General features: G+C 37.2%; 2 pseudogenes; both read left to right on the top strand.

The window, feature by feature from the left end:
* The first annotated feature begins 24,579 nt into the window (after positions 1 to 24,579).
* Positions 24,580 to 29,218, top strand: LOC138830255 (14-3-3 protein zeta/delta pseudogene; annotated as a pseudogene).
* Positions 29,219 to 43,769: 14,551 nt separating this feature from the next.
* On the top strand, positions 43,770 to 67,066 carry LOC138830254 (zinc finger protein 665-like; annotated as a pseudogene).
* The last annotated feature ends 5,023 nt before the right edge of the window (positions 67,067 to 72,089 follow it).

Genomic DNA, 72,089 nt, shown 5'->3' with positions numbered 1-72,089 from the left:
ATTAATGTCTGCATATCATGAAGGGTTATTTTATTCTCTTTTCCTTTTGCTCACATAAGATGATTGATTATTCTTCTACCTTTATAGTAACAATCTATTTTTTCCAGAGAGGTCTGCAATGGTACTGAGGTCTGAACACACAAGAATTATTTCTAGCCTCTGAATTATCTCAATCTGTTAAACTGTTCCCTACTCAAAAACCACCAAATTTCTTATCAGGAAGTTTATCATGATTTGTAGTAAATAAATATCTTTGTGATGATATATTTCAGCCTATGTTAATTTTTTTCTGGTTAATTAGAGACAGAAGTCTGTGAAGGGTTTCTGCCAGGGCTGTTTTGATCCGCAAATCTGATGCCTGAGTAGCTAGGATTACAGGTGTGAGCCCCTGTTTCTGATTCTGTCTGCATTTCTTGGTCAAGAATATTTCAGTACTTCATTTCCTCTTTTACATAAATACTACTATTAGTCATAAATATTACTATTGATAGGTACCCAATGGAACCCTATAAGAGGCTAGTTAAAACAATAATAATTTTACCTATAAATTTGGACATAATTTATACCTGTATATTATTGGCCCTATCCAACAGGAGCATAATTTATCATAAAAATTAAGTAAGAATTCCTTCATCCCTTTTTAATATTTTATATTTTCTGTAAAAAGATATTGCATGTACTATATTTTTTATTCATTGATATTTTAATTCTTTATGATCATGAAATTATATTTTAAGTTTTATATCTCTGAGCTTTTTGGTTTGTACGTTTCTTTTGTGACGAACTAATAGCAAACACTATTATTGGGGCTACCATTATCTCTAATAAATATTCAGAGATTAAACTGACAGTTTCCCATGTGTTAATTTGACCAGTTGTGGTAAGTCATATTTGAGTTTCTTTTCCATCTTGATATGTTTTATGACATTTTCTGGCATTTTTTCCACTGGCTAATAATTGTAATATCATGTTAAGTAGAATTAATAATGTTACTTAGTTTTGTTAGCATTCCTAAGGAAAATTTCTACTATTTCCACATTAATAATAATAATAGTAACATTTTTGGCAGGAATGTTGTTATCCTTCATGTTCAAAAAGTGTGCCTTTAGTTAGTCCGACACAGTGGATCATGCTTATAATCTTATCTGTTTATAAGGTTGAAATCTGAGGATCACAGTTAGAAGCCAGCCTGGGCAAAAAAGTTCCCATGAAACTCTTACTTATCTCCAATTAATCACTCAAAAATGAGAAGTAGCACTGTAGCTCAAGTGGTAAAGTGCTAGCCTTGATCACAAAAAAAAAAAAAAATCAAAAATGGCACCCAAACCCTGAGTTCAAGCCCTACAACCAACAAAACCAATCAAAACAAACAAAACCTGTGCCTCGGCTGGTGCTAGGGGCTCATGCCTGAAATTCTAGATATTCAGAATAATGAATCTGAGGAGTAGAACTGAAAGCCAGCAGGAACAAGAAAGTCCTGACAATTTTCTCTCCAACTACCAAGCAAAAGTTGGAAGAGGAAGTGTGCCTCAAGTTTTAGAACAACAGGCCCTGATTTAATGCCCGAATTATGGAACAAAATACACAACCCCTGTCTGTACCTTGAGACACACAATATTTCTCATTAAGGAAACAATCAATTGAGTAGATGAATTACAAGCCATTAGGTTGAAAACAATGTTGAGGGTGTATTACAGGACGCATAACTATGATCTCCCCTCCCTGCTCAGGTGAGTTTATATTTAAGTGCACGGCTTTGTCCTTGCTAGGAAGGCACTTCAGACTCTTTTAGATTTTGGCTACTTTTCAAGGTAAGGCTTCAATTCATGCTCAGTTCTACTTGCTTTGTAAACATCTTGTTTGTGCCTCTCCATGGAACTAGAAACAATAGCCATGCAAGTACTATGCTCAGACTTTACACATTTCCCTCTAGGATAATAAGCAAAACCCCCACACCCAGACATTGGTTCAGATGGATTCTTGTGAGCTATTTTTTTGTCTGAAGCTGCTTGAAATATAATCTCCCAATCTCTGCCCTCCAAATGGCTAATATTACAGGATTGAGCCACCATGCACAGCTTATCATTTACTTCTATAAATCATACATTTACATAGACAGTAATAAGATTAAAGGAATTTTAAATATATTTGAAGTTAATACCATAAAATAGCTTCCATGAAAAAGAGATTCAGATAAGTTTTGCTTATTGATATCAGTAGATATTTGATCATGTATATATCTTGGAACTGGTTATCATAAGTAATCTACAACAAAACTGGCCATGGCTCTGAAGGCTATTCAAAGTCTGTCTTTAGGTGACTACCACAATTACAGGCTTCATTTTCCTAGGAAGGTTTCTGAACACTGTAAAAGCATATCTGAATGTTAGCAACTTGACAGGCTGCACCTGAAAAAGGAGTATTTTCTTTCTAAAGTGCTATGCTGTAGAACTCATATTAATCTTTTAAAGTGCAATGGCGATTTAGAGTAGATAAAATTGAAATGCATGTTTTCCAGAAGATAGGGACTGAAACCTATTAAGGCAGAAAACCTGAACCATTAATTTTCTTGTAGTCTGTAATGGGAGGCTTGTGATAGAATGATCTCTTCCTTCCAAGATCATTTCCTCGCTCTGTCTGTGTTCCATTGGTGTAATATCATGCTTTTGATAATATCTATTTGTTACTTAGCAACAAGTTCTAGTGTATATCATAATTCATGGCTGATAAATCACAGCATTTATTCTACAAAAAGTAGTCATGCTATTTTAGGTTGAATTAATATTGAACTTTAACTAAGTGTTTTAGAAAATTTAAAAAAAATCTCTGATCAGCTCTCAACAAAGAATATTAGAGTGTAAATTAATTTTAACAAAACAATATGAACGTATTTATTTATAATATGCACTCTACTTAAGTTTTAAAATGTTCAAGCTCCAAGTAAAAATAATGAAAACACATTTTCTTGAGGAAATTAGTGGATAGAGAACCTTTATTGATTAGATTTAGTGCAATACAACTGAGAAGTTGTTTTGAACTGTGAACTCCTAGAGATTTGATAAGGCTGTTCCATAGTTGAATGTATTCGGAGACTATGGGGCAATAAAGTTACTTTTTTATACCTTGACTTATGATTTTCTTTTGAATTCTTTGGTAGGAAGTTGATATTATTGCTTATTTTAGAGTAATATTTCTAGTGACAAATTTTCTCAGTTTTCATCTGAGCTTTTTATTGTATCTTCATTTCTAAGGTTTGCTTCTCTTTTGAATAGAATCCTAGGTTTTAGTAACTTTCAGTAAAGACTATATTCTGCTAGTCATAGTTCCTAATGGATTGTTGAAAGTTTCATCCTAGTTATGCTGCTATGACAAGTTATATGAGGCTACATAATTTATGAGGAATAGTAATTTAATCCTCACAACTCTAGAAGTGGTGCTGGCCGTTTTAGTGTCAAATGAGAGTCTCTCTTTCCCCTCCTCTCCCTCTCTCTCTTTCTCTCCTTCTCCTCCCTCTTTCTCTCTGCTGTCAAATGGAACCTATAAGACTGTGTCCTTGAAGGGGTCAAATATCAATTGTGCACATAATCACAGTATGGGGCATAAAAGAATATGCGTAAGCCACTTCTCTCTTTGCTTTTGTATGTCATTAATCCCCACTCTCAACACAATCACAATGTGATTCAGATTTACCAGAAAGTTCTGAGAAAGCATAAGTTCAAGCTCTGTCCTGGACTATGAGCACATCATTTGGTCTTTAAAGGGAACATGACTTGCTTTCTTCCCCATATGTTTACCTTAAAATATTTTAACTAGGAAACCCATAGGAGCAGTAATTTTATTTTGTTTTGATTTGGTTTTAATTGTACTCTGTGTTTATAACATGATTACATGACTTATATATGAATGGATTTAGGACCATGATTAAATTTTGTGTCTTCAAACATTGCTTCATATCAATTCTTTTCCATTTCTTCTAGGATTCCTAGTATGCAGACTAATAATGAATTCCAATATTTCAGTGTATAGTTCTTGATTTTGATGATAGATTTATCTTCAGGTAACCTCATAATAAGCCAAGGAGCCTCGGGACAAACAATGACTCAATATTTTTGACATAGATATTTATTTTAAGGCCCTATTGAAATCTGAGAAACAACTGTATTCAGAAATTTTAAGTTTATCAACATGTCTTTAATAGTTTTCCTATTATTCAATATTTTTTCACCCATATAATTCTCACCTGAATTCTGATGTTCTAATCCTATTCTCAGTTTGCTCCACTTTTCTGTTAAACCTACATTTTGATATTAATTTTGGTCGTCTTCAGAATTTCTATTTATTATACTCTAAATATGTCCTTTTCTGTAAGAATACATATATTTGTAGTTATCAACAATTATTTCATTCCTGGTTATCATAGATTGTTTTTAACTTTTATGAACTTGGAAGATTACACGATTTCCTGGCAAATATCAAAATGCCAAAACTAAACCAAGATGAATTGAACCAACAAAAAAGGCCCATATCAAGCACTGAAATAGAAGCAGCAATAAGAGACCTCCCAAATAAGAAGAGCCCAGGACTGGAAGGATTTACACTGGAATTTTACAAGGCCTTCAAAACTCACACCAATATTCTTTAACTCTTCATTGAAATTGAAAGAGTAAATTCACTACCAATCTCTTTCTATGAAGCCATCATAACATTCATCCCAAAACCAGGCAGGGACTCATGAAAGAAAGAGAACAAACAGAACCATTTCTTTGATGAACATGGTTGCAAACTTCTCATCAAAATTTTGGCCAATCAACTTCAAAAACTTATCCAAAAAATCATACACTACAATCAAACAGGATTCATTTCAGGGATGTAAACTGTTCAATATATGCGAATTAATTAGTATAATTCATCACATCAACAAAAGCAAGGATAAGAACCACATGGTTATCTCAATAGATGCAGAAAAGGCATTTGAGAAGAGCCAACACCCCTTCATGATGAAGGCTCTAGAAAAACTAGGATTACAGGTAACATTCATCAATATAATAAAGGCTGCATATGACAAACCTACAGCCAGCATTATACTCAATGGTGAAAAACTAATACCATGTTCTCTAAATTCAGGAATGAGACAAGGATGTCCACTCTCTCCACTTCTCTTCAATTTAGTATTTGATTACCTAGCTACAGCAATAAAACAAGATGCAAAAATAAAAGGGATCCAAATAGAGAAAGATGAAGTAAAACTCTCCCTCTTTGTAGATGATATGATCTTGTATTTAAAGAATCCCAAGGATTCCACTGCCAAATTACTCAAGCTAATTCAAAACTTTGGCAGAGTAGCAGGGTATAAAATTAACCCTCAAAAATCAATGGCTTTTCTGTATGCCAACAACGAGAAAAGGATGGTTGAAATCAGGAAAGAACTGCATTCATAATAGCGCCACAAAAAATAAAGTGCCTAGGAATTAATGTAACCAAAGAAGTGAAGGACATCTATGATGAAAACATTAAAAAACTGAAAAAGGAAATCAAAATAGAACTTAGAAGGTGGCAAAAACTCCCATGCTCCTGGATTGGAAGGATCAACATCGTGAGAATGGCAATATTTCCCAAGGCTATCTACTAATTCAATGTGATACTTATCAATATTCCAACCTCATTCTTCAAGGAAATAGAAGAAGCAATCCAAAAATTCATAGGGAACAATAAAGGACCCTAAATAACAAAAAGGAACCTTAACAGAAAGAACAGTTTTGGAGGAATATCAATACCAAATTTCAATCTCAAATACAAAGCCATAGTAATCTAAACAGCTTGGTACTGGCACAAGAATAGACCTAAGGACCAATGGAATAGAACTGAAAACCGAGAAATGAACCCACAGACCTATAGCCATCTAATTTTCATAAGGGATCTAAAAAATAGAATGAAAAAAATACAGCCTCTTCAGTAAATTGGTTAACTACTTGAAGAACATTAATGCTAGATTCTTATATATAACCCTGCACAAGAATCAACTCCAAATGGATCAAAGACCCGCGGAGTCAAAGCAGACACTCTGAAAACATTACAGGATGAAATAGGAGAAAACCTAGGTCTCCTTGGCATAGGTCCAAATTTTCTTAATGGAGAACCAGAAACAAAACAAATCAAAGAAAGGTTGGACAAATGGGATTGCATGAAATTGCAAAGCTTCCGCATGGCAAAGGACATAGCTAGCAAGGTCAAAATAAAGCCCACAGAATGGAAGAATATCTTCACCAGCCATAAAACAGGCAAGGATCTCATATCTAAAATATACCTGGAATTCAAAAAATTTAATGCCCCAACAAATCCTCAAAGAAACAACTGCCCAATAAATAAGTGGGCTAAAGACTTAAAGAGAAACATCTCTGAAGGGGAAAGAAGGATGGCCAATAGACACATGAAGAAATGCTCAATCTCCCTAGCCATAAGAGAAACGCAAATCAAAATAAAATTGAGATAGCACCTCACCCCAGTTAGAATAGCTATAATTAAGAACTCTAATAACAACAGATGCAAGAAGGATGTGGACAGAAGGGAACCATACTACATTGTTGGTGGAAGTGTTATCATCTTCAACCACTTTGGAAAGCAGTATGGAGGTTCCTCAAAAGACTCCACATAGAGCTCTCTATGACCAAGCAATCCCACTTCTGGGCATTTACCCAAATGTTTACAAACAAGACCACACTAAAGCTACCAGCACAACCATGTTTATTGCAGCATTATTTACCATAGCTAAGATATGGAAGCAACCCGGATGCCCCTCAGTAGATGAATGGGTCAAGAAAATGTGGTGTATATACACAATGGAAGTCTATGTCTCCATCAGAAAGAATGACATTCCCCCATTTGTTAGGAATTGCAAAGACTTGAAAAAATTTATATTAAGTGAAGTAAGCCAAGCCCAAAGAAACATTGGTCCCATGGTTTTCCTTATTTACAATAACTAGTATATGTCTGAGTCAAGCTTAAAAGGTCAGATAAGTTGATGTTAGGGAAATGAACCCTAAGATATGTATTCAAATGCATTTTTCTCTTTCATGCGATTGTTTCCAACTTATTTATAAGATGATTTCTTTGTTGCTTTGTATGACCCCCACAGTATAACCCCTGCTTTCACTGTATTTGTTGTTGGTATAATTTGTGGAGGGGAAGGGAAAAAAACAAACCTTTTAAATAGGGATACAAGTGGACTCATTGCAACAATGAGATGTACAAGTCCTCATGTCGTAAAACGAACTTTACAACTTTGGGGAGGGTGGGAAAGGGGGGAGGAAGATTCGGTGGGGGAGGTGGGGTCAGATGGGAAGGGATGGGAAGGGGAAACAAAGGAAGAGGCTACAATGCTTGACAAGAAATGTACTTATTATCTTGCCCATGTAATTGTAACCCCTATGTATAGTATTTTCACAATAAAAAAATTAACAATGCACATAAAAAAAGAAAAAAAAACCCGGAAGGTTATGTTGCTTCATGGTTCAGAGTGTAGTTGATCTTGGTTGAGAGAAAATAGCCAAGCAGAGGAATAAGTAACACATTATGGTCATTTGGAAGCAGAGAGAGAACTCCTGAACAAGTGTGTTTCTCATTTTCCCTCCTTTGATTCTAAGTTCTCAGACTTAGGATAGTGCAAAATCAGCATGTGTTTTTCCACTTTAGCGAACTTCTCTGGGAACTCAGTCCCCCACGCACATAGTTGTGTATGTTATAGCTCTCCTGCATATTTTTCAATCCAATAAAAGTGACAATATGACTTAACTGTTTCATCTGAACCCAGCACCCAAACACATCTCCTTATCCAAAAATGTTTGTCTCCCAAAGACCATTCATCTTCTGGCACTAGCATAAAAGAGGAGGTAACAGAATGCATTGCCTCTCTCCAAAACTCTTTGTAGCTTTGACTTCCAACGTCATTCAAAATTCGAGGTTCAAAATGTCCACAGAGACTCAAACATAATTCTTAGCTGAGAGTTACCATGAAAATAAAGCTGGAAAGGTGGCTCCGTGGTTGAGTACTTGCCTTGCATGCATGAGGCCCTGGGTTCAATTCCTCAGCACCACATAAGCAGAAAAAGCTAGAAGTGGGCACCGTGGCTCAAGTGGTAGAGTGATAGCTTCAGGTGAAATGCTGAGGGACCATGCCCAGGCCATGTTCTGGTCCCATGACCAACAAAAAAAAGTAAATAATTTTTTTAAAAAATCAAAACCAATTATATGCCAACTATAAAGGCACATGCCTTTAATTAAAGCTACTCAGTGTAAAGACAGGAGTATCACAATTCTAGGGAATACTGAGTAAAAGCACTAGACCCTATGTGAAAAACAAACTAGGATGGTCCAGTTTTAAGTGGTAGAGTGCTTACTAGGATAGTATGAAGCTTTGGTCCAATATAGAAGAAGAAGTGAGGAAGAAAAGAAGAAGAAGAGGAAACAAAGAGGTGGAGTAAGAGGAAGGAAGAAGAGGAAGAGGAGAAAAAGGAAGTATAGAAAGAGGAACAATGAGGAGAAAGAAGAGAAAGGAAGAAGAGGAAGAGGATGACAGAGAGGATGAGGATCGCCATATTTTCAATATATAATAACATGGTGTAAACATTCCTATTCCAAAAGAAAAGAATTGGAGAACAAGGGGAAAAAAAGGATCAGTAACTCAATTAATGGACAAAGAATTTGACTCAAAATTCTTTTTTTTAATTTTTATTTTTTTATTGGGAAAATAATGTACAGAGGGGTTACAATTACACGGACAAAATAGATAGTGAGTACATTTCTTATCAAGCATTGTAGCCTCCTCCTTTGTTTACCCTTCTCATCCCTTCCCATCCTCCCTCCTCCTCCACCCAATCTCTCCCCCCCCCCAAGTTGTAAAGTTCCTTTCGACATGACAACTTGTATTTCCCATTGGTGCAAAAGGTCCACCTGTATCCTTATTTAAACGACTTGTTTTTCCCCTTCCCTTCCACAAATTATACCGACATCAAATACAATGAAAGCAGGGCTTATACTGTGGGGGAAGGACATACAAAGCAACAAAGAAATAATCTTATAATTGCATTATAAACAAATGCATGAAAGAAAAAAAACAATTAAAATACATACAAAGCAACAAAGAAATAATCTTATAATTGCATTATAAACAAATGCATGAAATAAAAAAAAACAATTAAAATACATATCTTAGGGTTCATTTTCCTAACATCACCTTATCTTACCTTTTCTGGTTGACTCATACATATACTAGACATTTCAAATAAGGAAAATCATGGGACCTATGTTGCTTTTGGCTTGGCTTACTTCACTTAATATAATTTTTTCCAAGTCTTTCCATATCCTAACAAATGGGGCAATGTCATTCTTTCTGATGGAGACATAGACTTCCATTGTGTATATATACCACATTTTCTTGATCCATTCATCTACTGAGGGGCATCTGGTTCCATATCTTAGCTATGGTAAATAATGCTGCAATAAACATGGTTAACTGGTAGCTTTAGTGTGGTCTTGTTTGTAAACAGTTGGGGAACTGCCCAAAAGTGGGATTGCTGGGTCATAGGGGAGCTCTATGTGGAATCTTTTGAGGAACCTCCATACTGCTATCCAAAGTGGTTGAACAAGTTTACATTCCCACCAACAATGAAGTAATGTTCCCTTCTGTCCGCATCCCCTCCAGCATCTGTTGTTATTAGAGTTCTTGATTTTTTCCATTCTAACTGGGGTGAGGTAATATCTCAATGTTGTTTTGATTTGCATTTCTTTTATGGCTAGGGCGGTTGAGCATTTCTTCATGTGTCTATTGGCCATCCTTCTTTCTTCTTCAGAGAAGTTTTTCTTTAAGTCATTAGCCCACTTATTTATTGGGCAGTTGTTTCTTTGAGGATTTGTTGTTGGGGGATTTAATTTTTCGAGTTCCTCACCCTGCACCCGAATCAACTCCAAATGGATCAAAGATCTCGGAGTCAAAGCAGACACTCTGAAAACATTACAGGATGGAATAGGAGAAACGCTAGGTCTCCTTGGCGCAGGCTGAAATTGTCTTAATAGAGACTCGGAAACACAACAAATTAAAGAAAGGTTGGACAAATGGGATTGCATGAAGTTGCAGAGCTTCTTCATGGCAAAGGACATAGCTAGCAAGATCAATAGAAAGCCGATGGATTGGGGGAAGATCTTCACTTGCCATACAATGGACAAGGGTCTCATATCTAAAATATACTTGGGCTTGAAATTTCTTAATCGAACAATGTGAAAACAGACAAAAGGAGGTTAATAGCATTAGCAACTGTAAAATCACATATAAAATAGAAATGAGATGTCATTTCATACTCACCAGAATGGGTAATACATATGCATTAGTAGGTTTGAAAAGGATGTAAAGAAATTGAAGCTCTCATACATTGTAAAATAGCACATTCATCTTGAAAATTAGTGTAAAATTTCCTCACAAAGTTAGTTACAGAAATACCAAACAGCCTAGAAACTTTGTACAGCCTAGAAACTTTGTCTACAGTTTTTATATACTTAAGTTCAAAACTTGTGTATCATCACAGCAATATTATCTATGACAGCCAAAGAATTGAAAAAAAATCAGGCTGACCAATAGGAAAACAGATCACAAAACATGTTATACTCATGAAATATCCCATTATCAAGTAAATAGAGAATTCATATTAGTTGAAACACTGACAACAGATGGAAAGAAACAAACACAAAATAACACATAAAATCATTTAATTTTCATGAAATTTTTGAATTATCAAAATCAGGCATAACATTAGTTTCTTTGGAGTTGGAAGTCTAAAGAGAATTCAGAATAGCTGCAGACAGGTATGAGATTTCTTTGTGAATGATGAATATTTGAGAATATTCCAAGGTGAGTATGATTGAATATACTTTCAAAATACAAAGAATCCCTAAATTTTATAGAATTAATTTAACAAATATAACATTTTTCAATTACCCATAAAATGATTTTTAAATGGAATACTAGATAATCTTTAACCAGCATAGGTAAAAATAAATAAATGTTCTAGAATTTGGGAGTTGCACAGTCTCTCTCCTGCTTTACATAAAATTAAAGTGTTCTACCATGAAAGTAGACATAGAATATAGCAAATTTGTAGAAAGCAGGAGAAAGTAACAAAAATTCAATGCATATCCTACAAAATTAAGAAAAATCAGAGAATAAGCAGTTGGGAGATATGAGTGGAAATGTTAAAAAGGGATTAAAGTGATCAAGATGCATTGTATTCACAAACTATTTTATTGAATTGCAACTCCTTTCTTCAACTCTACAAATAAAATATTTTAAAAACTAGCAAATAAAATAAATTAATTAATTAAACAAAAATAATGAATAGATAAATGAAATACAATAAAAAATAAACTATAGATCTATAACAATATATGCCACAAATTTATAACACAAACAAGAATAAAGTAGTTTTGTTGGTTCTTCTAGATATATAAGGTAGAAAATTTTGACTACATCTAATTTATTGAGTTCTTTTGTCAATGGCATTAATTATGCCAGTAGTAAAAATAATCATGAACTTCTGAAATGAACAACACAGTATCCAGGATATTACTAAATACTAATGCAAAGATTTTATTGCAGAAAGATGGAATAGTATATGTCTGTATGATTAGATAAAATATCAAAATGATGTCAGAATGTAACATAGATATCACAGAAATAAACCATAGAAATTTAAATGTATAAGCCAGGGAAATACAGCATGATTAACGCAAGAAATTTAGTAATTTATCTTTTTTTCCAGAAATGAGGGAAAAATAAAAACAATAGTGCAAAGGCCAACATTCAAAAACTACCAATAGTGGTCAAAGTCACAAATACTACTTTTAATCCTATAATAGGAAGGTGAGGTCACCCTAAAAATCATGTGTGGGAAGGTAAACAAAGACTGCTCTGAATTCTTTATACTCACATTTATACAGTGAAGCATACCACACAAACATTCTTCTAATAAACTCAGCACAACCTTATGTTTATTAACACCTGCCTATGGTTTTCTAAATTGAAAAACTGGACCAACATCATTGCATTTTTACAAAGATTAATTTAGCGTTAAGTAAATTGGTTTGTAGAGTTTAAGCAAATAGTATGAATTCAACAGTACAGTACCAGAACTGTATACAACATACCATTTTTTAGTTTATTTTTGGAGTATGATCTTGTGTTTATGCTTAGGTTTTCCTGGACTGTGTTCTTCCTATCAAAGCTTTGTACATAGCTGAGATGACAGACATATGCCAAATTGACTAGCTATTGGATGAGATGTGATCATTGTTAAGTCTGCAGGGAATCTACCCCCTACACCCATCTCCTTCACCAGCCTGAACCAAGTAATCACCTGACTGTCCATCACCTAACTGTGAGACAGAAAAGGATCTGAGGTTACTTCCTACAAGTCTATTTTCTATTGTGACTTATACATTTTAATTTTTTTTCTTGAAATAGTCCAGGGGCTTAAACTAAGGATCTATGCATTGTCCCTGAGTTTTATGTTGGAGCAAAAGGCTAATAAACACCATATATGACTTAAGCTTATAATAAAATGTAATGGTAAATTAATATATATGATAAACTGATAAGAGAACCTACTAATTCCCTTGTGTGTGTGTGTGTGTGTGTGTGTGTGTGTGTGTGTGTGTGTTTTATAAGAGCACATTGTTAATACTCTATTCACTATAAACTTTAGAAAATTATGTAGGATATTATTTTTAGGGTAGTAAGTTCTGTAGTATCTATGACATAAGCTTTCACATTCCAGGATTTATTACTATGAATCAATCTTGAACATTTTCCATTCTTGTTTGTTGAACCATGAGCTTTGAAAGCCAATGCTCTTATATCTCAATTGCCAACAGGGAAGTAGCAGTCTTAGACTACATTCATATAATTGAATCTCAAATTAATAGTTTTTTCACATCAATAAGATAATTACAGAAGGGATGAACACACAACAATTAAGTATCTAGAGTGAAAGGGAAACAAAATTAAGCTATTTTTTAGAGGTGGGTACGGTCGTGGGGCCTGAACCCTGGACCTGGGCGCTGTCCCTCAGATCTTCAGGTCAAGGCTAGCACACTGCCACTTGAGCCATAGCACGACCTCCGGCTTTTTTTTTTTTTTCTGCTTATGTGGGGCTGAGGAATTGAACGCAGGGCCTCATGCATGAAAGGCAAGTGCTCTACCACTGATCCGCCTTCCCAGCCCCAAAAGTAAACATTTTTAAACTCCATATGATAATGTCACAGGGGATGAAAGAACTACAATTAATTATCCCAAAAAGAGCCATCACACCTGCAAAGCATCCTGTTATATTGTTATAATTGGTGGCTCTTGTTAACCTCTCAGTATGCCTAATATATAAATTTAGCTTTGCCATAGTTATTATTTTGAATCTCTTAGCCTACCATAGGATTCTGTTCATTTGTAGCCCCCAAAAAGATGACTTATTTAAAGACATGCCTACAGCTTTAGTGTTTTACCATGCATTTTCAGTGTTCTCCATTATTACCAGCTCTTTCTCTGAGTATACGTTTTTTTTTTTTCCCCCTTGTTTACGAATTGGTACTGAAAGTTAAAGAATCCAATCTAATAGAAAGTGTAAACACCCCTATGCTCTAGGAGATAGGTGTTTGTTTTTTTCCTCCCAGGATGGATGACAGGATCTATTAATAAAAAGGCTGCTCTAGAACTTTGTGTCAATAAAACTAGTACTGCTTTTTTGTTCTAGCTGTTCCTGGGGCTTGAACTTAGGGCATGAGCCCTGTTCTTGTGGGAATTTTTTTTCTTCTACCACTTGACTGCAACCCCACTTTGGTGGTTAATTGGAGATAAGAGTCGCTTGGATTTTTCTGTTCATCCTGGCTATGCATTAACCTCAGAACTCAGTCTGCTGAGTAGCAAAGATTATTAATAAAACAACAGTGTCCACTGCTTTACGTGTTGTTTTTATTGTTATTCTGAGATCCAACTCCTTTCAGGGTGGAAAGCAGTCACTGGGGACTCAGTTTTGCATGGGTTTATTTTTATAGCAATTTTAAAATATTTCTTTGCTTTCTTGTTGCATTGTTGCTACTCTATCTTATCTTCATTTAATATTGGTTTTTACATTTTACATTTTATTGTTACCAACATATGTCATGAAAAGATTGGATTACTGCACTGAGAAATTCAAATTGGTACAGTATTAGTGGTTTGCCTCATTTGATTAAGGTTCTCTGCCATAGAGTTCCCAACACATACATAGTCTCTTGACTTAGGACACCAGGATACCACTGGAAAAAAGGGCCCTGACAGGAAATTGGAGAGCGCCAGTGGGGTATCTCCAAATAAGTGAACTCTTAGCCACATTCCAAAAACTCACATTGCCATCGTTAAGATCAAGAAACACACCAACCCGGCCCAGAGGCTTCTCTACATATTGAGGCAGCAATGGGGAGGTGGTAAAAATGGTGAAAAGTGTGTTCTCTTTCACAAACAAAAGGAGGAAAAGATCCTCAGATTCAGTGAGGTTGCTCCCTATGGCGGATTCCTTAATAACTCCCAGGGCCCAGTTGGAAGAGTTATCTACACTAACTTCCCAGTAATGTTTCCCAGAGCTGAAGACTTGGTGGAGGGACTCTTCAGAATTCAAAACTGCATAGGGATGGTCGTGTCTAACATTGCTACCATGATCTTGATTCTGCATAGCTTCATTGAAGGCAATCTCCAGCTCTAAAAACAGCACTCTATAAACATCCTTAGTCATGCCTCGAAATAGCTTCACATACCAAATCCATAGGTGGATGAGTCTACTCCTGTAAATTGTGCTGGTTTTCTTGAGTCTTTTCCCATAGAGCATGCATCTGCTTTGAAATCATCTCCCTCTGCTCCTCAGCAGCCCTTTCTATGGGATGGTGTTTGTGAGCCCTGTGCTCCTGAGACTGGGAGCAGCTCCTACAGATCAGGGCCCTGTCTACCTCACAGAACATCTGCTTGGTCTCCCTGTGTGTCCCACACATATATTCCTCAGAGCTCAGAAAACCCCTGCGTCTGGCTCTTCTGGCAATGGCCACCAGGCTCCTCAGAACCACATTGGTTTTGAGGTCTCTCTGCTGGCAGGGTCCCCTGCACCCAGGGCACCTGGCTGGAGTCTGGGTCTCTTCCAAGCAGAGACAGAAACAAGGTCGACAAAAACTGTGCCCGCACTCTAGGGTGACTGGCTCTATGAAAGTACTCATAGAGATGGCACAGCTCAGTTCCTTCGGGAAGGCCTCCAGGTCTTCATGCAAAAATGATCTCCAAGTTGTCACTTGCCTCAGTCCTGCAGCCATCATTGCTCAAGCCTGTAAACTCAGGTAGGTGTTTGAAAAACAAGCTGTTGTAGCACTATCTGCTCTGTAGTAGGGGTCCTTGAGATACCAAGGTACCCCAGCCTCTCCTCGGGCGGGTTCCACATAGTCTTCAACTTCAACTCTTCAAAATCTTGTTGCTCCTTCATAACTTCCCCCTTCCTGAAGCCTGATAGGTCTGAGGGACCCTCATCAGCAGGGGTCTGGATGGCTCCCAGCATCTTGTCCTGAAACTCAGGTACCTTCATCTGCAGGAAGCAATAGCAGCTCCTGTAGCTCCATCTTCTTCTCCCTATCCTCCTGGAAGAGCTGGTTGACACACTCATTTTTCTTCTGATATAGCTCATCCAGTACTTCATTCTGTTCTTTATAGAAATCTATGGATTTTCAATGGTGCTGAGAGGTTTTGACAGCTGGCTGCATCCATGTTGGAGTTTATCCACTTGCATCTGGTAGCCCACCATTTCAAGGCAGCTTGTGGATAAAGAATTTCAGGGTCTTCTTGGGCACTTGTGTGTCCTGCTTCCTATCCCATGGCTTCAACTCCTGGAGAAGAAACCCTACTGCTTCAGTTTTCTCTGGCTCTTGACTACTAGATTGGCCAGGCACCCACAGTAGGTCTGTCGCTCCTTCAGCTGCTGGCTGAGCTTCACCTCCTTTAATTCATCAATGGATAAAGATAAAAATCCCATCTGGTCTTTGGGTTGTCTGTCCTCTAGGACAGTCACAACAAATAGAGTCACCCCCTTTTCATTTTGCTAACTCCTCCTTCTCTAGTGAAAGCCAGAAAGCTCAGCTGGGGCCCATAGCTGCTCCTGATTCTGTCTGGTGGTTTTAAGGCACATCAAAAGTGTTGTGTAATTTTTGATGGACCTTCTTGATCCTCCAACTTTGTCCAGCAGCTGGGTCTGCTTCTGCAAGTGTTGCAGCAAGGCCTCATTCTTTAAGGTCAGCTGCAAATTGTAGGCCCTGTGCTGTTCACAGGTAACTGAGCTCCTGAAGCTGTTCATGAAGCTCCTGAGATTCTGAGCCACTTGGCTCCTTAACTCAGCCATCTTTTTCCATTCTTCTAACTTCTCCTTTTGCTGGTCCAGCTTCTTCCTCCACCTGCAGCTCTGAGTGCAGCACACTAGAGCTCCTCCTTCGCTTTCTTAGCCTGTGGAAGGCATCCTGCAGCTGGCCCAGCTGCTTTTTGATCTCTAGGTTATCCAAAATTGTGCATCTCATGCCTCATGTATGTGTAAACTTCCCATTGTCTTGAAGAGCTCATGCAGATCCCAGGCCTTTCCCTGCTGCTCCAGTTAACACAGCCACTCCTGCTGCTAAAGATACTGGAGACTGAGGATCTAGTTTTCCTGCCTTTGACTGTAACACTGCTTCTCCCATTTCTCTTGCTACTTCTGCAACTAATAGATCCTGCCTGGCAGCTGTAGCTTGGTCTGAGGTGGTCCTGCAGACTGCTGCTGGGAGGGCAGCTCTGCCAACTGCCTTTGAAGTTCTACCATGTTTGTCTCTAGGTCAAACACTTATCGCACCCATTGCTCATTCTCATCTCTCATCTCTCAGTTGGTGCATCTTTGTCTTTCCTCATGGACCTCTCCACCTTCAAGTCCTCTGTAACATGGTCTCTCTCCAGCCTTAATTTGTTCATTAATTCTTTCATGGTCTCTAGCTTTCTCTCCAGCCAGGCCTGCTCTCCTATTACCTTTGTTTATTTATTTGTTGCTCTCTTGGGGTGAATAGGACTTCTGACATATTGTTAGTGATTCCAGTGTCAGAGGAAAGGACACTAGCAGAAAAGGAACCAGAGGAAGATTCTGGGCCTGCATAGTCTTTGGTCTCACCCTTGGTAGATTTACAGTCCCCAGTAGTGTTTGTTTTGAGGTTACCTCTGTTTTCAGTTTTCTTTTTGTTGGTTTCGTGGGTCCACCAGGACAATTCCTCTCCAGATACTCTTTCTGTAGTTTCTTGCCTAAAGAAAATTTTAATGTGCATGCGTGTCTGGTTTGGTTAGATATCCCAGCACTGGGATGGGGAAGGTAGAAGGCCATATTCCCAGGCTTTATGAAATCACCTCTATTCTTGCAATCACTCACTTCCTACAGGATCTCTGAAATTCACCCAGTCACCACAGCACCTTTACTTCCTTCACTTGCTTGTAGTGGTATGAGCCAATAGAGGGAAATGCCAGTGGTGCTAGGCAGCACAGAATGTGGGAGTGGCCTTGATTCTTGTATCTTATTGGTCAGCTAGAAATAGGAATGCATTGTGCGATCATTGTGATCCAGACACAGTGGGTGGAGTCACCATGAGACCTGCTCTTACAGTCCTCCTCCATCTACATACCTACTTGGGGAGCAGGGCAGCACCAGCTCCTTTTTGCCCTCCCCATCTAACCTGCCTACTTGAGCTGATAAGGAGGATTAGCTCTAGTTGGGTGCCTCCACAATTGTACTGGAGACAGCTCAAGACAACACCTTCCATCACACAATTACAATCACCAAGTGATCCTAAGTGGATCACTTGACAGACCACTGTCATAGTCTATCTTTTGCTGGGACTATGGAGGGATCAGACCACAGAGCTTAGGGGATGAATGAGTGACAGACAGCAGGGATACTGGATACTGCATCATTTTCTGGTCTCTTTCCTCATATTACAACTTGGTCCACATATTTTTACATCACAAAAATACCCTCCAAATAATCCATCCAGTCTTCCAGACTGCCAGACTGTGCTAGTCTCACAATTCACTCACTCGTTACTGCAAGTTTCTAATCTGGTTCTGAATCTGTCCCCCCTACCTCCCAGGTCTCTATCCCACACCTAGTGTACCATGTTCCCATAAGAGAGAACAGGGATTGAACGAGCCTTTGTCTTGATATTAGAATAGTAAAGTTGCCAGGGCCCTTCTCTAATACACAGTTTGTTTGTGCTCCTCTATCTCACCTGGCCCCAACTGCAGCCAACTGTGTACTGTTAGTCCTGTGTACTAACCACATGTTTACATGTCTAATAACTATGTATTATTCACTAGTGACTATCATATTGAGCAGGCTTAGACATTCCATTAATTTCTTACTCTCAATTAAAGGATGGTTAAGCACAATTAGCTGACACTAAAATGCATGTTCTTGTTGCATGTTTGAGTGTAAGTTAGAAAATACAAAAGTAAGATAGGTACTGGTGGCTCATGCCTAATAATCCTAGCGACTCAGGAGGCTGAATTCTGAGGATCTCAGTTCAAAGCCAGCACAGACAGGAAATTCCAAGACACTCTTATCTCCAATAATCCACCAGAAAACCACTGCTTTGGTTGTAGAGCACCTTCCTTGCGCAAAATGAACCCAGGGATAATGTCCAGGCTCTAAATTCAAGCCTCACAAACAAGAACAACAAAAATACAAAAAATAATCTGTGAGTAGTTTGCATAGAATAATATCTCATTTAATTCTGGTCTTTTTTGTTAATGGGTGTTTGATTACCAGAAATAGACTCTCCGAAATTTTGTGAAATAAAGTTGCACAGTTCTTAAGTTATAGAGCATTTGTAATCTGCATTTTCTTGTAGCTATTTTGACAAAAAGCAATCTATGCTGTCAAACCAAAGTGTCTCCAACTTGCAGCAAGTTACCATTTGTTAACACACATTTACTGGAATAATTCACAGCTTAACTTCAAACTGTAACCATCAGCTGAGTTGTTCATAACCAGTCAGCTGTGTCAAGGGTATGATTCCTTACCAATGGAGTTAAAAGAACAGACTCTTTTTCAGACAGAATGCTTACCACATTCCTTAAATCAGTCCCTGAGAGTCAATCAAAGAATGTGAGCCCAACCCCTACTGTGGCTCAGAGACATCACAAATCCTTATGTTAGGATAAAAAGCTCAAGGGCCACCCTGCCTGGCATGCCTGCTTGATTCTGGGTAGAGTGTCTAGGCTCCCTTCCTCACAGATCTAAACTGCCTTGGTGAGATCTCCTTTACTTCTGTGTGTCTATTCTATCTGGGTTAATATTTTACTATTTTGTTTTGACACTGGAGCATTCTGGGGGATAGTCTGCAATCTTCATTCTCTGGGATGGTGAGGCACCCTGTGAGGGAATATGATTGTCCTGCTACTCAGCTACAACAAGGTGGGGGCTGGGGCAGCACCGGTGACATCTCATATCTGTGAATGAACCCTAACTCTTGGACATTACATGTGGATTAAAAATAAATCTCTAAAGCTGGACTTCTATGGCCCTGAACTCTGATGATTATGGTTTGGATAATGGTTTGAAGCTAATCATTGATCCTCAGATCTCAGCCTCCTGAATAGTTAGGATAGATGGTGTAAACCACCAGCACCCAGATTTGCTCTTGCTTTCTTTGGTGTAATTGCTTTACAAAGTCTTATCTCATTTAAATCTGATTTCTTTCTGAGTTCTACTCAGCAGTACATTACAGATGGAAATTGCTCATCCTGTGTTTTCTTGGTCTTATTAAAACAAAGATTACTCTTCAGTAGATTTTTGATGCTGCTTACCAAGTACACCATTCCCTAGTCTACTTCATGAGTAATTATTATGTATTTAAAACCTTCCATAAACTACAGGAACCCTTCTAATTTCCTGGGTTAAAGTGTTGAATTATTGTATGTTTCCTTCCCTATATTTTCTTTTCCTTGTTTCTTTCTTTCTTTCTTTCTTTCTTTCTTTCTTTCTTTCTTTCTTTCTTTCTTTCTTTCTTTCTTTCTTTCTTTCTTTCTTTCTTTTTCTTTCTTTCTTTCTTTCTTTCTTTTTCTTTCTTTCTTTCTTTCTTTTTCTTTCTTTCTTTCTTTCTTTCTTTCTTTCTTTCTTTTTCTTTCTTTCTTTCTTTCTTTCTTTCTTTCTTTCTTTCTTTCTTTCTTTCTTTCTTTCTTTCTTTCTTTCTTTTTCCATCGTGGGTCTTGAATTCTGGGCCTGGATGTTGTCCCTGCTTTATTACAAAATGTGTACAGGAGTAAAATCTGTCTCATCATCTTTCATCCCCAACTTCATGAATCATTCAGATATGAAAGAACACATATTTGGGAATACATTTTCTTTGCGTGCGGGTAGAAGTCTGTAGGTTGAACTCAAAGCCTAGCCACTCTCCTTAAGAACTTTTGCTCAAGGCTAAGTTATACCACTTGAATCACAGCTCCATTTCTAGTTTCTTTGGTGGGGAAATTAAAACATGATTCATAAGCATTTGGCTTTGTATGAGTAACCCCAAAATGACTTTAGTACATTCTTTATATATTTAATTAATTACTGTTGATGCGTCAATTGTGACTGATTCACTTTTAGTCCATTATGATGTTGTTCTGAGTGAGTTATAATAAAACACTAGTGTGGATAATGTGGAGAGCCTGTGTTTTCTCACTGTTATGGAGGCTGAAAGTGAATTTCTCATGAGGATGAATATTTCTCTACCCTCACTAATATTGCTTTTTCCAGTTCCATGAAGATGGGTGTAAAAGATGACAATTAAGTTATGGTTTTGCTAAATTTAATTCTGTAGCAATTTAAAAAATCTAGACTTAAAAAAATGAGGAACAAGAGCTTGCAGAATACTTACAGATATGTATGGGATTACAGAGATAAGCAAAAACAGTACTCCGCTAGATATTTTGCAGGGTAAATTACAGGTAAAAATGATCCTTGTGGCTGTCTAATGCATTTGTAGGTACATAGAGTATGTTCAAACTTTCAGCCAAGACAAAAAGGATGTTGCCCAGTGTTTCAATGAAGCACTTAAATGCAAATTAAACTGGCTTTTGAAAAGGGATTAAAAATGGCCTACACTTTGTGAAAAATTTGGTAACTTGTGGGTAGTGGCAGGCCTCCCAGACAAAGAAAAGTTTAAAAGGGAAAATTATCCTAAAGTTTATTTCAAAGCAGAAAAGATAAATTAGGATCACCAAATTATTGTTCAACCTAGTTTGCCATTATAGGTTTTTTGTAATAGTTTCCAAAAGGCCCACAATAAAGGACAGAGGACTAGTTTGTCACATGGAATGTTGGCCCTTAATAAGTTAAAGGTAAAACCATGCTTATAAATCCACTTCCAATGACCATCTTTTTGCTTTTAGTTGGAGTAAATATGCCCACAAGTAAAGATTCATTGATCTGAAAACTGGTGTCAAGCCAGGCTTGGCAGAGAAAGGTCCCTGTGAGATTGTCACCTCTAACCTGCCAGCAGAGTGTTCAAAAGCAGAGTTCGTTTGGAGTTCAAAGTGGCAAAGTACTAGCCTTGATCTGGAGAGCTGAGGGACAATGCTCAAACCTTGAGTTCAAGTCCACCAACCGACCAAGGAAACTGCCAAAGATTCATTTATTTCCACATAGACAAAGGCATTCCTGGAACCCTGAAAATGGAATATGCAGAGGCAGTAAGCCACTTCTCATTGGATGGCAGAGATGGAATCAGATCCTGAAGTCACTTGTGCTTGTCTCTTCAAAGCTTGAACAGAGTACGGAGGTCATGGGAAGATAGTTTGTAGGCATGCTTAATGCTCATGTTTGGCTAACTCAGCATGGACTTCCCAGTCATCTAAGATAGTGTGTAGTAAAAGCTAAAGTTGTAAAATATGAGGGATAATTTAAATACCAACCCACCTGTATCTGCTCAAAGTCCCAATTGGCAGTGAGTTTTGAGCTGGCCCAGATACATTAATTCATCTGCTAAGGAAAGAAAGTTGTGTGTACTTGAGATTAGGTCCCCTTTGAGATTTAACTGCCTACAGAGGCAGACATTGCTGCAACCAGTACAGATCAGGTTCCTCATCCAGCCAGAAAAATGTTTTTACAAACCAAAATGTTAAACAAGATATGATGCTACAGCCCCAAAAAGGGTCTGTACATCTGTTAAAGGTTAAATGTTGTATATAAGTGACTCTAAACAGGCTACCCAGATCCAAGGGATGGTACTTAGAATGCCAATCAGATGCAGTTTAAAAACATCTACTTGGATTTACTACAAAACTCTGGCAAATAATTGTTACTCAATTGTTTATAAGTTTTAGGTAACCTCAATCTTGTTGATTTCCTTGTTGCTTTAATTGGAAATAAAAAGGGCTTTTGTGGCAAAGACTCCTTTTGCCACAGTTCAAAGCCATCCTGAGCACAAAGAATCTCTCTAAGACTCAGTTTCCCAGCTAATAAGCCATGCGCCAGTCTGGAGGCATGGCTCAAGGAATCTCACCTCCAAGGAACTCTCTTAGGTGGTAGAATACTAGCGTTGCAGAAGTGCTCAGGGAGAGTGCCCAGACCTTGAGTTCAAACCATTCAATGCCAATTAGGACAAGCTATCCCAGCAACAGAGACTAAGAAACCCCCTTTCACTCCCCCCACCCTGTACGATCTAGGACAAAATTAGTCCGACAATGGAAAACCATGGAGAGCAGTAAGAGGAGATGACATCCTAAATGGAGTCACTTTAGGCTTGCCCTTTCAAAATTAATCAGAGCTGGGAAAACAATAGAAACAGTTGCTTGCCCACCTAAATTTCCATACCTGTCTATCTTCTAAGGGGACAGAAAGTTCCACTATTGTTTTTGTTACTTGCTATTGGTATTTATAGTAGCCTCTGAATGGTATTCTCCTCCTAGTCCATTATCTTCTCCCTTTCCTAGTTGTCCAAAAGACACTAGACACCCCCTTTCTCCCTACTTACCTTATTAGGGGCTTATGCTTCAAATATTACTTTTCTGGCCTATGGCTAATGTGTGTTCTCCTATGCCATTCATGTTAACTGACCTTGGTACCTTGTCATATTTTTGCCTGATCTATTCAAAAGTCTCCTTTAACTGGATAACAATCCCCACCCAGGACACCACCTGGGAGCAAGTCATGACTATCCTGCTACTACAGGCAACTGGAGACATCATTTACATTGCCCTGCTGGACCCTAATGTCCCCAGCGCCAGTGACTCCTTCACCTCCCCAACAGGAAGTAGCCAAAAGAGTCCATGACACCTGTTGACTCTGGTACCTTTAAATATCTCTGCTACCTCCTCTGGCTACTGTAATCCTAAAGTGGAAAAAGTCTTACCTCCCCCCTCCAGGATGTCAGGAGCCAGGTACCATGCCATGTCTCTTCTGGTAATCAAACCTTCCTGGCTTATTTCTCTCTTGGCTGATAATAACAATTTTTTGCCTGAACAGCAACTTTGCTTTTTATTAAATGTGTCTTGATATTTTAACTTTAAAAAATATGCATATAGGGCTCGGAAAGTGGCTCAGTGGTAAAAAATATGCATATATATTTTTGTAGATCATGGGGCATGAACTCTAGGCCTGGGTGCTATCCTTCAGCTGTTCAGCTCAAGGCTAGTGCTCTACCATTTGATCCACAGCACTGCTTCTGGCTTTTTCTGTTCATGTAATGCTGAGGAATCAAACCCATGGCCTCATGTATGTGAGACAAGCACTCTACCAATGAACCATATTCCAAGCCGTAGAAAATGTTTTAAAAAATGGTTTCATCACAAAACTTAAATAAAAACTTAGTAATTTAATGGAATTTTCTTGCACATTTAAACAACATTAAAAAAATTGCAGAATTTTTTAAAAGATGAGGAATATAGATGAAGTAACATTGAGCAGTCTCCTGTGTAAAAGTAGCATTCAGAAACTCTGTATGAAGGTATCTCTATACCAATAGCTCTTTTTTCCCATTTCTCAAGACTTTAGACAGAAACTTGAGCATGTCCCAACTGTTCAAAATTGTGAATCTCTTGGCTCTGAGTGACACTTGGAGTAGAAGGCAAGATTTTGTTCATCATATCATCATGGTGCGAGGCCATCCTAGAATGTGCACATTGAACACCTGGCACCATACACACTGCCATAGGCCGTATTGTTTCAACAAATAAATCCCACAATCACAAGTTATTATAATGCTGCATATGAAATCATTTTAAAATGACAAAAATGAGAAGCAAGCAAAATGTACTTTAACTGATTGTGAAATTTTCAGGGAGATTTAAGGATATTGGTGACATGGAAAAATAATAAAATTGGATGTGCAGAAGCCCCATGGCTGCAGAGTTGCTAGAGCCTGTGAGCTGTGAGATCCAGGGACAAAATCTCAGCCTCACCCCTGCTTATGCCACCAAGACGTCCTAGAGACCAATGACTCCCTGTCTTTCCTCCACCACCTATTCAGGACACAGAACATCCAGTCATGGATAGAAATGAGATGGTGCTGAGGGCCGAAGTGGCCAAGCAAGCTGAGCAATATGGTGACATGGCAGCCTGCATCAAGTCTGGAAGTGAGCAAGAAGTTGAATTACCTAATGAGGAAAGGAATCAACTCTCAGCTGCTTATTGGAACCCATAGGTCATCTTGGAGGGTAGTTTCAAGTATTGAGCAAAAGACAGAAGGTGCTCAGAAAAAGCAGCAAATCATGTGAGAACACAGGAAGAATTGAGAACAAGCTAAGAGATATCTGCAATGATATACTGTCTCTTTTGGAAAAGTTCTTGATCCCTAATGCTCCACAAGCAGAGAGCAAAGTCTTTTATTTGAAAATGAAGAAAGACTGCTACCACATCATGTCTGAGGTTGCTGCTGGTGATGACAAGAAAGGAATTGTGAATCAGTCACTCCAAGCATACCAAGAAGTTTTTGAGATCAGCAAAAAGTAAATGCAACCAATGCATCCTATCAGATTGTGTCTGGCCCTTAACTTCTCAGTGTTCTATTATGAAATTCTGAACTCCCCAGAGGAAGTTTCCTTTCTTGAAAAGACAGCTTTTGATGAAGTCATTGCTGAACTTTATACTTTATGTGGGTTATGTTACTTCTATTTTAATTTCTGTATTTCCCATGTGTTTTCTGTTTGCTTGTTTCAGATTAGGAGAGTAGAGCCTGTTAACATTTAGTGAGTTATCCGTTTTTATCATGAGTTGGCCAGTATGACGATGTGGAATTTTTAAACAAGTTATAAATGTTTGGCATGTGCTTTGGTTCATGGTGACTTCACAAGTGCCAGTGTTGAAACTAATTCCATGTCTAAGTGAGGAAATCTTCCTACATATTGGTTTGTACTGGTGGAGAATAAGAGGGAAAATGGTTCCAGTCAAGGTGTAGTTATTGTGGGTATTATAAAGTTTTGGAGCACTGGTGGGGCTGTCACTCAAACAGATATTCCATGGCTTTTCCAAATTACAATCATGTATTTCTGTGGAAGAGTCTATTTCAGTGAGCACACCTTTGACTACAGCACCAGAAGTTTTCTTTCAGACAAAGTTGTGACCCAATTAACTCTGGATAAGGGCAGAAACGGTTCACATTCCATTATTTGTGAAGTTACTGGTATTTGCTCAAACTATTTTTGCTACACATTTTATTTGTATTTCAATGTTTTAGACAACCTAAAACTGATTTAAAAGTAAAGGTGTAGAAAAAATGAACTGCTTGGTATTGACAATTCATGTATATTCAGCAAAGCCATAAACAAAAATCCGTATGTTTAGGAAATGGAAAGACTTGGAAAAAATTATATTAAGTTATTATATTAAAATTTATATTAAGCCCAAAGAAACTTAGGTCCGATAATTTCCCTTATTTGCAATAACTAGTATATGTCTGAGTCAAGCAGAAAAGGTCAGATAAATTGATGTTAGGGAAATGAACCCTAAGATATGTATTCAAATGTTTTTTTTTTCCTTCATGTGATTGTTTCTAACACATTTACAATATTATTTCTTTGCTTTGTATGTCCCTCCCCCATGTTATATCCTCTGCTATTTGAGATTGGTATAATTTGTGGAGGGGAAGGGAAAAAACAAATAGTTTAAATAGGGATATTGGTGGATCCATTGCAACAATGAGATGTTATGTGGAAGAAGTTAGGTGGAAAAATGAACTTTACAACTTTGGTAGGGGGAGAGCAGGATTGGGTTGAGGGGCGGGGGGAGGATGGGAAGGGATGGGAAGGGGAAACAAAAGAGGAGGCTACAATGCATGATAAGAAATGTACTCCTTATCTTGCCCATGTAATTGAACCCCTCTGTACGGTATTTTCACAATAAAAAAAAATCCTATGTATTTAACTTGATTTTAGATTCTTTTTCCTTCTGTGATTTTTTTCTTTTTTGCTATGTGCCTCAAACACATGTGTTGTTAAAAAAAAACCAAGATTAAAGGGAAATAATATGATGGCCTTCTTTGTTTAATGTCTTTTGAAATTTTCATGAACAATCCAAGCATAATTTTTAAGAACACATGTATTAAGTTCATTTAAGTGGAATAAAACATTTTTGAATGGACTTTTCAACTACTTTCTCTATTATTTTTCATGTAAATCATTCTTTTAGTTTGAATCTCCTCTAAGGAAATTGTACATTATTAGAACATTGTTCATTAGTCCCTTTTGGCAGGGAATAGGCTTTTACCGAGTTAAAGTACAAAGTTTATCATAACAAAAAAATTACTTATGTAACTACCAAACACCTCCCATATTCCCCATTCTCCTCGCACCTCAAAAACAAAAGTGTTTTTTTTTTCTCCTTTGAGGAGTGGAAAATTGGCCATATGACATTGAATAGCATTAACTGTAAATTCTATGCTTCCTAATCAGTTTTGGTTTTTCAGAACTTCTTGGTACAGTTTGCCTTCGATTTTTATCATTCTGTTTGTCAGGTGCATAAGATTTCCTTCTTTTTTTAGCCTTCTGCCTTGTCACTTTTCTTGGTGGCTGTGTACTTTGGAAATGGAAACATGATCTTTCTGTCTCTACATACTCTCTAAGATCCTTTGGTCCTTTGCTTGCATACTATAAACTATTTCCAACATCCTCTACTGCAGCACATCTTACCTTACTTGATGAGATTGTGTATATCTTATAAACTCTATCCCAAATGGTCTGTCTGTCATTTTTGTCATTAAATGTTTCTTCTCCCAATAATGATGAGGCTGTTAAACCTAAATATCCTCCTACAGAATATTTCCTTGGTACTTAACAAAAAACAGCGAACAAAAATGCCATTTGAAAAGGTACAGTTGTTTTTTCTTATAAAATGTAAGATCCTCTAGAGCAGGGGCAATATTTTCTGTATGTTCTATTGTGCCTAGTACAATATAAATGCTCAATAAATACTGATGGTTTGAGGCAGGAAAAAAAATCTTCCTTCTTTATTTGAAATACCAGCTAAACCAATTACTATTCTTGAGTTTGATATTGCTTTAAAATAAAAGTTTGCAGTTATGTTGAAGATAGTCAGACATAGAAACATACATTTATATTTATTTATATAAACACACACATATATTGCTTTGGTGTAAGCAGTAAGATTACATTTACCTAACTTAAAATATAAAATCAATGCTATATATAAATCAGTACAAACTCACCCAGTCAATTGAATCCACCCAGATTCCTTCATAAAACCCGTAAACTTATCAGATCTTTTGCACAACTAAGCTCATCTCAGAAGAAGCCATGATGGAAAAGAACCCAAGAGCGATATCAGGCACATAAAAGAGGTTAGATCTATTTTCAAAGAAGGGATATCAGTAAAATTATTAAATTATTTGGGATTGAAAACCAAAGAAATGAAGATCTCTACAAAGAAGGGGACTAAAAAGAAAGGAATTTAGTTCAGTCATAAACTGAAAACACAGTTCACCTTGATAGGAATAGCTTCTCTGACATATCAGCACTGTCAGTAGTTATTCCTAGTTCCACATTTGGTATTTGGGCTTCTCTCTGAAAAACATGGGGAGGTTATTTATGTAACAAAATAATCTCTTTTACTTCACTATCTATGCCGTGAGTGTTAATAGTTTTCCAAAGGACCTTTTGTGGTCACTAGGCCCCAGATGTAATATAAATAACAAGACTGATGTTCTTATAGGTAATCAAACTGAGTTCCATCCATTTGTAGGGTCTCAAGTAAGTTAGGAAGGAGAGAAATTAGAGAGGCCATTGCATTAAGAAAGTAACAACTAACACATTGAATATATGCTTGTAGGGTCTTTTTTCAATTTTTAGCCTTTCCCTATAAAATTGTGTTAAGTCATAGGACGATGAGAATTTTTCAATTACAAAAATCATTTAGAGGCATGGACCTATTTTTGGTAAAGAAATAATGCATTTGTAGGACTGGAATTGAAAAAAAATGAAAGGAATTGGGGTGATAATGGAGCTTCCTGTTTTTAATTCCTCTTGCAGGACTTGAGAGCTTGAATGATCCTCCCTGCTCAGGCTTAGAAGTTGCTGGACTACAGTTGTATCACTGGGCCTAGAAAGATTAGGCCTACGCATTTATTTTGAGAAGAGCTGCTAGGGAGCTTAGGAAGTTAGGAATTCTCTGGTGATGCTGCATTATCAGTAAAGGAACTGTGTTGTCCCAAATGATGCCTGAGAATTCCTGACTGTGGCAAATGCCAGAGGTCAGGACACAAGCCTGGTTTCTAGAAGTAGCCCTGACTCTTCCCACACTCAGGACCTGGGATAACAAAGATTTATTCCAAAGTCTAATGGGTAACACCTGGGAAGACAATATGACTTAGCTTAGAGTGATTGAGAGGAACTTTTAGGATCATAGAAGAGGGAGGAATTCACACTGGAATAGGGCATGCAAACAGAAAGACAAAAACACACTGGTTTGGCCCAAGCCATCAAGCTTCACAGAGACTCATCCTTCACTTCACACTTGCACCTCACCCACATTCCCCCGATCTCCCCAATCCATCATCAGTTTGAACAGTAATGGTGGTGAGGTGCCTGCTCTAAGACCACTCCTCCCACCCACAGGATTTTTTTCACTATTTAGCTGAACAAATTTTTAAAGAAAAGTTAATGGGAACACCATGAGTTGAAGCCACAATAGCAACAATGAACATCAAAGAAAAGTAAAGAACCTTAAAGGAAAGGAAAACTTGGGAAACAGCCAAAAACTACTTAAGATTTCAAAAATGGAATTTGGGCATTTCTGGGAAATTGTTAGATTTTTTTAAAAATTTAATTGGTGCAAGGATTTTGCTGTATATATAGCAATTTCTGTTACTTTATTGCAGTGTATACATTAATCATGAAAAATGATCCAAGAATCCGTTTAGTGCCTGCCAATACCTTTTTATATTGAACAGGGAGCTATTCCAAAATGTAAAGAAATCAGATATAATTTACATTCAACAGAACTTATCTTTTAAACAGAAACAGAAAGAAAAGTTTCATAACATCTGCTACATTAGTAGATCTAAGAATTAAAAAGCCAACTTATTTCATGCTTCCAATACTTGTCCATTTCTCAGATAGTCTAACAATGTTTCAGGAGACACACAGTGATTTTCATTTAAAAAAAAAAAAAAACTCACCTATGCTCATGTGAAGCTGGAGAAAACCTCCCCATGCATGATTGCAATCCTCAGAGAAAGGGCCTAGAACTGGTGGAAACCTACTTCCTCTTAGAGTGGCAAGATGCATTGTGGGAATTGTAGTCTATGTTACAGCACAGATCCTTTGAAAGTGCAGGGTTTTTATTTTTTTTCAAAGCAGGGCAAAGATCCTTCTGCGCATGTGCCTCCCCACCCACTGTGGGTATTTTCAGCCTGCAAATTCCACTTTCATTCCCTTTGCCTTGCTGCTGGGAGTTTTCTCTTCTGTGAAGCTTGGGAGGTGTAACTTGAAAGGATCTCAGGCTGCAGAACCAATAACAGGTAGGAACTGTGAGCTGGATGCAAAACACAAGGCAAAATTGATCCTCCACATGTTCCTCCATCATGAGGCTAATGATATGTTCAGAGCTCAAGAGTTTGTGCTGCCACAGCCCTTGTGCCTCCAGGTGCCAGAAACTGGCTTGCAATGTTCTGACAGCAAGTTGGGTGGTTCTCCAGAATAGGAGAAAATGTGCATTTATATTTCCATGACGGTGAAATTCTTCAGTTAACACGTGATTTTATTATCTTTGCCCAGGTGTAAGATGAGCATGGTAACAATTGTAGTAAAATTGTGAGGTCTGTGCCTGATTTCTGTACGTTTATATTGCAGTTGTTTTTTGGGGTTCTGTGTTGTTTCTCCTAGAGGTGTCTCTGCTCTTCTCCTACATTGTTAGCTTTCTTAGTACTCCTGGCTTTAGTTCACAAATGTTTGTACTAGACCTTTTTACTAGGAACAGGTATACATGAGATATTACAATAGTGTGTGATGGTCCTGTTTTTTTTTTCTTTCTGTTAAGCAATGAAGCCTAGCAATGTTTGAAGGAGGATACGTTGTCAACTCTGACAAGCCCTACAGAGCAGAGGCAGAAAGGCAAAGGAAGGGCAAAAGGTTTTCAGATTCCTTGCTTTAAGCAAAGATTAGTTCTACTCCCTAGAGCACAAGACTCAGGTGGTACTATTTGCTCTAACACTCTCAATCACTTGATGCTGTTGGAAGGTTTATACTAACTAGTAGGAGGGGAAATGAACTTGCCTGAGGAATCAGTCAGAACCTAGTTCTCAGAAGGGACATGGAGCTGTGGTTTGTGGAGGAGGAATTATTGTCACAAGTGAATGTATCTATCTCTGTTCTTACTAATTTATTCAGCCTGTTCACACGATCAATTCTTGTACATGATCTCTCAAATGTCTCACCTGTGGATATACTGATAGTAGCCTTATAGCGTTGGTTTTTACCTGCAGTTAAGAAAGTGTCATTGAGTGTTACAGAAGGAAATTAAAGTACTGTGTCTTACTCAAAGTGGTATTTTTATAAATGTAACATATAACATAGTTTTAGGTAGTGTTCTCCATTTTATCTCAATCTTCTCAAAGAAGTATTATTTCACTTAAGAAAATATTCATGGGAATTGAAGTCAATGAAGCTTGAACATTCCTTTAAAATATGTTAGTGAAACATGTTGATCCCTTTTTATCCTTTGCACTTCTTATGGATTTTCCTAGCATAAAATTTTACTAACATGGATATTCTCCACTTTATCTGTTCTTGACAAGTTACAATTTCTCCACTAGATTAATGAGCCTATTTTACATCATTTAAAATGAGAGACTGCCTAAATATGTATTCCAAAACAATTGTTCAATAGAATTTAAATACAATACAATAAAATGCTCTTTTTTGTGTGCTAGACCTGGTTCTTGGGCTCAAGCACTGGACATTGACCCTGAGCTTCTTTTGTTCCAGCCTAATGTTCTACCACTTAAGCCATATCTCCGCTTTTAGGTATTTTAGTAGTTTATTGGAGATCAGTGACTTTCCTGCCCCAGCTGGCTTCAATCTGTGGTGCTCAGATCTCAGACTTCTGAGTAGCTAAGATTACAACCATGAGCCACCAGAGCCCAGTTACAAAATAAACTCTTTTAAATATAGATTATGTTTGTAATAAAATAATATGAAATAGAAGACTTTAAATTTAAAGGATGATAGTCTAAATCCCAAAACAAGAAGAAAATATCCCAACCTGAAATCTAGAACAATTGTCGTTTTGAGTATTTGAATGTGGATAATTAGCCTACAGAAATTTCTATGTATCTTTTTAAAAGTAAGAAGCCATTCTTGTGATGTGGAACAATCCAAAATGAATGTGCAAATATTGCTTTTCAGTGATTCATACTGTTCCTTAGCACAAACGACCTAACTGAAGTTTACAGAGTAGGTTTTCATATTTCATACATATCACTGTAAAGTTTATGTTATTTTATATTAAGAGTTTCTAATCCATGTAGTTGTGTAAAAAAGAAAAACTCTGGATAGTAGCATTTCCTGTGTAAAAGCCAAACAATCAATATAAGAAAAAGCATATGAGTTTTTATCTTTTTATTTTTATAAGTCTGCATTTTGGGGTATCCTCAGCTTAGAATTTTGTGTTAGTATTATTTGTGCAACATAAGATTTTAACCTTCTGGTTCTTTAGCTGTGATGTTCTGTCACTCCTATGCTTAATATTTCTTGTTACATCTTCATTAAGCCCTTTATCTCAAGGAGAATGGCCACAATTCTTCATATGATTGTTTAGGAAAGTGAGCATTAGGGACTTCTCAAAACTTTATTTACATAATCCTTACTGATTATGTAAAGTAGGCTAACTGACAAATTTCAAGTGCTTGCTCAAGGGTGCTCCAGGTATTTGGATGCAGGGAAATGAGCCATTTGAAAACCATTACTGAAATATTATAATACAAGTAATATGTATTGTATATATTTTCTTGTATAATTTAGTGGAAAAAGTATTGAGTTATAACCTATATTCTTTCCATGGAGTTTAAATGTATAAATGAATAAGATAGAGTACAAAAGCTCAATGGAGTCCTAGGATCCATTTTAATTAATAGAAAAATAGTTCATACAACCATAAATGTATTTCATTAATAACTAGTGGTATTGAAAGTTTGGATATTTGTTTTAATTATTCAATTATTTTTAGGAACCTTAGTTTTTATGAATTCTGTATGTATATTAACCTAGAATACTGTTTTTCTACCAACTAATGGACTGTGGAGTCATCTTCAGTGGAGCATTTAATACTCTACTTGAGACATCAAAGATTCTTCTCCCATAAGAAGGCTTTGTGCTTTTTCACTCCATGTATAATGTTTTGAGCAGGAAAATCTGAGGCATAATCACAGAGGTTCTTTCTTGACTATGTCAATTGCCTTTTCTCTAAGCCATGCTTCCAGAATCTTCTCTTCATTGGCAACAGGAAGAAAGAATGAGAGGATCTCTGGTGAGTTGTTTTTTATTTCTCATTTTTCACATTCCATTTTAGGAAGCTATGTTTATCCAAGATTTAAAACAGAAAAAAAATATTCACCTTCAAGAACATGTTCCTAAATAAGATAAAGATGGTTTTTAGAATGAGTAGATTATAAAATGTTACAGCCTGTCTTAGTTGAGGGCAGACTTGCTTAGAGTTTTCTGATGTGAGAAAAAATAGTCACACTTGTTTTGTGATTCAATGCCATTGAGGGAGTCACTTGTTATGTAAAGTGGACATTTGCTGACAATTTGTCAGAGATCACCTCCTTATGACTAATGTTGAATTATGTTAAAGAGGTTTTACTGGAGTTTCTGAAATAGTGTGGTCACACACACACCTTCCAATGTTAGATATTACTTAGTAAGATATATGTAATTAAATTACCCTCCAATATTTCTTGGACTGCTTCCTGATCTTTGACAACATAAAACTTGATGATATTTGATGATATAGTGTGTTGTCTTCCTAGAAAACCCTCTGTATTTTTCTTAAGGTGTCATCACAAGATATTTTTCTCTATTTACTCTCTTCATTCTGTTTCCTACTCATAAGCTTTCATCATTTCTCTCTTTATCTCACTTTTTATATATTTTCCTGCCTGTGTGTTCATCTATTTCAGTCCCCCTTCTCTCCATCTGTCTCTCACCATTTTGCAAATGCTGTATCTGGGAACTTGTTTTACTGATCAATTTTCCTTTGCTGACATAGTTCTTTGAATTGAAATTTTCTTACCCCCTTTTTTTTTATGTCTGAGATGAAGGTTTGTTGTGATGCATGTTGGTGTCTAAATTCAAAACTAATGGGATACACCTACCTAATTCTCCACTGTGCCTTTCTTGTGCTAGTGTTGAAACAGGAACTCACAGGCCTCACATCCTGTCAGCTTCCTCCTTCACTGTTGGAACTACTTGTTCTTAAAAAAAATCTTTTTGCATTGTAAAATAGTTTACAGAGGGGTTACAGTTAAGTGATTATATTTCCTAGGGAGCATTGTTACCTGCGCCTTTGTCTTTCCTCTACCATTTCTTTCCTCCTAACCTCTGCAATCCCTCCCACCCTCCCTCACACAAATGGTAAAGTTTGTTTTCAACCTAGTGCCTTTTTTTTTTTTTGGTCCCGTTGTGGGGCCTGAACTCTGGGACTGGGACTTGTCCCTCAGCTCTTCCCACTTGAGCCACAGCGCCACTTCCAGCTTTTTTTTGTTTTTGCTTATGTGGTGCTGAGGAATCGAACCCTGGGCCTCATGCATGCAAGGCAAGCGCTCTACCACTGATCCAATTTCCCAGCCCCCAACCTAGTGTCTTGTACATCTCATTGTTACAATGGGTCATTGTTATAATTAAACCTTTTGTTTTTCTTTCCTTCCTATCCCCAAATTATAAAAATGTATATACAAGATGCATGGCACTGCAAAAAAAAAAAAATACAGTGATAACAGAGGTTATACCGTGGGGGAAGAACATACCAAAGGAACAAAGAAAATCACATAGTACATTATAAGTACATTAAAAACAATAGCAAGAAACAAAAACCACCCGGGTTCCTGTCTTAGTGCTCATTTCACTTCATATCATCTTATATGGTTATATATTTGCAGTTGACTATTTCTGCTTGTCCTACACATGTATTAGTTATTTCAAATAAGGGATACCATGGGACCTGTGATTCTTTGGGCCTGGCTTACTTCACTTAATACAAGGTTTTCCAAGTCTTTCCATATCCTAATAAATGGGGTGATGCCATTATTTCTGATGGAGGCATAGAAAAGGATTGTGTGAGTGTGTAGGTGTGTGTGTGTGTGTGTGTGTGTGTGTGTGTGCGTATATATACATACATATATGTATAAATACATATTATGTATATATGGATATATACATATCATATTTTCTTGATTCACTCATCTACTGAGGGGCATCGAGGTTGGTTCCATATCTTAGCTATGGTAAATAAAGTTGCAATAAACATAGGTGTGCTGGTGGCTTTAGTATTCCCTTGTTTGTAATCTTTGGGTAAATACCCTAAAGTGTGATTGCTGGGTCAAAGGGGACGCCTATGTGCAGTCTTTTGAGGAACCTCCAAACTACTTTCCAAAGTGATTGAACAAGTTTACACTCCCACCAACAATGCAATAGGGTTCACTTTTCTGTCCGCATCCCCTCCAGCATCTGTTGTTATTAGTGTCCTTCATTATAGCCATTCTATCTTGGGTGACGTGGAATTTCAAGGTTGTCTTAATTTGCATTTCTTTTTGGCTAGAGAAGTTGAGGCATTTTTGGTTTTTTACTTTTTTTTTAAAGAATGAAATTGCTCCATTTGTTAGGAAATGGAAAGACTTGGAAAAAATTATACTAAGTGAAGTAAGCAAGGCCCAAAGAAACGTAGGTCCTATGTTTTCCCTTACTTGCAATAACTAGTATATGTCTGAGACAAGCAGAAACTGTCAGATAAGTTGATTTTAGGCGAAATGAACCCCGTTAAGGATTCGAATATATTTTCTTTCTTGTAATTGTTTCTAACATATTTATAAGTTGAGCCTTTTTTAAAAAAATATGTCTTTTGGCCATTCTTATCTCCTCTTCAGATTAGATTCTTGTTAAGTCTTTAGCCCACTTATTTATTGGGCAGTTGTTTCTCTGAGGATTTGTTGTTGGGGATTTAATTTCTTGAGTTCTAAGTATATTTTAGATATGAGACCCATGTTCATTTTATTTCTAGTGAAGATCTTCTCCCAATCTCTGGGCTTTGTATTGATCTTGTTAGCAATGTCCTTTGCCATGCAGAAGCTCTGCGGTTTCATGCAATCCTATTTGTCCAACCTTTCTTTGATTTGTTGTGTTTCTGGGTCTCTATTAAGAAAATTTTGGCTGGTTACAAGTATCACTAGAGTTTTTCCTATTCTTTTCTGTAATGTTTATTAGGGTGTTTGCTTTGAATGTGCGGTTTTTGATCCTTTTGGATTTGATTCTTTGTGCAGGATTATATATACAGATCTAGCTTTAGTTTTCTGCAGGTTATGAACCAACTTTGCTACCACCATTTACTGACGAAGTTGTCTTTCCTCCATTCTATATTTTAGCTCCCTTCTCAAAGTTTAGGTGGATATAGGTCTGTGTGTTCATTTCTGGGACTTCAGTCCTATTCCATTGGTCCTCAAGTTTGTTCTTGTGCAATTACCAAGCTGTTTTGATTACTATCGCTTTGTAGTACTGTATGAAATTTGTTAGTGATATTCTACCAGCATTGTTTTTCTGGTATGGATCATTTTTGCTATCTGGGGACTTTTATTGTTCCATATATATTTCTGGATTGCTTTTAATATTTCATTGAAGAATGAGGTTGGACAATTGATAGGTGTAGATAGCCTTTGGAAGTATTGTCATTTTCACAATTTTGATTCTCCCATTCTGGGAGCATGGTAGGTTTTCCCACTTCCTAAGTTGTGCTTTAATTTCCTTTTTGGCATTATCATTTGAGCCACACCTCCTCCAATCTGTTGATTAGCTGCTTAATTTGAGTTGTCTACCCAGTTGCCTGGTTTCCAGCCTCCTTAGTAACTAGGGGAGGATCAGCATCTTGAGCCAGAAGCACTTGTTTTAATTGCATGAATATTTATCATTAACAGTTAATTGGATACTACAATAAAGTTAGATTATTGTTAACAGCATATGTAAAATTAATATTCAACCTAAGCTCCAGTATTTCATGTTTCAATTAAGTGATGTATTTTATTTTTAATAATTGTAGCTGTTCTTCTAACTGTGCTACATTCTTTTCACTAACTTTATGATCACACAACTCCATGAAAAAATTGTTTCAAATTTAATTGAATTTATTGTTATAGTGGTGATGTATGGGGAGACTACCATTTCCTGGGCCAGGTATTGAGTACATTTCCTTTCATGCTGTGTCTTCCATATCCTCACTCTCTCCCAATGTTTCCCTTCCATCTTGACTCATGATTTGTATAGCTTACACTCATCATTGCCTAATGACCTCACAGATGCGCTTTTTGCCCCATTTCCTTCTAGTTCTCTGGCTTTCCCCCACTCTCCAGAAGAGATCCCTGTGAATACACCATACATATATTTAAACTTTTTTTTTGCCAAACCTGGGGCTTGAATTTGGAGCCTGTCCTGGGCACCATTCCTGATCTTGGTTTGGTCAAGTCTACAACTCTACCACCTGAGCCACAGTGCCATTTCCTAATTTTTCTGTTTATGTAGTGCTGAGGAATGGAACCTAGAGCTTCATGCATGGCAGGCAAGTACTCTAACACTTAGCCATATTCCCAGCCCCAAAGTATTTTTTTGATTTCAAAGGTGAAGTAAGAAAGAGGCTACATTTAATATTCTATAAATCACAATGAAGGAATACATTTCTTTGAGATCCATTTTAATGTCCCTGTATTTATTTCACTCATAGAATACTACAAATATATCTTTTAATTTTCATGTATTTATAACATAATTTTAATTTTTCATATTGGTTTCTACACCATTTGTCTTCTGATTTACTAGTAATCTTGGAATATGTGTCTTGATAAACGTAACACTATCGTGTTTTGTTTTTTAAGTTTAAGATAATGGCATCCATGTGTGTGTTTGTGCTGATTTTTTTGTCTGGTTGTTATATCAGGTAGTAAGAGGAGTATTAGTTCTGCAATAGTAATGGTAGCTTAAAGTATTAAACCTGCATGGTCTTTTAAACATGTCTTTCTACACTTTGCTTTTCAGTATAAATTTTTATTATCATAATGTATAATCTGTCTGTTATTATCAATCTGTATCAGTGCTCAAATATTTTGGGCTGATGCTTATTTCCTACATATTATCACTATTTGTATTTATCATCATTAACTTTTGCTCATGGTATCTTTGTATAGTTTTTAAAATTTTTATTTCTCTCTAGTCCATGACTTTGGATTGCTCATTAAGTTTTCTTTCTTCTGTTCATGTCAGACAGTGCCTTATATATTTACTATATTTTACAATATAAATATGGTCTTATTTTGATGGACATTTTGCTATTTAATATCTGTTTGTCTCATCTGATATTTATTTCTTATTTCGCTTCTATGTAACCTGCACACACCTCAAATTCACCGTAAATCACCTCTCATATAAGCTGCAGGCATTGTCCTGTACACTGTGAATTACCTCTGATACCATTACAAATTAAATCTGATGTAAATAGTTGTTATACTGCATTGTTCTTAGGATAAAAATAAGACTGCATGCTTAATACAGTTGCCCTACTTTTTCAAAGATTTGGTTCTATGTTCCATTGAATTTGTGCAACTCAAAATATGCAAGGACTGCAAGGTTTTTACAAAGGGTCTTATTAATATTCTTCATACAAAAATAAGCAGACATTTCATGTAAAGAACAAAGGCCATACTCTGTCGGAATCATAGAGCTTCAGCAGAAGTAAAATGTGCAAGAAAATTGTTATACTTTAGAACTGCAAGAAAATGAACTTTCTACCCTGTAGGCTTCTTTGTTGGGAACACAAAGGAAATTCACTTGCTGGATGCATTTTTACTAGGAACATTAAACTTTACAATATTATCATGCTAGTAACATATAGCATAATATAGTTACTTTTCAATGGAATTGAATGGAATGTATAACCTTTCTATTCCCCTTTTAAATTTTTGTAGAAATAATTCTTTAAACTCAGACCCCCTTATTTGCGAGGCAAATTCATTGATCTACATGCAGGATTCACAAACTTTGTTTTTAATACACTTATGTGTTTGTATATTGAATTTGCATTCCTTATGAATTATGAATATGATACTATAAGTTTTCTTTTCACAAGAGAAATTACATACAATGTTTTCTATACATTCTTTTACCTACACATGTACCATTCCTTTAACTACACATTTAGCTTTTTAATAATCTTGTCCTCTGTGTAGATCTATGTTAGCAATTTTTTTTTCTCTTGATGCAGAATAAATTTTTTTGGTACGGTTGTCGGGCCTGATCTCTGACCCTGCGCCCTTTCCCTCAACTCTTCAGCTCAAGGCTAGGCCCTTATCACTTGAGCCACAGTGCCACTTCTGGCTTTTTTCTTTTTTGCTTATGTGGTGCTGAGGAATCAAACCCTGGGCCTCAAGCATTCAAGGCAAGTGCTCTACCACTGAGCCAGCCACCTTCCCAGCCCCTCAGAATAATTTTTATAGCACTTAAAATGAACATGTGTTAATAATGCATTATCTTTCCCTAGGAATACCTTCAAGCTATATTGTTAGAAGAGGCCTTTTGTCCAATGGATTGTGTATTGAAGTCTATTTTCTTTAAACACTGTATATATATATATATATATATATATATATATATATATGTGTGTGTGTGTGTGTGTGTATATTTTTTTTCTTTTTGTGTGTTAGTCATCATTCACCTCTGATATTGTCAAGAATGACTGCATTCCTTTTAGACAGTGTACAACAAATTAGTGCAGTAATTTATTCTAAATCTTAAAACTATTATATTTTTTAGATCATGTCCCAATTCATAGTTTTTATTCCCTATCCTTCTTGTGGTGGTCATATTTCACATTTTTGGGGATCATCTTGAGCATTCCTTAAGCCTCTATCCATTTACATCCATCCTTCAATGAAGGCCTATTAAAATGCAAAGCTGATTTAGAAACATTTTATGGTAATAAGTAAGTATTTGTTGTGGTAGGAAGTAGTCAATGTTCACAGACGTTCATGCTGGCAGTTCGTTTTTACATATGAAGGAAACATATGGCTATCTATGACCATATTTTTATATCTAGAAATTTAATAACAAAAATGATTAACATCGGATGTTTTATTGGGAGAACTAAGTCAAATCTTATGAGAGCCAAATAATTCATTTACTATTTTTTGAATAATTTTACTCCTTCTAACATTCACCTGAATACAGTGCTTTACATAGCTCTATTAATGTGTTATGTATTCCATATGATGTAATGACCATGTTGTGACTCTTTATGAGAGCACTATTTAATAGAAAATCTAAATAGTATTGTCAGTGAAGCAGAATATGAAAATGCAGAAAATATATTTATTTACTCATTGTTACCCAGATATGTAGTAAATATTACCAAAAAATGCTAAACACAGACTTTCAGAATCCTACTCATACTTATTGTTGTCTTGCTAGGTTATTAGCTTATTAGAACTGTTTTCTTGTCTTTATTGCTGGAACCAGAAATGTGTTCTCATGTGTTAGAAAAACTTTGTATGTGTAATTACCAAGTTACTATGGAGGCAAATATTTCTACTTTGATTATATATTCTCTCATTTTATAAATAACACAGAAAGTTCCAACCACATTCTGTAATACAAAAGCATACATGTTGAAGAATGAAATTCTAGCTTTGGTGTTCTCATGACTCAGAGATTGATGGAATGCACCCTTACAGAAATTGGTGTCATTTGATGATGTGGCTGTGGAATTCAGCTGGGAGGAGTGGCAAGAATTGGATATTTCTCAGAGGACCCTGTATAGAGATGTGATGCAGGAAACCTATAGCATGCTGGTGTCCTTAGGTGAGCCAAAAATATCACATTAACTTGAAAAGTTAAGTAGGGCTTGACCTCTGGTGGTTGGTACAGTGCCTCAGCTCTTCAGTTCAAGGTGAGCACTCTATCACTTGAGCATCAGTGCCTTTTGAAACTTTCTGGTGGTTAGATTGGAGATAAGTATCTCACAGCTTTCCTACTAGGGCTGGCTTTGTATGGCAATCCTCAGATCACAGCCTACTGAGTAGCTAGGATTACAGGTCTGAACCAGTGGTGCCCAGAAAATTATACATATTCTGAGGCAATTTTATTTTCATTGTTCAAGAATCCAAATCAGCAGTTTGACAAAAGTTCCAAACTATCTTCCGTAAAGAGGAGACTGTCTTCCCAAACTTGAGGTGATTATTGTGGGTGGATATACAATCTAGAAAACACATACATACATACATACATACATACATACATACATACATACATACATACATACATACATACATACACACCTATTTATTATTATTGGAAGTATGAACTGGAAATCAATTTAGAGGGAGTATTTATAATCCAAACCTAGTACTATATGTAGTGGTTCATGCCTGTAATTCTTAGGAGTCTGAAATCTGAGGCTTTCAGTTTGAAGCAAAAAATGCCAGTGAAGTCTCCATGAGACTCTTATCTCAAGATAACTACTCTTAAACTGGAAGTGGAGCTAGGACTCAAACTAATAGAATGCTAACCTTGATGAAAAGAATTGCATTCAAGTTACACAACCTGCAAAATTAATTCAAACCTCAGGGATATTCAACCATGCAGCCAGTGAGAAATGAAAGAAGATTTAGGAGAAACCTTGTTAACAGGATATCTGAAATCTTAAAACAATTTTGACACAGCATGAGCAATAGGTCTTTACTCTTATTAACAGGGCACACTGGTCCTAAACCTCAATTGATTGTCAAGCTGGAGCAAGATGAAGAGCCATATATTAGAGAAGCCTCAGACAAGAATTTCTTAGGTGAGTTAAAGCATCTTGCAAAATTATCTTGGATCCAGAACCAAATTGGTAAACTCGTCTTGCTATGTACTGACCAATAATATTCCTAATTCCCTTGAGTCCCATGTGTAGCAGAGGACTAGGTGATCTTTGTGTTAGATTTGTGAATCAAAAATGCATGTAGATGCACACCGAACTGTGTAGGGCAGTAAAGGTAAAGTTAGCATTTCTTTCTCGTGGAAATTATTTTGAAAAACGAAAATTAGAAATGTGAAAAATGAGATTTAGTTTTCTTTGAAACTAGTAGTAGGCAGGTATAGCAAATGAATATGCCAAGGCTGCTATCCTCTGATAAGAATGAGGAGGGTAGAGGCCAGGATACAGAACCAAAGCTTTCAGTCTAGAGAGAATGATTACCTAGGTGGTGAGCTGATGTGGCTTTAGTTCATTAGTCTGAGGGTTTAAAAGTGTGATGAGATTCTGTCTAAGATGGAGGGAAACAAATTTGAAAATTTCTAAAGATACTTAAAATAATTCACAGTGAGAACTTATAACTGAAGAAATGTGGAAATAAACTTTATTCTCAGGTGAAAGGAAAAGGTTTGTATAAAAAACGTACAATCTCCAAAGTTAGAAACTAATGTTCTCCTAATGTTTGAGAAGTAAAGTAGACATATAAATTATTTTAAGAAAATAAACAATACAAAGTATCTATTCCCCTAAGATCGAACAGAGCAATTTTTTGGGAAAAAAACGAAGAATGCTACATATTAAATTATACAGGTTAAAAAGCTAGCAGTAAATAGTTTCGTGATTTGTGTAAATAATTCCTCTGACATCAAAAAGAAGAAAAATCTGAAACACAGAAAAACATTTTCCATCATAAACGGTCAGTGTTACTCTTTTTTTTATTGTGAAAATACTGTACAGAGGGGTTATAATTACTTGGGCAAGTTAATGAGTACATTTCTTATCAAGCATTGTTGCCTCCCCCTTTGTTTCCCATTATCATCCCTTCCCATCATTCCTCTCCAGTCCCCGCCCCCAGCCAAAGGTGTAAAGTTCATTTTTCGACATAACATCTTGTACAGCTCATTGTTGAAATGGGTCCACCCTCCCCTCCACAAATTATATCTACATCAATTACAGTAAAAACAGGGGTTATACCATGGGTGAGGGACAAATAAGGCAACAAAGAAATATATATATGTTAGAAACAATAGCAAGCAAGAAAAAAAAAGCATTTGAGTCCTTATCTTGGGGTTCGTTTTGCCTAACATCAACTTATTGACCATTTCTGCTTGTCTCAGATATATACTAGTTATTGCAAATAAGGGGAACCATGGGACCCATATTTCTTTGGGCCTGGCTTTCTTCACTCAATATAATTTTTCCAAGTCTTTCCATTTCCAAACAAATGGAGCCAGATCATTCTTTCCGATGAATGCATGGAATTCCATTATGTATATATACCACATTTTCTTGATCCATTCATCTACTGAGGGGCATTTGTGTTGCTTCCTTATCTTAGCTATGGTAAACAATGCTGCTATAAACATAGTTGTGCTGCTCAGCATACCCTTAGTATGGTCTTGTTTATGATCATTTGGGTAAATGCACAGAAATGGGATTGCTAGGTCATAGGGGAGCTCTATGTGGAGTCTTTTGAGGAGCCTCCATTCTATTTTCCAAAGTAGTTGAACAAGTTTACACTCCCAACAATGCAGTAGTGTTCCCTTCTGTCTATATCCCCTCCAGCATCTGTTGTTATTAGAGTTCTTGATTATAGTAGACCAGTGGTAGAGTGTTTGCCTTGCATGCATAAGGCTCTGGGTTCGATTCTTCAGCACCACATAAGCAGAAAAAACTGGGAGTGGTGCTTTGGCTCAAGTGGTAGAGAGTTAGCATTGAGCTGAAGAGCTGAAGGACAACACTAGGCCTGGAGTTCTTCCCAGGTTTAAGGGTGTAAGGAAGAGTATTACTTTCTTAATCAATACATTGTAGTGAAAGAAATTTATTTCTCATAAATTAATTCCTACTTTAATATTTTAAAATATGTAATAGTTAAGATGGAAAATGTCTTTACCTTTACATTAAGGGGTATTTGGATCTTATTTATGTTTTTTCTCCTTTATATGACTCATTTTAGATGTTCAAAAAATGGAGCATGTGATAAAGACTTACCAGGAAGGTTCAGATGAATGTCTGCATGACGTAGCTGTCACAAACATTAACAAAATAGAGCAAAGAGTGAGATTAGTGACGAATTCTAACTTGACCTCAAAACAGAAGCCATATCTGAATAGGAATGGTGAGAACTCCTTAAGGATGACGACAGACGAGTTCATTCAGTGTCAGAACATGCTCCACTACAGTGAGCCTGGTAAGATGCCGGCTGCATATATGTCTGGTGTTTCTCCTGTAGTAAAACAATCACTTAGATATTCAGAGGCTTTTAGTCAAAATTATTATGGTCCATATTTTGAATATGGAGGAGAGAAGATATTAAATTCAGATATGATATTCTTTCCCCATAATTGGTTTTGTGTCAGAGATCCTGCCTCTAACCATAATGAATACAGAGAAGAATATGATAAGTCTGCTCTTCTTGCCCAAGAACTTTGTCAGGGAGGGAGGTTTCCAGTCACTATGCATCAGAAAAGAGACACAGGAGAGAGTCCGTATAGAAGTAGTGAATGTGAGAAATCATTCAGTAAGGATTTATACCTTACAAAACCTGAGAGGAAATATCCAGAGAAGCCTGATGTGCATAAGCGATTTGCAAAATCTATCTTTAAGAAATCAGAACTAAATTCTGACCAACCTAAAACAACAGTAGAATTGAAACCCTATGAATACAAAGAACGTAGGAAATTTTCCACTCAAAAGTCAGGTCTCAGAAGGCATCACAGAACTGACAAAGAACTGAAGTTTGACGAATGCAACAAATGTGGAAAATCATTTAGAATGAAGTCATACATCACTTCGCATCAGAGAACATACACAGGAGAGAAATCTTATGAATGTGACAAATGTGGAAATTATTTCAGACAGAAGTCAGACCTTACTGTTCATCAGAGAACTCATACAGGAGAGAAACCTTATGAATGTAATGTGTGTGAAAAGTCTTCCACCTGTAAGTCACACCCTACTGTTCATCAGAGAACACACACAGGAGATAAACCTTATGAATGTAACAAATGTGGAAAGTATTTCAGATTAAAATCACGCCTTACTGTTCATCAAAGAAAACATACAGGGGAGAAACCTTATGAATGTAATGTGTGTGAAAAGTCTTTCACCCATAAGTCAGACCTTACTGTTCATCAGAGAACACACACAGGAGAGAAACCTTATGAATGTAACAAATGTGGAAAGTATTTCAGATTAAAATCACACCTTACTGTTCATCAAAGAAAACATACAGGGGAGAAGCCTTATGAATGCAATGTGTGTGAAAAGTCTTTCACCCGTAAGTCAATCCTTACTGTTCATCAGAGAACACACACAGGAGAGAAACCTTATGAATGTAATGTGTGTGAAAAGTCTTTCACCCATAAGTCAGACCTTACTGTTCATCAGAGAACACACACAGGAGAGAAACCTTATGAATGTAACAAATGTGGAACGTATTTCAGACAGAAGTTTCACCTTACTCTCCATCAGAGAACACACACAGGAGAGAAACCTTATGAATGTAATGTGTGTGAAAAGTCTTTCACCCATAAGTCACACCTTACTGTTCATCAGAGAACACACACAGGAGAGAAACCTTATGAATGTAACAAATGTGGAAAGTATTTCAGATTAAAATCACACCTTACTGTTCATCAAAGAAAACATACAGGGGAGAAGCCTTATGAATGCAATGTGTGTGAAAAGTCTTTCACCCGTAAGTCAATCCTTACTGTTCATCAGAGAACACACACAGGAGAGAAACCTTATGAATGTAATGTGTGTGAAAAGTCTTTCACCCATAAGTCACACCTTACTGTTCATCAGAGAACACACACAGGAGAGAAACCTTATGAATGTAACAAATGTGGAAAGTATTTCAGACAGAAGTTTCACCTTACTCTCCATCAGAGAACACACACAGGAGAGAAACCTTATGAATGTAATGTGTGTGAAAAGTCTTTCACCCATAAGTCAGACCTTACTGTTCATCAGAGAACACACACAGGAGAGAAACCTTATGAATGTAACAAATGTGGAAAGTATTTCAGATTAAAATCACACCTTACTGTTCATCAAAGAAAACATACAGGGGAGAAGCCTTATGAATGCAATGTGTGTGAAAAGTCTTTCACCCGTAAGTCAATCCTTACTGTTCATCAGAGAACACACACAGGAGAGTAACCTTATGAATGTAATGTGTGTGAAAAGTCTTTCACCCATAAGTCAGACCTTACTGTTCATCAGAGAACACACACAGGAGAGAAACCTTATGAATGTAACAAATGTGGAAAGTATTTCAGACAGAAGTTTCACCTTACTCTCCATCAGAGAACACACACAGGAGAGAAACCTTATGAATGTAATGTGTGTGAAAAGTCTTTCACCCATAAGTCACACCTTACTGTTCATCAGAGAACACACACAGGAGAGAAACCTTATGAATGTAACAAATGTGGAAAGTATTTCAGATTAAAATCACACCTTACTGTTCATCAAAGAAAACATACAGGGGAGAAGCCTTATGAATGCAATGTGTGTGAAAAGTCTTTCACCCGTAAGTCAATCCTTACTGTTCATCAGAGAACACACACAGGAGAGAAACCTTATGAATGTAATGTGTGTGAAAAGTCTTTCACCCATAAGTCACACCTTACTGTTCATCAGAGAACACACACAGGAGAGAAACCTTATGAATGTAACAAATGTGGAAAGTATTTCAGACAGAAGTTTCACCTTACTCTCCATCAGAGAACACACACAGGAGAGAAACCTTATGAATGTAATGTGTGTGAAAAGTCTTTCACCCATAAGTCAGACCTTACTGTTCATCAGAGAACACACACAGGAGAGAAACCTTATGAATGTAACAAATGTGGAAAGTATTTCAGATTAAAATCACACCTTACTGTTCATCAAAGAAAACATACAGGGGAGAAACCTTATGAATGCAATGTGTGTGAAAAGTCTTTCACTCGTAAGTCAATCCTTACTGTTCATCAGAGAACACACACAGGAGAGAAACCTTATGAATGTAACAAATGTGGAAAGTATTTCAGATTAAAATCACACCTTACTGTCCATCAAAGAAAACATACAGGGGAGAAACCTTATGAATGCAATGTGTGTGAAAAGTCTTTCACTCGTAAGTCAATCCTTACTGTTCATCAGAGAACACACACAGGAGAGAAACCTTATGAATGTAACAAATGTGGAAAGTATTTCAGATTAAAATCACACCTTACTGTCCATCAAAGAAAACATACAGGGGAGAAACCTTATGAATGTAATGTGTGTGAAAAATCTTTCACATGTAAGTCAAACCTTACTGTTCATCATAGAACACACACAGGAGAGAAACCCTATGAATGTAACAAATGAGGGACGTATTTAAGGTTAATGTCACGTATTTAAGGTTACGGTCCATCAAAGAACACACACAGGAGAGAAACTTTATGAATGTAACAAATGTGGAAAGTATTTCAGACAGAAATTTCACCTTACTGTTCATCAGAGAATACGCACAGGAGAGAGACCTTATGAATGTAACAAATGTGGAAAGTCCTTAATCCGGAGTTCATACCTCAGGAAGCATAAGAGAATCCACCCACATGAGAAACCTTAGGAATGTGATAACTATGGAAAGACTCACCTGGAAGGAAAATAAGTTTGCATGATAGAACAAAAACCTGATAGAAGCCTTGTGAATGTAGCAAATGTGGAGCCTTTTAGCAAGAAGGCATAACTCATGGTTCCAAATTGAATGTACACAGGAGAAAAATCTTATGAATAAAAAATGTGGAAATTTTCGAGAAGTTATAGTTAAATTTTCATCGGAAAACACACAGGAGAAAATGAAACAAGTATCAAAAAAGTCCTTCACTTAGTAATCATGCAGGGATGAGTGTTTATAGAGCACAGACAAGAAAGACAAGGTATGAATAATACCAATGTAGAAAATCCCACTTCGGCAGCATAGCACAGTGTTTATCAGAGAACTGAATCTCATAGGAGAAAAGAAAACTTACAGGTCTAACAAATATGCAATTTTAATAGAAGTCAGTCCTCAGCACATCCAAGAACGTAATAAGGAGAGAAAATATGAGTATAATAAATGTAGACAAATATTTAGCCAGAAGTTTCAGCGGTTTCTCTACATATTTCAGAGACCTAGAGACAAGATAGACTGTGGAGTGAACATTAGAGGACGTCTTTCAAGAAGAAATGAACCTTCAGCCAGCATTAGAGCACTCACACAAAAATGAAACATAGGGAAACCTTTGGCAGAAAACTCTGTAAATTATAGAGAAATCCCTCATGGCAGAATTAAGCTAGTTGTAAGGGGAAACCACTCACTGAGCCAACATTTCTCATCCTCTCATTGTGTAGAGTATGCCCCTTCATATTATTCAGGGGTTGGACCAAAGGGATGAGTATAAATTACTTCCAAGCTTGACAAAGAATTAAGATAGTAAAATTGTTGACTTGTGTCTTTTATATTGAGGAATGGATGTTCAAGGAAATTTAATAAACACTTCTCAGAAATAGGAGCTCTGGACCTTTGAGATTGAACTCAAATCATCCTGACTGGTTTGGTAGTGATAGATGGGGAAGAAATATCATGCTTTAATCCAAGGACATGAGAGCATCAATTTCTCCACTGCTCCCCAAAAGTTTTCCAGTATATGTGTGGTCTATGTATGTATTATAACACTATTACTATTCCAGTTCATTTTTTAATGGAAGGTCTGTTGGAAGATAATACTCTTTGTTTATTACAAAATGAGCACAAGAATAAAATCTGTCTCATCATCTTTCATCCCCAAGTTTATGAAACATTCCGAAAACCAGAAAGAATTCATATTTGGGAATACATTTTCTTTGTGTGTGGGTAGAAGTCTTGTAGATTGAACTCAAAGCCTAGCCACATTCCTTAACTTCTTTTTCTCAAGGCTAAATTCTAGCACTAGAATCACAGTTCCATTTCTAGTTTCTTTGGTGGAAAAATGAAGACATGATTCTGAAGCAATTGGGTTTGGATGAGTAAAGCCAAAATGATTTTACTACATGCTGTTTTCTATTTACTACTGATGAGTTTGTTGTGAATTTTTCACTTGTAAATCATGCTATTGTTCTTCTGAGTAATAAAACTAGTGTGGATATTGTGGAGAGTCTGTGCTTTCTCACTGTTATGGAGGGTGAAAGTGAATTTCTCAAGAGGAGAATATAGTTTTTTCTAGTTCGAAATTCCTAGTTCTATAACAAATTATGAGTTATGGTTTTGCTAAATTTAATTCTCAAGCAAGTAAAAAAACTAGACTCATGGAAAAAATGATGGACAAAAGCTAGCTAGAATACTTACAGATATCCATGTGATTATAGAGATAAGCAGAAAGAGGTAGGACTGTGCTAGATATTTGGTAGGGTAAAATACAGGCAAAAATGATCCTTGTGGGCTGCCTGGTGTCACATGACAGGGGTGTCTGGTTGGAAAGAATTGGTCCAGGTGCTCTGAGGGAATCCCAGTGAAGAGGGGGGGCATGAAGGTGGCTTTCACAATAAATTTCCTTAGATGTTTTTTGAGTCCTATAAACATCCCCCCCTTACGTGTCCAGGATAGGGGACACTACATCATGCTATATGTCTGTTCATGTCTGGACTCCTGTTTACAAAAAAGCTTCTTCTTGTTGGCAGTTTTTTTGTTTTGAACTGACTATGTGTTTCTAAAATGATTAGGCAAAGTATTACTGCTAAAATTACAAAACCTTTAAATGGCCAATTTTAGCATTAAAGAGTGCTCTATAATCTGTGTACAAACGTCTCTGTCTGTGTATATGAAAAATATGTAAATAGTAATGGTTCCAAAGTTACCAAGTATTCTGCTTGCTAAAAATCTTTGTCAGTGGAAGCTGTCGTTCAATCTGAATTGCTTTGTGACCTGACTATAAGCCAAATAAAAAAGCAGGCAGTTTTAAAAGGCCATGGGAAAGGAGTTAGAAAAGATGGTTTCCTTTCCAAATTCAATGAAATTGGTAATTAAGTTGGCTGTGATTTATGTTATTTCTTATGTCTATCTATGCTAAGATTAAATATTGTACCTCTGACCATGACTGGTAAACTAATCCTAAGGTTTTAATTCTCTGTTTCCTCCCCTGTACACTGATCAACTCCCTTTATAATCAAGGGACCACAGTGTGTCAAGATGCAGTTTGCTCCTATGCATGGGAAATACCCATGTAACAGAACAAAGTTGTCACAGCTGCCTAAACCAGTGACACCAGCCTGCAAAAGCCAGTGTGGTCTTTCCCCAGTGGTCTTTAACTAGTGCATATAGAATTTTGCAGGTAACCAGCAAGAGATGTGACAGTCCATACACACTGGGAGATGCCACATCCTTGCCTAGACTCCAGCCTTGCTGAATCACACATGATGAAAATCCTGCGAATTTGCGGTAAAAAGAATAAAAAACAAGCTATTTAAGATATGTGTTTCTGGATCGAAAAAAAAAGGTATTTGTTTCTATAATGTTAATCACCACCATGTTAGACCATTAACGGTGTATGAGTAAAAAATGTAAATTGACTTACCTCTAACGGGCAAGAGATACTAAGTCTTGATTCTTGGTACAGAGGTACTGCATCAAAATAAAGTGCTAATTTGCTAAATGTAACTCATACTGTAGTAAAAAATGGCCAGTTTAAACCTTCAGCCAAGAGGTAAAGAGTGTTGCCCAGTGTTTCAATGAAAAATTTAATGCAAAAAGAAAATGACTTTTCAAAAAGATTTAAAAATAGCCTCCCTATTGTCAGAAATTTGTGACGTTGTGGGGAGAAGCAGGCCTCCCAGAAAAAGGAAAGTTTAAAAGGAAAAATTGTCCTAAAGGTTGATTTCAAAGTAGAAAATAAAAATTAGGATTACCAAAATGATTTTTTAACCTACTTTGCCATTATACGATTTTTATATCACGTTCCAAAAGGCCCACAATTAAGGACAGAGGACAAGTTTGTCAGGTCGAATGTTGGCCCGGAATGAGTTCAAGGTAAGACCATGCTTTTAAATCTCCTTCCAGTGCCCATCGTTGTTGCTTTTATTTGGAACAATTGTGGCCATAAGTAAAGACTCATTAAGCTGAAAATTGGTGTGAAGCCAGGCTGGGCAGACAAAGGTACCTGTGAGATTGACATCTCTAATATGCCAGCAGAGTGCTCAAAAGCGGAGTAGGTTTGGAGTTCCAAGTGGCAGAGGGCTACTCTTGATCTGGAGAGTTGAGGGACATTACTCAAACCCTGAGTTAAAGTCCAGCAAGCAATGAAAGAAACTACTAAACAAGTATTTATCCCACCATCGAGAAAAGCATTCCTGGAACCCCATCAATGTTGGAACATTCAGAGGCAGTAAGCCACTGCTCATTGGATGGCAGAATTGGTATCAGATCCTGGAGTCGCTTCTGCATGGACCTTCAAAGCTTGATCAGAGTCTGGAAGTCATGGGAAGATAATTTTTAGGCATGCCTAATGCCCATGTCTGTCTGACTTGGCAGGGACTTGCCAGTCATCTATGGTACTGGGTTATAAAAACTAAAGTTGTAAAATGTGAGGGATAATTGAAATCCCAAATGCTCTGTATCTGCTCAAAGTCCTAAATGACAATCACTTTTGAGCTGGCCCAGCCACATTAATTTATCCGTTAAGGAAAAGTGGTTGTGACCTGAGATTAGGTCCCTAATGAGATTTGTCTAAAGGCCTACAGGGGCAGTCATTTTTGGAACCACTGCAGATCAGGCTCCTCAGTCAACCAGAAAAATGCATTTACAAACCAAGATGTTAAACAAGATATGCTGCTATAGCCCAAGAAAGGGTCTGTACATTTATAAAAAGTTACATGTTGTATGACTTTAAACATGCTGCCCACAGGCAACGGCCAGTATTTAGAATGTCAATCAATTGTAGTTTAAAATATCTACTGGGTTTTCCTACAAAATTCTGACAAGCAATTGTTAGTCAATTATTAACAAGTTATAGGTAACCTCTATATCATTGATCTCCTTGTTTCTTGAATTGGAATTATAAAGGGCTTTTATGACAAAGATTCCTTTTGCCTCAACTCAGAGCCATCCTGGGCACAAAGAATCTGTCTAAAACAGTATTTCCCAGCTACTCAACCAAGAGCCAGGCTGGAGACATGGCTCAAGAGACTCTCACCTCCAAGGAACTATTAGGTGGTAGAGCATTAGCCTTGAGCAGAAGGGCTCAGTAAAAGTGCCCAGACCTTGAGTTCAAACCCAGTCAATGCCAACTAGGACAACCTATCCCAGCAACAGACATTGAGACCCCCCAGGACAAATTTAGTCCAGATAATGGAAAAATATGTAGAGGAGTAAGAGGAGATTACTTCCTAAATGGAGTTACTTTATGCTTGCCCTTTCAAAATTAATCAGAGCAGGGAGATCAAGAGAAATAGTTGCTTGTCCACCTAATGTCCATACCTGTCTAACTTGTTAGTGGACAGAAAGTTCCAGTCTTGCTTTGTTCCCTGCTATTTGTATTTATAGTAGCCTCTGACTGGTACTTTCAAGTAGTCCATTATGTTCTCTGCTAACTGGTTGCCCAAAAGACCTTAGGCACCCTCTTTCTGCTTTTCTGCCAGAGTATTTCTCCTCCTCGGTGATGGGCCACAACTGGGATTATGCTCCAAATAGAACTTTTCCAGCCCAAGGCCAATATGTGTTCTCCTATGCCATTTGTGTTAACGTTTAACTTGTTACCTTGCTAACTTGTTCCTTGTCGATTTTTGCCAGATCTTTCCAAAAGTCTCTTTTAACAGGATAACAGCCCTCACCCAGCACACCACCTGGGAACAAGTCAAGGCTATCCTGTTACTACAGACAACTGGAGACATTATTTGGCCAAGCAATAAAGCAGGAACTCCTTACTACTTTGCCCATTTACAGCAGGAAGACACTCTAGAAGAAACTACCTCCACCCATATCCCCCGGCCTGGTACCACTATTTTATTAAACAACAATTGTGGAATGTAAGCATTATGCCTTCTTATGGTCCTCAGATCCACCCAGACCTGAGTTCCTCCCAACCCTGAAGTTCCCACCATAGAGCTGCCCCATCCCTCTCTCTGCCCAGACCCATCTAAGCACCCACCTACCTCACTTCCTGCCACAGACCCACCTCATACCTGGATAGGGACAGATGCCATGTGCTCCATCTCCCAGGACAATATGGCTTCTTTAATAAACCTTATAATAATCTTTCTCCAGTGCCTGCCTTCCTATGTGTGGTCACCTGGGATGAATGTGAAGGATCCTTTCACCTAATAGAGACCCAGTCTCTGCCACAGTCCCTAACTCACTGAGAACCACACAAGCTTCAACACACTCTGTCCACTTCACTGTCCTGATGACATCACTTCTTATGACCACTTCCCCAGGATCCTCCAAATCAAAGGGACAAAAATATCAGTATGCTCTTTCTCTCTCACTGTACTCTGAAAACCCATCAATAATTTCTGGATTTCCATGGCTAACATTCTCTATTTGGACATCAATATAAATAAAAAGATAATGCATAATTTCGGTTTCATGAAATTCTATCACTATATTTACCTTTCCTTTTGTTTATGTTGGTAGTTAGCTTTAAACTCATGATGCTTTAATTCTTGGCTTTTATGTTCAAGCTTGACACTCTACTCATGCCACATATTGTATCACGAGTCCCCTTGTCTAATAAAGGCAGTGAAGGGGTGGCCCCTGTTATATTTATTCTTCCGAGATGTTTACAAAAACTACATTGGAATAACTATGATATTTTAAATAGAAAAAAATATATATGTATATATTTTTGTCAATTGTGGGGCATGGACTCTGGGCCTGGGCTTTGTCCCTCAGCTGTTCATCTCAAGGTTAGCACTCTAACACCTGAGCCACAGCACCACTTCTGTATTTTTATTTATGTAGTATTGAGAAATCAAACCCAGGGCTTCATGTATGTGAGGCAAGCACTCTACCATTGAGCCACCTTCCCAGCCCTATAAAAATGTTTTAAAAAATAGTTTCATCGCAGATCCTTAAATAAAAACTTAGTAATTTAATAGAATTTAGTTGCACATTAAAAATGATTAAAACATTGCAGAATTTTTTAAAAGATGAGGAATATAGATTAAGTAACAATGAGCAGTCTCATGTGTAAAAGCAGCGTTCAAAATTCTCAGGACTTTGGACATGCAGCTGAGCATGTCCCAATTGTTCACAAATATGAACCTATTGGCGCTGAGTGACAGTTTGAGTAGAAGTCAAAATTTTATTCATCATCTCATCATCATGGTACATGGTCATCATAGAATGTTCACATTGAGCTCCTGATACCAGACACAATTCCATAGACTATTTTTTCAAAACGTGAATCCCACAATCTCATGTTACTAGAATGTCTAATTATACAATTATTTTAAAATGACAAAAATTAAGCAGCAATCAAATTATACTTTCACTGATTATGAAAATTTCAATGTAAATTAAGGATATAGGTGACATGTAACAAAATAAAATTGTATTAGAGGAAACTCCATGTCTGCAGAGCCGTGGGAGCCTGTTAGCTGGGAGATCCAGGGACAGAGTCTTAGCCTGCCTCACAGATATTCCATGGATATTTTATGTTGGAATCATGTATTTCTGTGGAACAGTCGATCTCAGTGTTCACACCTTTGATTTCAGCACCAGGTCTGCTCTTGAGACAAAGTTTTGACCCAATTAATTCCAGGTAAGGGCAAAAATGGCTCACATTCCATTATTTGTAAAGTGAACTGCTGTTTGCTCTCATTATTTTTGCTACACATTTTATTTGTATATAAATGTTTTAGCCAACCTAAGAACAAATGTAGAAATAAAAGTGCAGTAAATATGAACTCCTTGATATTCATTACTAATGTATATCAAGCAGAGCATTAAACAAAAAACCCTATGTATTGAATTGGTTTTTGGAATTTGTTTTTTGCTTTTGTAATTTTTTTTCTTTTCTGATACGTGTCTCAAATACAAATACTCTTAAAAAAAGTAGTGAACAGGGAAATAACTTGAGCTGATGGCTAGCTTTGTTTAATGTTTTTTGAAATTTTCATGAACAATCCAAGCATAATTGTTAAGAACACATATATTAAGTTCATGTAAGTGGAATAAAAAAATTTTTGAATAGATTTTTTCAACTACTTTTTCTACAACTTTTTATATAAACAATCTTTTAGTTTTGAATCTCCTCTAAAGAAATTGTACATTATTAAAAAGTTGCTCCTTAATCCCTTTTGGATGACATTGGACTTTTACCAAGTTAAAGTGCAAAGTTTATCATAACTACAAAACATAACATAAACGTAACAGAAATACATAAAAAGAAAAATCTAACTACTGGCAACCTCCCATATTCCAACTCTTCCCCCCAACTCAAAAACATTATTTTCCCTTTGAAGCAGAGAAAATTGATTGGAAAAGTAATATATTCAAGTTAACACTTTAGTATCAGTCATTTTCTAAATTAAGAACCCACAATGTTCTTGGCCAATCATGACAGTGCCTATTAACTTTAACTTCTGTGCTTCCAAGACAGTTTTGGCTTTTGAGAATTTCTTGATACAGTTTGCCGTCACTTTTGGTCATTCTGTTTGTCAGGTGCATGGGATTATCTTCCTTTTTGTAGCCTTCTGTCTTGTCACCAACCATTCCTCATTGATGGCCATGTACTTGGGAAAAGGCCACATGAACTTTCTGGCTCTACTCACAGTCTAAAAACACTTGCTTCCTTTTCTTGCCTCCCACAAACTATTTCCAACATCCTCTACTGCGGCACATGTCTCCTTAGTTGATGCGATTTTGTATCTCCTATAAATTCTATCCTGAATGGGCTGTTTGTCATTTTTGCCTTTAAGTCTTTCCTGTAAGTTCTTCCAGAGCAGGGACAATATTTTCTGTATGTTATATTGTGTCTAGTACACTATAAATGCTCAATAAAGAGTGATGATCTGAGGGAAAAAATCTGCTTTCTTTATTTGAATTATCAGCCATACCAATTACTATTCTTGAGTTTGATATAAACACACAAATATATTGCTTTGGGGTTAGCTGTAAGATTACATTTACATAATTTGAAATATAAAAATCAATGCTATGTACAAATCAATACAAACTCATCCAGTTAATTGAATTCACCCAGACTCCTTCATAACACCTGTAAATATATCAGATCTTTTGCACAAGTTTTGCCCCTTCTGACTAAGCTCATCTCAGAAGAAGCCATGAGGGAACAGGTCACAAGGCCCATATCAGGGCCTTAAACATAAACACAAAGGAGGTGGTGAGATCCATTTCCAAAGGAGGGATATCAATAAGATTATTAAATTATTCGGGACTGAAAAATGAATAAATGAAAATCTCTACAAAGAAGGGGAGTAAATAGAAAGGAATTTAGTTCATTCAAAAACTAAAAGCACAGTTCACCTTGATGTGAATAGTTTCTCTGACATATCAGCGCCCTCAGCAAGGATTCCTGATTCTTTTATTCAGCTTCTTCCTCCCTTATAAACTCCAAATATGTAACCCACAAAATGGAAAACAAATGCTGCTCATTGTGAATTATTCAAGGAAGCCTCAGGACATAGTATTTGTCCAGACACCTGTGGTTCAGACCTGTCCTCCTATCCAATCTGGAGGCTGAGTTCTGATTCTGAGGGTTTGAAGTGAGCCTGAGATAGGGAGGTTATTGAGATAAATTTTTTAACTCATCACGAAAACGCCTGAGGAGGAAATGAGGTTCAAGTGCTAGATTGCTCATCTTGAGCAAAAAATTTCAGAATAACACAAAGGCCTTTAGTTCAAGCCTCAGGATCAGCATTAACAGAAACAAAAACGCTTACTAAGTACCAGAAAAAACAATACATGTAAATAAAATATATCTAAAGCTGTTGATCACAGGTGGTTCATGCCTGTAAACCTGATATCTGAGCATTGAGCTTTAAAGGCAGCCAGGACAAAATATCCCAGGCGAACTTATCAACAAGTAATCATCAAAATGTGGGAAATGGAATTTGTGATGTGGCTCAAGTCATAGAGCAGTAAACATGGGAAAAGAAGCTCAGGAATAGCACCCAGAGAATGAGTTCAATCCCTCATATTGGATATTTAACTGTGATGTATGCACATGTATACCAGTTGTAGTAAATGTGCATAGTTGTGCAAGAGGTACACTATTAATAAATGCTCATAGATGCAATAAATGAGATTTTTGTGATGGGGCTGTGTAGGTATTTCTCACTTTAAATTTTTTTTACTAAATATTCCACTTCATTTGATTTGAGGACAACAGAGAACTCATTTTAAATAACTTTAGTAAGCCAAGTTTGTTTGAGAAACTTATACATAATAACTTACGAGGTAAGACAAGAATTTCCCTAGTTTGACAGCAACTCAGGCTGCATACTAAGGCCTTGCCTCCAAATTCTTCATCTATCTATCTATCTATCTATCTATCTATCTATCTATCTATCTATCTATCTATCTATCTATCTATCTATCTTTCTTTCTATCTATCTATATCTACTGTCTATCTATCAATCTTTTGTCTGTTTCTTTATATGTGTGTGTTTCTGAGTTTTTGTATGGATGTGTGTATATATTTATGTTTATATAGATATATATCCATATATATAAGCATATACACTTACATATATACACAAATAATGTACTGCTAGATTCGTGAAAAGAATGTTCACAGCCATGGTGAACCAGGATTGTGCTTAGTATCTTCTTCTTTCTCTTTCAATACATATTGGTCCAAATAGAAGTAGACATGTTTTTATGAAACTGAGCATTTGAAAATTAAACTTATTTTGCACTGCAACACACATGAAAGAAAGAAACAGATACTTAACAGTGGCTTTTGCCTCTAAGTCTAGATACTCATGAAACTGACATGTGAGGATCAAGGAATAGGGGACGCTGAGATAGAAAAGCCTACAAGACTTTAGTTCCAATTATCCAGCAAAAATATGAGTAGGAGGCATGGGTTAAGACTTGGAGAGCTAGTTATGAGCAAGGAAATTCACCAAGCACAAAACTGGTTTAAAAAAAAGAGGAAAGAACCTACCATTAAAGCAAAGTAAATTTTAAAAAACGATATCTGCAACAGAAAGTTTGCACAGATTTTTGTATCATAAAAATTCTCCAGCATTTAGGTGTTCAGTAACAGTATAAGGACTTTAATTATTTGAATGTTATTACAGATTCCACTAAATGTAGGATTAAAACATGGCCTAACAGACTGCAGGATGGGACAACATCTTTGCCTGTTGCATATCTGATAACCTAGATACAAAGAGAGCACAAATAGCTAAACTCTCAAAGAACCAATCATCCAATTAATGAACCGGCAAAAGAATGGAAGAGACAAGAGAGAACTGAGCTCCAAAAGAAGTACAAATGAGTACAAAGTAGATGAAGCAGTGCTCAGCATTCCTGGCCATAAGAAAATGGAAATCAAAAGGACATTGTCATTTCATCTCATTCCAGTCAGAGTGACAATCAGCAAATAAACAAGAACAACTGCTAGTGAGGATCGCAGGAAAAGGAACCATAAGGTTCCTATTTGTTTGAGTATAATTTAGTGTAACCACTAGGGGAAAAAACTGGCACTGAAGTCCCTCAAATATCAAAAAAATAGAAGTCCTAGAGGATCCAGCAATACTAACCATGCATGTGAAAGAATTTATGTAATGATAGAATAGAGGTGCCTATTTGTATTGCTGCACTACTCCTAATAGCCAAACTGGAAGGAGTCTAGAAACACTAGATGAGTAGATAAAAAAAATGGGGCTTAGACCTTCAGGTAATTTATATCTTGTATCTTATTCCTTCTGCTAACAATAATATGATTTCAGAACTATCAATATCCAGGTTGCAGAGGCATACGGTGTGTCTCTCATCAAATAGAAGAAACCAGGGCCCAAGGGTTTTGAAATATGTCTGAGCCTAGTGTTAGTGAGATACAAAAACAGACAACTTGTCTCAGGAAACTGCAATCTATACAGTTAGCAGAGGTGAATGTGAAGTTTTTAAACAGTGGAAATGATTGAGTACTCTAGAATATTTCACAAAATTACAGGCAATCCATGTATAGTTGTTATTTGAATGAGCAGATTTTATTACTGAATGTAACGTATATATCCTGGAGACCATACCTCTGACACAACTTGAGGAGTTGGACATTTCCTGATTAGGCTATCTCTGCTTGTCTTGGTCACTTGAATGCAAAGAATCACAACTCAACTTCCTTGTCGGTATTATGGTTTTGTGGTAATTCTCATCCTGGTTGGCACGAGGATGAAATGAAAAAACTAAAGACTACATTTACAGGAGATTGGAAATTAGATTTTCAAAATACCAGGAAGTGGATACTTAAGAGGGGTTAAGTAGAGTTCTGGGGAAATTGGTGAAGAAATGAAGAGAAGAAAAGGGTTGTGAATACAGTCAGGAATCCAATGTATAACTTGCAAAGTGAATAAGAGAGAAGGGTCATAAAGGAAAGATTATGAGAATATTGACTACATTGTATTCATTAACTGATTTATTAAATAGCAACTGTTTTATTCAACTGCTTAAGGAAAATTAAACCAAAAAATGAAAATGAGGCATACATACATAGTGTACATTTATTCAGCTATAAACAAGAAAGACACTTTTCATTTATTGTCAAAAGTCTACAAATGGCTATCAACTTCTTACTTCAAATAAGTTAGGTTTATATGTGCAACAGTTATGTGTTTTTGCTCTTCTAAGTAATTGAATCTTAAAAATATTCACATGCCTGTTGGTCATGGCCAATAGACACATGAAGAAATGCTCAACTTCCCTAGCCATAAAAGAAATGCAAACCAAAACACCATTGAGATATCACCTCACCCCAATTAGAATGGCTATAAAGAAGTACTCTAATAAGAGCAAATCCTGGAGGGGATGTGGACAGAAGGGAACCCAACTGCATTGTTGGTGAGAGTGGGAATAGTATGGAGGTTTCTCAAAAGACTGCATATAGAACTTCCCTATGACCCAGCAATCCCACTTTGGGCAGACACCTAAATGATCACAAAGAATACCATAGTAATGCTACCAGCACAGCGATGTTTATTGCAGCATTATTTACCATAACTAAGATATGGAACCAATCCAGTTGCCCCTCAGTAGCCGAATGGGTCAAGAAAATGCCTCCATCAGAAAGAATGACATTGCCCCATTTGTTAGGAAATGGAAAGACTTGGAAAAATTTATCATAAGTAAAGTAAGGCAGGTCCAAAGAAACGTAGATCCCATTGTTTGTCTTATTTGCAATAACTAGTCTGTCTGAGACAAGAAGAAACACTCAGAGAATTGATGTTAGGTGAAATGAATTCCAATAAGAATTCAAACTGGTTTTCATTATTGCTATTGTTTCTAACACATTTATAAGTTCTTTATTGCTTTGTGTGTCCTTCCCCCACAGTATAACCCTTGTTTTCAGTGTATTTGATGTTGGTGTAGTTTGTGGAGGGGATGGGAAAAAAACAGTTTGTTTAAATAGGATACCGGTGGACCCACTGAAAAAATGAGAGGTATAAGACATTATGTCGAAAAATGAACTTTACAACTTTGGTGCTGTGGGAGAGGAGGGTAGGGGAGAGCGGGTGAATATGGGAAGGGATAGGAATGGGATACAAAAGACGCAGCAACAATGATTGATAAGAAATGGACTCCTTACCATGCTCATGTAATTGTAACCCCTTTCTACAGTATTTTCACAAAAAAATTCAAATGCATACCTACATATGCAATATGTTTAATATAATTCTTTTTTTAATTTTGTTAATATTTATTTTACTGTTAATATGCTGTACAGAGGGGCTACAGTTACATGAGTAAGGTACATTTCTTGTTGAACATGTTCCCCACTCCATTGTTGCTCTCACAGTATCCCTTCCCTCCTCTCCCACTCCCCAAGTTGTAAAGTTCATTTTAGACAGAGTATCTTGTGAGTATCATTGTTGCAATGGGTCATCCTTTGTATTTCTTTTAAAAAAAAAAATTATTTTATTTGTGAAGATACTGTACAGAGGGGTTACAATTACATGGGCAGCATAATGCGTACATTTCTTACCAAGCATTGCAGCCTCCTCCTTTTGTTTACACTTCACATCCGTTCCCAGCCTCCCCCTCCCCCCAATCCCAATATTTCTCCTTCCCCTCCCTCCCACCCCCCCGCACCAACGTTGTAAAGCTCGTTTTGAACATGACAACTTGTACTTCTCATTGTTGCAACAGGTCCACCTGTATCTTTAAACAAATGGTTTTTCCCCATCTCATCCTCAAGTTATACTGATATCAAATATAGTGAAAGCAGGGGTTATACTGTGGGGGAGGGACACACAAAGCAACAAAAAATAATCTTATAAGTGCATTAGAAACACATGCATGAAAGAAAAAAACATTAAGATACATATCTAAGGGTTCATTTTCCTGACATCACATTAACTGACCTTTTCCGCTTGACTCATAGATATACTAGATATTGCAAATAAGGGAAACCATGGGACCTATGTTTCTTTGGGCCTGGCTTACTTCACTTAATATAATTTTATCCAAGTTTTTCCATTTCCTAACAAAAGGGCAATGTAATTCTTTCTGATGGAGGCATAGAATTCCATTGTGTATATATACCACATTTTCTTGATCCATTCATCTACTGAGGGGCATCTGGGTTGGTTCCAGATCTTAGCTATGGTAAATAATGCTGCAATAAACATAGTTGTGCTGGTAGCTTTAGTGTGGTCTTGTTTGTAAACATTTGGGTAAATGCCTAAGAGTGGGATTGCTGGGTCATAGGGGAGTTCTATGGGAAGTCTTTTGAGGAACCTCCATACTGCTTTCCAAAGTGGTTGAACAAGTTTACATTCCCACCAACAATGAAGTAAGGTTCCTTTCTGTCCACATCCCCTCCAGCATCTGTTGTTGTTAGAGTTCTTGATTTTTGCCATTCTAACTGGGGTTAGGTGATATCTCAGTGTTGTTTTCATTTGCATTTCTTTTATGGCTAGGGGTGTTGAACATTTCTTCAGGTGTTTATTGGCCATCCTTCTTTCGACTTCAGAGAACTTTCTCTTTAAGTCTTTTGCCCACTTATGTATTGGGCAGTTGTTTCTTTGAGGATTTGTTGTTGGGTGGTTTAATTTTTTGAGTTGCAAGTATATTTTAGATATGAGACCCTTGTCCATTGTATGGCTAGTAAAGATCTTCTCCCAATCTTCTTTTTCTGATAAGATTTGCTAAGGGTCTGTCAATTTTGTTAAGTTTTTTGAAGAACCAACTCTTTGTTTTGTTGATTCTGTCTATAGTTTTTTTGGATTCTAATTCATTTAATTCTGATTTAATTTTGATTATTTCTTTCCGTCTATTGGATTGGGGTTTATCTTGCTGCTCTTTTTCAAGGAGGTTTAGATGTGTCATTAAATTGTTAGTTTCAGATCTCCAATTTGTTGATGTAGGAGCTCAGAGCTATAAACTTGCCTCTGAGTACTGCCTTTGCTGTGTCCCAGAGGAGCTGGTAATTTGTGTGTTCATTTTTGTTGAATAGCATGAACATTTGAATTTCCTTTCTAATCTCTTCCATGACCCACTCATGATTCAGCAGTGTGTTGTTCAGCCTCCATGTGATACCGGACTTTCTTTAGTGGCTTTTGGTGTTGAGTTCTAATTTTATTCCCTTGTGGTCAGAGAGAATGCAAGGTATAACTTCAATGTTTCTGAATTTAGACAAGTTTGCTTTGTGGCCTAAAATGTGGTCTATTTTAGAAAACGTTCCATGTGCTGCTGAGAAGAACGTGTATTCTGATGCTGCTGGGTGAAATGTTCGGTAAATGTCTGTTAAGTCTAGTTGATCTATGCAGCTGTTTAGATCTGTGGTTTCTCTGTTGAGTTTTTGCCGAGTTGATCTATCTAGTGGGGAGAGTGGTGTGTTAAAATCCCCAACAATTAATGTCTTTGGATCTATATGGGATTTGAGGGAAAGTAGTGTTTCTTTGATAAATTTGGGTGCTCCATTGTTGTCGAATAGATATTTAGAATTGTAATATCCTCCTGAAGGAGAGATCCTTTAATCAGTATGTAGCGACCTTCTTTATCTCTTCTCACGAATTTTAATTTGAAGTCTATTTTATCTGATATTAGGATTGCAACTCCCGCCTGTTTATGGGGGCCGTTTGCTTGGTAGATTTTGTTCCAGCCTTTAACATTGAAAATGTGATTCTTTTTATGGGCAAGATGTGACTCCTGCAGGCAGCAGATAGAAGGGTCTTGTTTTTTAATCCAACTAGACAGTCTATGTCGCTTAATTGGAGAGTTCAGTCCACTAACGTTAAGAGATAGGACTGAGAGGTATTTGTGAGTTCCTGCCATGTTATCCACCTTCTTGGGGGCTGTAAAAACTGGATTCTTCCTATGGTTCTTGGATTCTCAGTTTGGATGCAGTTTCTTGGCCTTTATTGTGGTCTTGTTGGTTTTCTATGTGTAGGACATCTTTAAGAATCTTTTGTAGGTCTGGTTTGGTAGAGATGTATTGTTTCAATTTTTCTTTGCTATGGAAGGTTTTTATTTGGCCTTCAGTTATGAAGGAGAGTTTAGCTGGGTACAGTATTCTTGGTTGATAGTTGTTTGTTTTTAGGGCATGGCATACTTCATTCCAGGCTCTTCTTGCTTTGATTGTCTCTGCTGAGAAATCTGAGGTGATTCTGATTGGTTTCCCTTTATAGGTGATTACCCTTTTCTCCTTGACAGCTTGAAGGATTTTTTCCTTGGTCTGAGTTGATCCTATGTGGATTATAATGTGACGGTTTGATGTCCTCTTCTGGTCTGGTCTATTTGGGGTTCTAAAAGCTTCTTGTATCTGAATAAGCCTATCTTTTTTTATGTTTCGGAAGTTCTCTTCTAGGATCCTGTTAAACAAATTTCCTAGACCATTAACTTCTGTTTCTAGGTGCTCCTCTACACCCATTATCCTTAGATTAGGCCTTCTGATGGTGTCTTCCAGTTGTTGGATAGATCTATCATATTTCTTGGACTTGTCTTGGATGGTTGTATGTTCTTTCTGTATAATATCTAGGCTGTCTTCAATCCCTGAGATTCGATCTTCTGCATGGTCTAACCTGCCGTCAAGACACTCTACTTTGTTTTTTATCTCTTTTCCTTCTAATTGGTCAGCTTTGATGGCTTCAAGTTCTTTGTTGAAGCTCTGTTTTAGGTCTTGTATGAATTTCTTTACTTCCTTAATTTGGTGTTCAGTGTTTGTTCTCAGATCCCTTAGTTGATTGGTTATGGTTTCTTTGGACTCCCATTCCTTCTGTTGGGTTCCATTCAGCATTCCCTTTGTGGTCTCCCTGACTTCCTTCAGCTCTTTGTTAGTGGATTCCATGAATGCCTTTAGTGATCTTTGTGTGTTCTCTACCTGGTCTCTCAATTCCTGTATTACTATTTGATTAGCTTCCTCCTGTTCGTGGGATTTCTGTAGTTCTCTTTCCCCTCGTTCATGGGATTCCTGCAGTTCTCTTTGAGTGTTCTCAGACTGCTCATGCCATTCCTCCCTTTCTCTTTTTGTATTCTCAAGTTGTTCACACAAATCCTGTATCAGTTTTTGAGAAGCTTCCTCATGCTTATAATATTCCTGTATAAGCTTTTGGGATGCTTCCTCTCTCTCCCTTTCACGCTCATACAGAGTCCTTTGTAGACTGTCAAACTTCTCATTTATCATTGTTGCCATCTGTGTTTGTAGAGTTATTTGGGAACTCTTCTCTGGATTATTCATTATCTGTTCTGACCCCTGATTGTCAAGATTGGGATTTGAGATATCCGGATTTGCCATTTTTCTTGTGTTTTTCTGGCTTACTCTGCCCATTTGAGATGAAAATAGCACCAGTTTTGTGCTAGAACACTATCTTAAGGCAACCATCAATCAAAGTTTGCTTTTGTACAGTCAATAGTCTACAGATACAATCTAGTTCAACAGATACATCTATTCAACATCAAACAACTCTATGTTAATGGGCTTCGAACCGCAGAGAAGAATTTGGACAACCAGAAATTATTAGGGTTAGGGAGAGATGTGGGTAAAAAAATAGGAATAGATTGGTGTGGGGAGGCACAGGGAGAGTTGACTATGTCCTAATTCCAATGCAGGGAATAGGTTGGGTAGGATGCATGTAGAGAGAGAGAAAAAAAGCAGAAAGGGAAAGGGAAATGAAAAAAGACCAGAAAAAATAGAAACGTAAAAATTAATATTATTATGGAGATTAAAAGACCATCTATTTAGAGAGGAATGTGAGTATATTAATAGAAGGGTAGGGACATAGAGGAGAAGTGAAAAACTTAAAAAAGTGCTTAAAATATTATATAGGTATAAAGAGGTAGTACTGCTATTAAGGAATTTAAGTCTCAGAGGTTTTGAATTGAGTAATAAATTTGTGGATTAAGTGTGTACACAATGGTGGATAGGGTCTACTAGTTAACTACAGGTTTATCTGAGGATGTGCAGGACAAGAGTTAAGTCACATACAGAAGATCAAAAGAGAGGAAAAGGTGAAAAATATTAGAAAGGGAGAGAAAAAAAAATCAGAAGTTCAATAGAGCTAGACAAAAAAACAAAAAGATAGTTAAAAAGAAAGAAAAAGAGAAAGAAGACAAGAAAAGAAAGAAATACACACATTCATGTATTCCTAAAATAAAAATTATAACAGGAAAAAAAAAGTTACTGGAAAACAATTATTTTTTCAAAAAAGGCAAAAATTAAAGATTAATAAAATTTTTGGAAAAGGAAAAGAAATTTATATATATATATATAAGGTACCAAAAAAAAGAGAAAAAAAAAGAAAAAAAAGAAGAGGAAGAAAGAAAAAAAGCAACAAAGAAATAATCTTATAAATGCATTAGAAACGTTTAAGGATTCAGGTGGACCTGTTGCAACAATGAGAAGTACAAAATGTCATGTCAAAACCAGCTTTACAATTTCGGTGTGGGGGGGGAGGGGGGTATAATTGGGTGGGGGGAGGGGGGTAAAATTGGGTGGGGGGAGGGGGGAGGCGGGGAAGGGAAGTGAAGGGTAAACAAAGGAAGAGGCTGCAATGCTTGGTAAGAAATGTATGCATTATCCTGCCCATGTAATTGTAGCCCCTCTGTACAGTATGTTCTCAAATAAAATAAAATACAATTAAAAAAAAAAAAAGAAAGAAAAAAAGTTCTTTGATTTTTTTTTGGGGGGGAGGGGTGGGAATAATCCTGTATCTCCCTTTTGTCTGTAACCAGTCTCTTGTTGGAGTCTCTGGTCAGCTTGAGTTCCTGTGGCTTGATTGGTTTCTTAAGTCAGTTTGTTCGAACAGGCAGAAAAATGCTCTGCTTTACCCAAGATTTTTGAGATCCCCCTCCCAGATTAGTTTACTGGGAGGGTGATCTGCTTTGAAAATCACAAAAGAAAGGGATGCAGTGGTGAGGCTAGGTTCTGGGTAGAGTTGAGGCCTTTCAACAATCAGTAGATTTTTCCTGGGGCTGTTTTGTGCTAAAAAAAATCTCACAGAGCCCAGCCTGGAGCCGTTCTCAGGGATTCTGTTTTTTTCAATTGATTGTTGAGGCTGCTAGAGGGAGTGGCAGCCTCTGGCTCTGGTTACCCAGTGAGGAAAGCCACTCCAATGGCTGGCGCCAGAGCTGGGTGGCTTTTCCCTCGAAGGAGCCGAGTCTAGCAGGTCACTTCGCCGTTCAGTTCTTGTGACCTGTTAAATGACTCATTTTATTCCAAGGCCTGGGTTGGGGCTGGCAGCTCCTCCGAACTTTTTCGTTATCCAAGATGGAGATCACCGGTGCTGGGGGGGAGGGGCAGCCTTCTCTTCTCTGCTCCCTGAGAAGGTTTGAGGATGTCGGGCTTCTACTCACACTGAGTCTTGGATCCTAGGTCGTCTCTGGTCTGCAAGCTGCAGGATGAAGATGTCTGCTCCTTGTTGGTTCTTGCTGGTGTTCAGTAGAATCTGCTCGCCTGCTGCGTCTGGCTCCTTCGTCCCGGACTCTCTGTGTGAGCGCTCAGGAATGGCCCCTGCTGCAGTCTCCACCGCTTGTGACCCTCCCGCCGCCGCCGCAGCGGCTGCTGGCGAGCGCTCAGATATGTCTTTTTGCCTTGGCTTCCCTCTCTTGTCTAACTCTCTGTCCTGTGATGGCACACTTGGTGTGACTCTCTGGCTTAGGACTGTTCACTGGAACTCTAAAACTGCTTTCTATGCGAGAGATTGTTTAGATTCCAGCTTCTCCTCTGCCATCTTCCCAGAACTCTCTTTAATATTATTCTTAAACCAACTTTTTAATAGTATGTGTGTATGGAGATACAAGGGGGAAGTACTACAGGCAATGAGAAAGACAAATATTGAATAATATTGATGTCCCTTGTGTATATTTATAAAGAGTGCATAATGAAAATAATGGAAAGGTGTTGAGAAATAGAAGTGGGAAGGTATAGATAAGGGAATAGAGGACATCTGAGTTGGATCATCTGTTTAAAGTAAATATATACATTGTGAAATACCACAGTGAAACCAAACTGCAAAACTAAAATGAACAAAAAACAGAAAGCATCACTGTTCAAAATACCTGACTTGTGTAACTGTGACCCCTCCGTACATCACCTCAATGATGAATTTTTATTAACAAAAGACAAAAACAAATAACACGGAGGATCTGGAAGAAGATGGTGGAGGAGAAGCTGGAGGCTAAACAAGCTTTCCCATAGAAAGCAGTTCCTGTGAACAGTCCTAGGTCAGATAATTACACCCAGTGTGCCATCACAGTACAGAGAGTGTGGCTAGAGAGGGAAAATCTAGGCAAAGAGACAGATCTGAACACTTGCTGGTGGACTTGGTGGCAGCACCAGTGGTGGCAGCGGCGGGGGCAGCCAAAGCTGCTATACCTGCAACACAGGGAGTCTGGGACAAAGGCACCAGCTGCAGTGGGATAGTGGATTCTACTTATCACCAGCAAGAACTGACAAGGAGCAGATATTTTCACCCTGCAGATTGCAGACCAGAGACTACACAGGAACCAAGACTGCAGCTGTGTGAGTAGAAGACTGACATCCTCACTCCTTCTCAGGGAGCAGAGGAAGGAAGGCACACATTCCCCTCCCGGCTACCGGAGATCTCCATCTTTGATATTGACAAAGGTTCAGCTGAGCTGCCAGCTCCTACTCAGGCCATGGGAGAAAACAAAACAGTCATTTAGCAGGTCACAGGAACCTGCCCAGTCCTTCCAGGCTCAATTCAACCCAGGAAGAAGTCACATACCCCAGGCACAGGAAAATCTGCCCCCAAGAGTGGCTTTCTTCACTGGGCAAACAGAGCCAGAGTCTGCCCCTCCCTTTAGTGCCTTGACAATCAATTGAAATTCAGTGAACAGAAACCATCAGAAAGGCTCCTAGCTGAGCTCTGTGGGTGTCTCAGAAGCTAGCTCCTCAGAGAAAAGCTACACTTTGCTGAAAGGAGTCAACTCGACCCAGAACCCAGCCTCATGTCATCATCTCCAAACTAGAGGAAATAGCCATCTCCCACTTTTGCAATACTCAAAACAGATCCCTCTCCCACTGAACTAGTCTGGGAGGAGGATCACAAAATCCTGGGTAAAACAGAGCATTTTTCTGCTTTCCCAAACAAACTGACTTAAGTAACAAATCAAGCCACAGGAAAACCAAACACCACAAGCAGACCAGAGACTCCTCCAAGAGACTGGTTTCAGACACAAGGGAGATACAGAATCCTACCATCCCCCCCCCCACGCCCGCCAAAAATAAAAAAAAAAACTTTCTTTTTTTTTTTTTTTACCTTATTTCTAATTTTTTTTAATTTTTAAATTTTTTTCTATTATTTTTTTTTCTTCCTCATATTATTTTTATTTTAGGTGTATATGTGTGTGTGTTTTTATATCTACTAAACTTTTGATCCTTTTTTCTTTTCTTTTTCTTTTCTCATTCTTTTCACTTCTTTTTCATTCTTTTCTGTGTGACTTAATTGCTGTTCTTCTCACCCTCAAATATACCCTTCGTCGATTACTAGATCTTATCCTCCATTGTGAACACACCTAATCCAGAAATTTATTACTCAGTTCAAAACCTCTTAGACTTAAATTCATTAATAGCAGTATTACCTCTTTATACTCATATAATATGTTAAGACATTTTTATTTTTCTTGTTTTTCATGTCTCCTTTCTATCTCTCCCCTCCTCTCATTTCATACCCATTCTTCTCTGAATACAACTCCTTCAAACGTGCAGTTTTTTAGGGTTTCACTTTTTAATTTTAATTTTTTTTCCATTTTTTCTTCTCTCTTTTTTCTTTCATTTTTCTATTTCTGCTATCATTCTGTACAATTCATTTCCCTTTTTGAGATTAGGACATGGTTAATTCCAATCTCCCTCACCTTCCCACCTCCATCTAATCCTATTTTTCCCCAAGTTTTCCCTAAACCTAATAATATCTGGTTGCCAAATTCTCCTTTGCTGTTCTTAGGCAATTAAGACATCGTTGTTTGATTTTAAATAGATTGTATCTCTTGAACCAGATTGTATCTGCAGACTTTTGACTGTGCAACTATGGACTTTGGTTGATGCTTACCTTAAAATAGTGTTCTACAAAACTTATGTTATTCTCATCCCAAATGGGCAGAATAAGCCAGAAAAACAAGAAAAATGGCAAGCCTGGAGATCTCAACTCCTATTTATGACAATCAGGGTACAGAGCAGATAATGAATAATCCAGAAAAGAGTTCCCAAAAAGCTCTACAAACATTACAGGTAAAGAGGGTAAATGAAAACCGTGAAAATCTGCAAAGGTCTCAGTGTGAGCATTATAGGGAGAGAGAGGAGGCAAACCAAAAATCAATACAGGAGTCTCATGAGCATGAGGAAGCTACTCAAAGATTGATGCAGGAATTTCGTGAGCAGATTGAGAACACTCAAAGAGAAATAAAGGAATTGTGTGAGTAGGCTGAGATCAGTCAAAGAGATACACAGGGCTTGCGTGAGTTGGCTGAACAGACAAAGAGAAAGTAAGGAATGACGTGAACAGGCTGAGAACACTCAAAGAAAAATACAGGAAATGCGTGAACGTGAGGATGCTAATCAAAGACAACTACAGGAACTGAGAGATCAGGATGAGAATAGACAAAGATCAATGGAGGCATTCATGGAATACATAAAGAGAGAGCTGAAAGAAATCAGCGAGACCACAAAGGGAATGCTCAGTGGAGTCCAACAGAAGGAATGGGAGTCCAAGGAAACCATAACCAATCAACTAAGTGATTTAAGAATAAATACTGAACACCAAATTAAGTAAGGAAGTTCATAAAAAAAAAAGATCTAAAACAAAGCTTCAACAATGAATTTGAAGCCATCAAAGCCAACCAACTAGAAGGAAAAGAAATAACAAACAAAGAAGAAAGGCTTGATAGCAGGTTAGAACATGAGGAAGATCAAATCTTGGGGATTGAAGACAGCCTGGATATTATAGAGAAAGAACATACAACCATCCAAGACAACTCCAAGAAATATGATAGATCTAATCAACACACACCATCAGAAGGCCAAATCTGAGGATAATGGGTTTAGAGGAACACATAGAGACAGAAGTTAATGGTCTAGGAAATTTGTTTAACAGGATCCTAGCATAGAGCTTTCCAAACATGCAAAAAGATAGGCTTATTCAGAAGCTTTTAGAATTCCAAATAGACCAGACCAGAACAGGACATCCTACTGTCACATTATAATCCACACAGGATCAATTCAGACCAAGAAAAAGATCCTTCAAGCTGTCAAGGAGAAACGATCAATCACCTATAAAGGGAAACCAGATAGAATCACCTCAGATTTCTCAGCAAAGACAATTAAAGCAAGAAGAGCCTGGAATGATGTATGCCATTCCCTAAAGACAAACAGCTATCAACCAAGAATACTGTACCCAGCTAAACTCTCCTTCATAACCGAAGGTCAAATGAAAACCTTCCATAGCAAAGAAAAATTGAAACAATATATATCCACCAAACCAGCCCTACAAAAGATACTTCAAGATGTCATACACTTTGAAAACCAACAAGACCACAATAAATGCCAAGAAAACGCACCCAAATTGAGAATACAAGAAACATAGGAAGACCCCAGTTGTGGCAATCCCCAAGAAGGTGGATAAAATGGCAGGAACCCCCAAATACCTCACAGTCCTATCTCTTAACATTAACAGGCTTAACTCTCCAATTAAACGACATAGACTGTCTAGCTGGATTAAAAAGCAAGATCCTTCTATCTGTTGCCTTCAGGAGTCACAACTTGCCTATAAAAACAAACACATTTTGATTGTGAAAGGCTGGAACAAAATCTACCAAGCAAACGGGCCCAGAAACAGGCAGGGATTGCAATCCTAATATCAGATAAAATAGACTTCAAATTAAAATTCGTGAGAAGAGATAAAGAAAGTCGCTACATACTAACTAAGGGATCTCTCCTTCAGGAGGATATTACCATTCTAAATCTCTATTCACCAAACAACAGAGCACACAAATTAATCCAAGAAACACTATTTTCTCTCAAATCTCGTGTAGCTCCAAAGACACTAATTGTGGGGGACTTTAACACACCACTTTCTCCACTAGATAGAAAAACTCAACAGAGAAACCACACACCGAAACATCTGCATAGATCAACTAGAGTTAACAGACATCTACTGAATACTTTACCCAACATTATCAGAATACATGTTTTTTTCAGCAGCACATGGAATATTTTCTAAAATAGAACACATGTTAGGTCACAAAGCAAACTTGTGCAAATTCAGAAACATTGAAATTATATCTTGCATTCTCTAAGACCACAAGGGAATAAAATTAGAACTCAACACGAAAAGCCACAAAAGAAAGTCCTGTAACACATGGAAGCTGAACAACACACTTTTGAACCACCAGTGGGTCATGGAAGAGATTAGAAATGAAATTCAAGTGTTCACGATATTCAACAAAAGTGAACACACAAACTACCAGCTCCTCTGGGAAACAGCAAAGGCAGTACTCAGAGGCAAGTTTATAGCTCTGAGTTCCTACATCAACAAATTGGAGAGATCAGATACCAACAATTTAATGAGTCAGCTGAGCCTCCTTGAAAAAGAGCAACAAGATAAATCCCAATCCAGTAGACAGAAAGAAATAATTAAAATTAAAACAGAGTT

The sequence above is a fragment of the Dipodomys merriami genome, unplaced genomic scaffold (assembly GCF_024711535.1).
Source record: "Dipodomys merriami isolate MVZ:Mamm:240054 unplaced genomic scaffold, mDipMer1.0.p SCAF_187, whole genome shotgun sequence".
NCBI lineage: Eukaryota > Metazoa > Chordata > Mammalia > Rodentia > Heteromyidae > Dipodomys > Dipodomys merriami.
Note: the sequence above shows the minus strand (reverse complement) of the source record. Positions and strands in the feature narration are given on the sequence as shown.